This window comes from Lepisma saccharinum, chromosome 4, assembly GCF_977018435.1.
Source record: "Lepisma saccharinum chromosome 4, izLepSacc3.1, whole genome shotgun sequence".
Taxonomy (NCBI): domain Eukaryota; kingdom Metazoa; phylum Arthropoda; class Insecta; order Zygentoma; family Lepismatidae; genus Lepisma; species Lepisma saccharinum.
In genome coordinates this window covers 106,577,975-106,638,922 of record NC_139232.1, presented here as the reverse complement: position 1 = coordinate 106,638,922, position 60,948 = coordinate 106,577,975, and the positions used below count along the sequence as shown (strand labels likewise).

Here is a 60,948-nt window from a genome sequence, read left to right as displayed (position 1 = left end):
AATACATTTAATATACACTGGACGTTATGTCCGAAGCATTCAAATACATTGAACCATGATATAACAAACATTACACAGAATATATCTGCTTATGATTTTTCTTCTTCTTGCCGTGAAGACTAAGCCTTGTAGCCATACCTAGACCGTATCAGCTAATGAAATATAAATATTTACCTTTGAAGGCATATTGTACAGAAATACAGAAATTCATATACATATTTCCTAAATACATTGTAAATATCTCGTTATCACATCGCAAGGTTGTTAGTGCAAGGAGGGACAAATTGCATTACTTTATGGAGGTAAGCAACCGAAGAACAAACATGGCGACCGTATTAGGAGCTGTGATACGGAGCTCGCCGCCGTCGCTTATATTTGGGAGTAAAACATTACTCCAGAGCGGCGGCTCACTATATTTTGCGAAGTAAGTTTGGATTGATTTACCTGCCGTTTGAGGCAAAAAAAAAAAACTGCAATAATTTCTGAGTTTGTAATGGTTATTGCACCCGACATTCCGTGGGTCTGTTCGGGAGATCAGCTGGTACCATTTATTTGTTTTTGTTGTCTCTCTTATTTCAGCGTAAAACACGCATAATAAGAAACAACGTGATTGAGAACCATCGTTCGTATTGAAGGTGAAAGCTCCGATCAGATAACACTTAATCGTAAAGGTTCGATAGGCGACCTATTCTTTCGAATACTTAATTATTTTTTCCTAAAAACTTCAATGTTTTCTGATCCTTGATAACACCTAGAGTTACTAACAGCGATTGGTACTTGTTTACTATCCTTCGGACACATTTATTTATTTTTACAGAAGAAACTACTTACCGTAATAAGTTCCTGTAGCATTGTCGAACATCGGGAAGGTGTTTTGTGTGATGTGGGAATGTTTCATAGCTGAAATTCATGTTGTTTGTTGAAAATTAATTCTCCGACGGAGAATAGCTAGCCCCACGAACCATCGGCGCGTGGATAGGTTAGTCCTCTTAGGTTAGGAAACATAGTTAAAATTTGGTGTCGTGTTAGTATCAGGATCTAGAAATTGGAAATAATTGCAAACCATTGGCACGTGGTTAGGTTAGTTCTGTTAGGTTAGGAAACATAGTTAAAATTTGGTGTCGTGTTAGTATCAGGATCTAGAAATTGGAAATAATTGCGAACCATTGGTGCTAGCCCCACGAACCATTGGTGCGTGGTTAGGTTAGTTCGTCTCAGGCAAGCGAAAATGCCTATCAGAAAGACGTACTGGTAATGTGAAAAATTGCAATTAATTTCATCAAAACAACGTTGATACACCTTCAGGAATGTTCTGCGAAGCAGATACGTAAGTATGAATGTCAAAAATTGACGAAACAAAAAAATTAGAGGTGTCCGAAGGATAGTAAATTTTTACCGTAATAATAGCAGAAAGTGCTGAAGACCAGAAATTACATGATGAGGTCTTGGAAAGTATTTACCGAAGTAATTTTAATGCTAAAAACCCTAAACCTGACCTGCCTAACCGAACAACGAAAGCATTTAGGAAGGTAATACCAGTGGCGTCTCATCCCTTGGGGCTTCCGGGGCTTAGCCCCTAAAGAAAAACGGACGTATTGACGTAATTCTCAATCACCATAACGCATAACTATCACACAGTCTTTTAAAAGGCGATTTTTACCCACGTAAATTCATTGTCTGCTGCGATGGATACGACAGCGCTCCTGGCGGCATTGATGTCAATTATCGTTTTCCGGGGCACGTTGCAAAGGAAGGCGTGGCCTACACCCACCTAAGCTACAGTGAAGGTCACATGCTAGCAGAGAGGGAAGGGGATAGTGCAATGGCTTTGAGTGCTGATTCGGAGCTTGCTCCGTTGCGTCGCGTTCGATCTCGCGTGTTGTTCTGTAGTGTTTTGGTGGCTTTCATTCGCTATGTTTGAGTGAGTTTGGCAGGGTTGATGTTCGAACACAAATTGATGAAGGACATAGGCTGTCAATTACAAGAGACAATGAATTTGTCCGGAAAAATGGGCATATATTAAATAGAATTATCGATTGCTTAAAATTCTGTCGTCGACATGAACTTGCTCTACGAGGACATAATGAAGGAGAACAATCTTTAAACAGAGGCATCTTCCCAGATTTATTATCCCTTCATAGAAGAGGGAAAACTAAAGAGGGAACTTCGTGTTCTTTATTGTAGTGAAGAGTTGAAAAACATAAACTCTTATCAGTAGATTGCATTCATTTTTTATTTAAAATTATTTAGAGGGTACCTTTTCAGAAACAGTAAAAATGACAAACATAGTTTTAATAAATCCAGTGGCAACAACTGAATCTGAACGATGTTTCAGCACACTGAAGCATATTAAAACCTGCTTAAGAAATTCAATGGGATAAGACAGACCAAATGCCTTGGCACTTGCTTACAATAGAGATAAAATACATTTCAAACAAAGAGGGCTTCAACGAAAAAGTAATAACAAAATTTGCTGAGCAGAAGAACAGGAGTCAACGTTCGTAGAAAGGTATGTTTCACAACAATACCTGTTTCTTTTGTAATCATGTGGATTGTCATTATATTTAAAATTCTTTAAAAAAATAAGTCCAGTTTTGTAGTTTAGAAGAAGATAAATACCCATGTTTTTGTAATTCATGTAATTTGTCATTACATTTTAAATTCTTTCAAAAAAGTAAGACCAGTTTTGTAGTCTACAAGAAAAAAATACCTATTTTTTGTAATTCATGTGAATTGTCATTATATTTTAAATTCTTTAAAAAATAAGCCCCGGCCAAATTTGAGGCCACGAGATGCCCCTTCATACTTATGTCATGTGACATATTAGCAGCACCAGTCCACATCAGAACACCTTGCGGTGTTTTTTCAACTCATGATGTGCAGGAAAAAAGTACTTGTATCCTGAATGAAAATAAGTGCCCACCAACGTAAGCTCATACACATCCGTGAAGCAGGCCAGGCCAGGTTGCAGATCATGCACATGTAGTTTAAAATCTGGTGAAAATAGCTCAAAAGCTTGCCTCACCACCTGGTAAAATGGTCACTCCGATATAAATTTTCCCCAATTTTCACAGTGTGTTTGAAGAAAAAAAATCCGTGAGATGTTATCCCTTGTTTACGCATGTGTATGAAAACCTGACAGCCAAAGTTTTGATTGTTTAATTCCGAATTTCTCCTGGCACATGCGTTTTTTTACTGATTGTTTAATTCCGAAATTGTCCTGGCACATGCATTTTTACATAGTTCCATTTCTAAATATGCCTGTTAACTCACACTTTTAGTGGTTTTGGTATGACTTAAGATGACCGAACCCCTCTCTGATTTTCTTCATATTTGGCATACTTACTAATTGAGGCCTGCTAATGACGAATCTGAAGTTAAAATTTATCAGAAACGTCTAGAAATTGCAAAATAATTGTGAACCATTGGCGCTAGCCCCATGAACCATTGACGTGTGGTTAGGTTAGGCAAACCTAGTTAAAATTTCGTGTCGTGGTAGTATCAGGATCTAGAAATTGCGAAATAATTTTGAACCATTGACGCTAGCCCCACGAACCATTGACTTGTGGTTAGGTTAGTTTCGGTTAGGTTAGTTAGGCAAACATAGTTAAAGTTTGGTGTCGTGGTAGTATCAGGAATATATATATTTGCTTGTGAAACAAAAAATTTCGCGAAAATCGATGGTTTTCATTCCGAAAACTAACGCCTTATTTTAGCTTATTTTGCAATTTCTAGACGTTTCTGACAACTTTTAATTTCAGATTCGTGATTAGGAGACCTCAATTAGTGAGTATGCCAACTATGAAGTAAATCGGAGAGGGGTCCGGTCATCTTAAGTCGTTCTTGGTTTCTTCCTGTCGCTTTACTGGAGAATGATTTTTACCTTCCATATACTCCAATATGATTCTTTGTTTGTGAGCAGACATTCCTTTACTGTTTACCTTGGCTACATGTTGCTGCTGCTATCTACTTCTCTGGGGTGCGAAGAGATTTTACGTTGCAACTTGGTATTAATAAAATACCCTTAAATGCTTTTGTTGTTAGATTAGGTGGGTCAGGGTTAGGGCTCTTATCATTAAGATAACGTCCCTAAATGCTTTCAATATCTGGTCTCAAACATAAGCATGAAACTCCATTTGAGCCTCGCTAAATACATCTGCTGAAGCTGTCTTGTCCAAGACGACTGTAAACCAAGAATGGGTGCTTGCTGGAAATTGCCAATGCTTGCATGAGCAACTTTTCAAATCATAATTTCTCCACTGAAGCTTTTTACTTCCTTCCGCAATTGTTTCCAGAATTCTAAAGCACTTTCTTATACTCCTATAAAGCTTGTAAAACATCATGAAACATTTAGAACTGTCACCGAGTGTGTGTGGATTTGACGGTTCTCAGTGCTTCTGGAGCATTGTAAAATGGACAGGGGTCGTGATGGAAGCTGTAGGGAGCTTCATGGATCGTATTTGTGCAGGTGGGAAGTTCACACTACATGGTAGCACTCCTTGGACTATGCTAGTGTAAGCATGTTGCACAAACCTGATTAACACATTGACTGCCACAGTAGAAAGAAAATAAATTCCCACGATGTTTTATTACGTGAATATAATAAAAATGTTGAAAGGAATATGTTCCTGGATGATTAGATGAAAAATTGTTATTTTTAATTTTTTTATGTCCGTAAGTCTCATGCAACTCATGTGGCACTAGAATCAATTATTACGCTGCATACCACGTGCGTTATATTTGACTCACAGCATATTTATTGTCTTTTTCTGTGCATTAAGTCTTTTGTTATTTGCAACATGACTCGGTCGTATACTAGTGTACCAATATCATTTGTTTGTATACTATTGTACCATAACGAACTGTGAAGTTCGTGGGATTTTACCAAGAATGTTAACCAATTAATCAATGGGTGATGTAACCTATTCATCGTTCATCCTCGATGATAAGAGCACTCGTCATTAACATGACGAGTTAACGCTTGGCAGTGCGAAAGGTACGAGTAAGATTTAGGAACTTAACAACTAGAAAAGACAATGGTCACTCATTGTGTTTTATGAACCTTTGAACCTGAATCATGGCTGGGTTAGGATAATTACCTGTCTATCTGACGAATGAAGAACATTTCGAAGAATGTAAATAAACTAAGTCCTCTGTTGGCTTCGTTACAGGTTGACCAGTGCGTTGCCTCACTTTTGCTCCACTCCTAAGCTCTTCTCTCTCCTCAATCCCAATCCAAAGTCCATCTCCTCTCAGCCTCTCTCACCTCTATATTACCCAGGCCATGGAGACCTTCCTCCATGCCGAATCATGATTTTAACTGCCACTATGCAAACCGCTGACTCCATAGGCAGATGGAACTTCCTATTTCCTGAATACCTCAGGAGGTTTACATAGCACAACACTGCATTATTTACATGCCTCAGAAGTTGAGACAACTGAGATAAACAAGTGAATGCCCTGGTCAACATGAAGCATTCAGAGAGGCTTTTAAAATAAAATATATTCTTATGGATTGATACGGTACCAATATCATTTTGAGGAGCTGGCCAGCAAAATATAAAAGCCAAATGCACAATTGGAAAAGCAGTTCATGAGGGAACTTTTTTTTTTATTATTTACATGTCAGATTTAATTGAAATTTAAAGGCAAAAATTAATAGGATTAATGTACATCTATTCATTTGATCCACGCTTTTTAAATTGTTCGTATTAATTATAACAATAACACACTACTAAATAAGATTTTCAATAACATATTGTAAATTTGTGCGTGTTACTCACTATTAAAGGAAATGAATATGTTAAATAGTATTAATTGATTTAACTACTTATGTGAGTGAGTATGGAGTCTTATTAGGACAACACTTCTTTTATGCACCCCTATGCTCGGTGTCTAGAAACATCCACGAACCTAAAGGAGACAGTTTGACCTCCGAAACATTGTCCTAAGACTCCATACTCACTCACGTAAGTAGTTAAATCAATTAATATTATTTAACGAATTTATTTCCTTAAGATTTTCATGAACCATCTGCAAAATTTTTTCCACGGGGTCACACTTCACGTAACATGTATGTTATAGCATGGTAGCGTGAGTTGCCTGTGCACCACGATGCTCACAAGGTAGAGAGCCTTACTTGTGAGGCAAATACACTTCATGCGGCCCCTGGCTTAAAACTAGCGTGAGTTAATACAACTCACAGGGCAGTTAACGTGTAACTTTGTTTTATATTGGCCTTTTTCAGTAATATATATTTCTTTACATGACATACACAGTGCTGGCCCAAGTGCATGGAGTAGTTTACTCACAATCTCTCCACTGGAGTTCCCTGGTTTGATTCCCACAAGATGCACATTTCTTTATGAGTGTCCCTTCATCATTTTCATCTAATCATCATTATTGGTCAAAAGTGGTGCAAACTCTTTAGAAACATGTAAACTTTTGATATTCTTAATATGTTACCGTGTTCTTTGTATCTGTGAAAGCAATGGCTATGTAGTAAGGCATAGTAAACAAGTGTTCTATCTGGTATTCTATTGTAAACAATATTTACTTGAATTCTTATCTGTGTTTAGTCAGCAGAGGGGAGCGAAGAGATGGTTCCCAGATGAAGACTTCATAAAGCAGTTCGAGGGTCCTGTGATGTACCCGGATGAGATTACCTCAAAATGGAAGTTGCCTCCATGGAACATGAAAGAAGCACCAGTTGAGAAGAAAGTGAAGAATGTCACTCTAAATTTTGGGCCACAACACCCTGCTGCTCATGGCGTGTTGCGACTAGTTTTGGAATTGGATGGAGAGGTGAGTTGTATGCTGTTAAATACTGTATACTAACACAACTTCAGTCGATTGGCTTAATCAGAATATGTAAAGTAACTGGCCACTTTTCCATACCACATCTCCAAAACATAGGCTGCCTGGGTGGCAGATTTCCTTAATACTGAACACATGATCTCACTGCCGAAGGTTCTGAGTTGAAGTCCCAGCCAGACATGACTGTTACATTGTGTTCATTCAACTAGTTATTTATTCAAATTGTCATATTTCACCTATGGAAGTAGCTATAAAGGTGATGCGCAATATTTCGCAAGCTTATAAGCACATCACTTTGAACCACCTCCACAAAATTATGCATAAATGTTAGTAACATTTCTATTGCTCCCTGTGCATAATTTGTTACAAGATTTACATTCAAACATTACCATAACCCTATTTTATATGTATGATTTATACTCGGTGGCGGCAGTTGGGTTCCAAAACTGGGAAGCCAAGGTTCCAAAACTGAGGGGGGGGGAAGACAATATATTTCCCTTTGTAGATAAGGGTTAGCATAGTACGGGGGTAAAAGTGGCAAAATATAGGGGCATTGCCCCCCTCCTAATCACCGCCACTGTTTATACTGTAAAGGTTGTTCTCAGTCTGGAAAGCCCGGGAATTGAAATTGGCTATTGAAAAACCTGAAGTTGAGGTAAAAGTCTCCGAAAATCATGGTGGCTTTTAAAAAGAAATTTTATTCAAGTGCAGTGCAGTCTTGTTTTAAACCAGCACCCTCTGTGAGTGTCCCTTCATCAATTCCATCATATCATTACCCATTCTCATCTTCACAATTAGCCAAAAGTGTCAAAAAAGCAAAGTAAAATAAACGAAATGAATCAGTTGCCTCAGGATTCTATGTTCTTGAAAACTCATGCTAAATATAAATTTTTCAGTTACTTTCTAAGATGTACTATGAACTTTACATACATGTTTAGTGTAAATTCAAATTTTTGTTGTAACCCAATTCTTTTAGGCTTACAGTTTTGGCAGTTAAAATCAGAATCGTATGTGAATTTCATCTTGGGACTAGCAATCCTGTATATGTAATAAAATGTATCTAACATAATAAAATGTTCTGAGTTTGGGGACTTTTCAAACACCCTGTATAATGATTATTATATTTCCAGACGGTGGTGCGAGCAGACCCTCACATTGGTCTCCTGCATAGAGGAACTGAAAAGCTCATTGAATACAAGACGTATACTCAAGCTTTACCTTACTTTGATCGACTTGATTATGTTAGCATGATGTGCAACGAGCAGTGTTATTCACTTGCTGTAGAGAAGCTTCTGAACATTGACATCCCACGAAGAGCAAAATATATTAGAAGTAAGTTGGTCCCATCTTTATTTCACTTTACATATGTATGTAAAAAAAAGAACAAACGTAATACATTTATTGGTATTGGTAATCAGAAAAAAAAGTTGGGAGAGAGAGTGTGTGTGAGCAGGGTGTCTCAAAAGTCACTTTTTATTGGCTAAGCAGCAGTTCATTTATGTCCAGTGTGGCTAAGAGGTAATTTTTAACTTGACTTTGAATTGGACACAGCCACCTCACACATCGTCATTTGCTGCAAGAGCTGCACCCTCTGCTTTGCCATGTCTGTAATGTTGCTTTTACTTCTCTTTTCATTCCTAGATAATGATTTTGGATGGGATTTGCCCCCGAATTCATTGAAGGATGCAAAATTGCCTCACACAAGGGTTTATCCAGGATTTTTTCGTTGGGGGGGGGGGGGTTGAAACTTTTGAGGGGGTGTAAGTTTGAGAATGTTAAGTGCATATTTTGGACCGTTTTTAGAATGTTCGCCCTAATTCAATTTGTTCAAAGGTGTTTCCAGATATTACCCTCCCCCCAGTCTCTTCCCTTCACGTAACATTTAAGAAAATGTCAAATGCAGGAAAAGATAGAAAATAGATTTTTATGATAATGTTGACCGTGGTGGCTCAGTCGGTAACGCGTCTGACTACCATGCTCAAGGTCCCGGGTTCGATTCCCGGCCGGTTCAAATCCGGGAACTTTTCTAACGATGGAAGCGGCCCCGGTGCCCACCCAGTGTCGAATAACATGGGTACCTGGGGGAAACCCTGGGGGGTAAAGGCGGTCAGGGGCGTGATGCTGATCACATCACCCCAACTCACGACCGGATCAAGAAAGTGTGGGGCGTTACCCCCACACCCCCTATACGCCTTCATGGCGTTGTGCTATGCACAGGGGAACACTTTTTATGATAATGTTAACATTTCAGTCTAACGTTTCAGGTATTGCTTCCCAATAATGTTCAGTACTTGATTTAATTAATTGTTAGACAAAACACAAGAGATGTAATTGAAATACACAAAATTTAAACATATTATTACCAGAAATCATTTCATGCAATTCTTAAGCTAGTTATAAAAGAAATTGGGAACAGTTGCGCAATATTTTTTAACTGTATTTGTATGATACTTGTTGCAGGTGTAATTCTGAGTTATCTTGTGGGGGTGCCCAATTCATCAATGAAATATCGGTGACAATGAATTGCATGGGTGCACGCACGCTTGCCTGAGTGAAGTAGTAGTAATAAGTACAGATATAATATGACCAGGGCTCGAAAAATCCCAGTCGCCAGGTTGCCATGGCGACTAAAAATTTCAGCCTGGTGACTGTGATCTTATGCTGTAATATGTACGAAATTTTGATGAATATAAGTTCAAATTGCAGTACAGCATATGTTAGCAAATGATTTTTATTTAAAATCAACGTTGTGAACATTCCAGAAAGTCAATAATCATTTCTTACTCTTTGTCCCTCAACACCCCATTTCCTTTTTCTAGAGTGATTTAGAGATATTTTGAATACCGTGATGCTCAGCTTCATATATAGTGTGTTTCAAAAGTAGCACAACCCAAACTTTGAAAAAAATATATAGTGAAAACCGTAAGAGATATTAACACCGGGTTTTCTGCATTGTAAAGTTTCATCCATTGAGATATTTTTCAATGCTTTAAATTATCAGTTTTCTTCATACAGAAAATTTAGATAAATTAATAACTGGCAGAAGGCAGCGTTAAAAATTTTCCAGAAATGCACTTTTGAATGAAAAAAATATGTACGAAATTATCGAAGGGTCATAATTAGATGTCTGATGACTGATGCCATGTCAATCTGTCATTTGTGGCCAATATTGGTAATGTACAACATTTGATGGATTTTTTATTGGCGATTTTATGGGTTGAGTGAAAAAGTGCCATTTTTGGGACATTTATGGTAATGCTAGCAGGTGGAAATATTGTCAACAGACGCACGCCACATGTGAGCAAGTATTGGCTATACATTTACGTGAAAAATCATAAACCAAATACACAAATTGTTAAGAGTTGGTATTATTATTGAAGATAAGGCACACACAGGAGATGTATTGTGCAGGCCTGGCCTCGCCTGATTGTCTCTGTTTTACCTGTGTGGAATCGTCTCTGGCAGTGCTACCGCAACGGGATCTGTTGCCTTTGAAACACAGTAGTCTTCGACATTGCCTGGTTCCTCCCAGTGTACAGATGTTAATGCATTTTTTGCTGAAAATTTCTACGTAGTACATTTTCAATAATTAACATCTCTACGCTGGGAGGAACCAGGCAACGTCGAAGTCTACTGTGTTTCAAAGGCAACAGATCCCGTTGCGGTAACACTGGCAGAGAAGATTCCACGCAGGTAAAACAGCGACATCGAAAATCAGGCGAGGCCAGGCCGGCTCAGTAGCTCAGTGGTTAGAGCAATGGCACGGTATATCAGAGACCCGTGTTCAAGTCCTGGTCGAACCTGCATTTTTCGCTGAAAATTTCAACGTTGGTATATATTGTTGAAAATCAATTCTCAAGATGTTTTCAGCAAATTAACAATATTTTTTAAAATAATGTAATTACTTTTATTTGGATACATGTTAACATAAATTTATTAAACCAAGTGATAGCGTACATGATTCGTTTAGAGCAGAAAACCTGGTGTAAATACCTCTTACGGCTTTCATGATATACATTTTCAAAGTTTGGGTTGTGCGACTTTTGAAACACACTGTAGTATGCACAATTGCTAGTAGGTAGTTTCCTGGTGCCTGATTTTCAGAGCTGGCACCTAGCTATCAAGAAAATTTTTCGAGCATAGAATATGACTCTTAAATGAATCACCAAACTGTGAGCGAAGAGAGCAATAAAATTTTTAGAACTATTTCTTTGCAAACTGATAATGCATATTATTAATTAACATAGCAACAAAACTTTCATTTCACAGTATCCCAGGATCTTTACAATCTTGCTTTGCTCGTTCGGCATCCTCTTTACCTCAGCACATGCCCCCTGCCCCCTCCTGTTCTAGCTTCAGTTAGAAAATATGCATATAGAATAATATTATTTTAATAGTTCTATGTTGCGAGTGTGTACCAAATTCTGCTGTTGTATTCAAATCTCTGTTTAAACAGTGATTCACAAATTGAAATAAAATAATTAAATTCTCTATATATTTAGAGCATGGCCATGAAGACTTTAAAATATAGTGGGAAGGACGTTAGATAGATACCTGGTATTGCTTTTGAACGAAATCAGTCAAGGAATTTCATATTGAAGTCTTATATCCTTACAAAACCTTGGAAAATACGCTTGGTGCTGTTGAGAGTTTATCTTTCAAATACTAAATGAGAGACTAGTGAATTAGGAGTCATGTGCCTCTTTGCCTTAAAATAAATAATGTGTGCAAATAAATGCATGGCATGTTAGCTGCGAAGGGAAGGCAAGGAATTTTCACTTCTAAATTGAGGTAATGCTTTATTTTCATTTATTTAAAAAATTGAACCGCATTTATTTCACTTTCCAACACGGAGCACAATAAACCAAACTAAATTTTTCTCTCCATGTTTCCAGCAGAGAGTGGCAAGTGCGCCTATGGTCAGATATAAATTTGGGACTTAATGTAAATTAAGTAATTGTGGCCGCGGTGGCTCAGTCGGTAACGCGTCTGACTACTATGCTCAAGGTCCCGGGTTCGATCCCCGGCCGGTTCAAATCCGGGAACTTTTCTAACGTTGGAAGCGGCCCCAGCACCCACCCAGCATCTAATGACATGGGTACCTGGGGGAAACCCTGGGGGGTAAAGGCGGTCAGGGGCGTGATGCTGATCACATCACCCCCAATCAAGACCGGATCAAGAAAGTGTGGGGCGTTACCCCCACACCCCCTATATGCCTTCATGGCATGGTGCTAAGCACAGGGGAGCACTTTACTTTTTTTTTTACTTTTTTTTATGTTTAATTCCCTATACTTCCTTTGCTTCCTCTGAAAAGTTGGAAAAAATTAAATATGCCATTATGTCAGGGGACCGACTAGATAAAAAGAGGAAGACAATTTTTACTAAAACTATATCTTTGCAAACTGACAATAACTTTAATTTAATAGGGTGCCAGTAATTTCACAGGGCACTGTGACGTTAACCCTTTTCCATTTCTATCTGTTCTGCTTGTTTGACACCCCATTTGTCCTTAGCGCCCAGTCAACCACCCTGAGCAGAGCCTCCCCCTTTTTACAATTCTCTTTCTAATATATATGTAATTTCTTTTACAAAGGTAAACTCTTAGAGCCACAAAAGTGATCACATACATCAACTATAGACGTGAATGAATCACTTAGGTTCTTCATGAAATACTTGCCATTTTACATCGAATACTCGGTCAGTAAATTTTATTTTGGTACTTACGAATATCCGTTGGAAGAAATTATACCTACATGTAGTGTCACTGCTTTTCTACTCACCACTTTCGGTTTCTTTCTGCCTGGTTTCATTTTCTTTATCTTCTTCAGCCAGTTTTGCATTAAAGTTTCAGACATTGTTACACTAAGCAGAACGACAACAAACGAACTGAGATGCTACACTGAGGCATTTGACTGTTCTCTTCTCTACCACTCCAAAATCATCCATCTCACCCAAGTTACAGAAAATAGTGTTGCTAACCATAGTAACACAATTCACTACAAGGAGTCAAACCTGTATCTTTGAATTTCTTCCCTTACATTCTTTATCTTTCATCACATGAAAGAATCTAAAGTAAAATGCAAGAAAATGTAAATTTCATTGACTCAGGGGTTGAATTTACAAATCTGTAACGTATTTAAGAAATATTTATTTAGGTATTCAAACACTGAACTGTCAGCACTGTGTGCGGAATGTGCTCCCTGGAAAGAGGGTGAGAGGTCAGTTTGACATTTTCCAGATGGCAGTGTCCCTTCCCCAGAGCTGGGGAGCTGGTGTTACCAGGAAATGACCATGCTCCATATTCCACCCTTCTTCTTGACACTGGTTTTAGTTGATCTAAAGGTCAATTGGGCTATGTGCTTGGTTTTAGTTGATCTAAAGGTCAATTGGGCTATGTGCTTCTTGTAGAGCTACAAATAGTTCCTTTCTGTTAATGTTGAAGTATTGTCATTCCATTGTTGGTATAAAAATCCATATTTACACTCCCTGCAGGGGTTAAGGATGTTCCACTTTTCTGCTTGGGGGGTGTTGGGGGTGGATAAATCACTGGCTTCACATGTCGATGCACCCAAAAATTTTACTCGTTCATTGTTGCCTGCAGACTTTTTTTTAATTAATAATGCACTGTGTTTTAAATAATTGTACATGGCATTTTATTTTTACATTAAAACTTTTTAGGCTAGCGAAAAAGATTGTGTATGTTGAAATGTAGCTAATAAAAAGAAAATGTAGCTTTCATAATTTGCAATTTGTATTATATGCATTGTACGTTGCTTGATTGTACAAACCCGAAGTTGAAATTACCATATCTATATGTTGCAAAGGAAAATTGCTTTTTTTTCCAGCTCTGTTTGCAGAAATTACACGAATCCTTAACCACATCATGGGTGTGGGCACCCACGCATTGGACATAGGTGCTCTCACTCCTTTCTTCTGGCTGTTCGAGGAGAGAGAGAAGATGATGGAATTCTACGAGCGTGTGTCAGGTGCTCGTATGCATGCTGCGTATGTTCGTCCAGGAGGAGTGAGTCAGGTAGGTTTCTGGGATCACATCTACTAACAACATTACTTGGACATTTCTAAGCATTTGAAATTGATCAAAACTTGGATCACGCCTCATGCCAACATTGTAATATCATAAAAGGGACTCTTCCTGGCATATCAACTTGAGGAGAAATTATTATCAATGTTAATTATGACAGTTGGTAATGCATTCAATATGGATTTTCCCCATAGAGCAGAACCTTAATTATATGTTTTCCAGGGAACTAGGTGTCAAGCACTTACAATCTGTGGAAATTTTGTAGTAGTTTGCTTCAATGTGACCAGAAAAGTAAAATGCACAAAGCAGGAAACTGTAAGATACAGGAATGCAATTTATTTATTGATTGGTTTGTTTTATTTTACTTTGCTTTTGTGCCACTTTTGGCTAATTTGCGAAGATGAGGATGAGTGATGACATGATGAAATTTATGAATAGACACTCGCAAACATCCATGCCCAGGCTGGGATTTAAACCCAGGAACCCTGGTGTCGTAGCACAATTTGCTAACCACTATGCCACGGGGGCAGCTGGAATGTAATTGAATACAAAGTTGTAATTTGCTTCTGACCAGTAAGCTGCAGAATTGGAGTGGAGAATTCAAAAATTCAGCTGGGGAGATGTCACCTTTTCACTAAATCACTTCCTCTTTCTTTGACATGTTAGAATGTCACGCAGCACTGTTACTCACAAATCAGATGATAAGAGGCTTCTCACTCCACAGATATGACGGACGAAGTCTCCTGCCTTGCTGAATCACTCCTTTTCACCATTCTTACAGCTGGCCTCTGGGGCATAGTGGTTAGCACAGCATGCTACAATGGCAGGTGCCCCAGGTTTGAATCCAAGCTAAGCATGGATGTTCTTTGTGAGTGTTTCTTCATTTATTTCATCATATCACTCATCCTCATCTTCACGATTAGCCAAAAGTGACAATGAACTAACTACCCTTCTTATGACGATACAGTACCACTCTGTAATCCATATCAGGCTTGCTGTAAGGGCTCCAGTGTCTTTGCAAGTGCAACCATTACGTTAAGATTTCCAGTCTCGAAATATGCTGTAAACCAAGTTAATAGAAGTTAAAAGTTTACAGGATGGTCTGCAATGAAAATACCTGGAAAAGTCAGAGAATTTGTTGTGATAAAATGAGTGGGAATCTAGCAAAATCAATGACCAGTGATATCTGATGCATAAATTTAGTTGGATATTGTAAATTGATGTGCTCACAGTAACTGTATGTGACCATTTCCCTTTAACAGGATATACCCCTTGGGTTGATGGATGATATATATGAATTTACCAGCAAGTTTGCGGAGCGTCTGGATGAAGTTGAAGACGTGTTGACGAGCAACAGGATCTGGCGCCAGAGAACCATCGACATTGGTGTTGTGTCTGCTGAAGATGCTCTCAACTATGGCTTCAGGTAAAGAGAATTCATCTAAACTACATTTTGTTGAGTTTGTAGAATTTTTTTTTTACAATATTCATTTTAATCATTGATCTGGGAAATCTGCTTCCTCTGTGTTTTTTGAACTGATTGAAACTTGTACATTGCTTTGTTTAGCATAATTGAAACTGGCCCATCATGTTTCTACTTCACATTGATGGAGAGGAAAACAGGTATTACATCTTACGCTTCATGGCAATAGAGGATCCACTTAATTTCATCTGCCTCAGCTAATATTTTCTTTACCTGATTCTTTCTCCATTAACCATTCTTTCAGTTCCTCTGAGCCGGTGTCGCAACCAATTTCCTTTCCTTGATCATTTTCAGTAGTGCTCTCTTTTAACCAACTCCTTCCACTGCATTTCAACAACCCCATTCTTCGCTGTAGCCACATTTCTAAAGCTTCCTTTCTTCTGTCTAGCTTTCAGGTGTGAAATTGTGACACCATCCAATGCCACACTTGTCACAAAACATATCATTTGTCTCTTCCTTAGTTATTTGACTTCTAACGGCTTCCTTCGCCCTTGCTATTCTCACTTTGACTTGCTGACTCCAGCTTCTGTCACTACTTATGATATACCCTAGGTATCTGAAGCCATCAACGTGTTCAAAATCTTTTGCCACAAATTTTCACGTTAATTTTTCTTGTTTTCTTAATAACTATTGTGTTTTTCTTGAAAACATTTCATTGTCCGTTTTTCTAAGCAAAGCCTATTTGCTTAAATTATTTAAAGAAGTGAATGAAGTATTTGGATGATGGAATATGGTTATCAGAATGGTCAATTATTAGGGCCACATATTTGTGGTGACTAAGAGATGAAGATTTCTGTGTGAAAAACAGATGTAAAATTGCATTTTTTTGTTAAAATTGTGAATATGTTCTTAAATTTAACTTAAAAGCTACACTTATTACACAAGTATACTTTTATTTTTAATTGTACATCAACTTTGCTTGATTTTGCATGACACTTGGAATAATTCAGAGTTCAGAAAGTGTTGTGTCTGTAAATAAACTCTAAATTACATGTTTGAGAGTTTATTTTGCATTTTGCAGTTTATTTCGCATCATACTATAATAGAACATTGTAAGAAAATGTACCTCATATCTTCAAAGACGCGAAGAATGAATATTATAACATGTTATTTCACATTTTGTATTTTCGTCAAAAAACAAAATGTGTGTGTATAAATTTCATATTAGTGTGTGATTGATTACTATTGGAAAAAAATTGCTACAGGTCCATTCCTGGTTATAAGTAAAGAATGTACTGTTGTTGTTTTTTTTTTGTTCCATTTTGTTTTGCACCAAATGAAAGAGGCAATCAAACAATGGAGTTAAATCATTTTCTTATTTGAAAATCTGAAGTAATCTTAAAATCCTGCTGGGCTTTATGCTAACCTTGTTTCTCTGTTTAGCGGTGTGATGTTGAGAGGTTCTGGAATCAAGTGGGATTTAAGGAAGTCACAGCCATATGATGCCTATGATGAGATGGAGTTTGATGTTCCCATCGGAAATAAGGGAGATTGCTACGATAGGTAAGATTTAAGGGCATGTGGTATCATTCCGCATAGTGCACATTTCTGCTTTGAATATTGGAAAAAACCAAGGCCTCTGATATATTCTAGATTATGTATTTCTCTTCATGTGGCAGATTCAAGCAGCTTTTCATGTTGATTTTTAATGTGTTTATACTCCCATATATGTTGTGTGGAGAACATTTTTTTTAATAATCTATCACTACATTCCTCCTTTCCATTCATGTGCTTTGTGCCACAGTACAGTAGTGGATAGCACCAAGACTATTGATTTACAAAGTACTTACAGAATAATCTAGGAAAAATTTGAAGTAGTGAAAGAAAATACAGTACAACAAAAAATTACAGGTTGTGAAACAGATATACAGTATTCTTATGAATATTGTACTGTTGTTGCTCATTACAGTAGTAACAATATTGTTAGGTTTAAAACAGTGAAATGATATTGAACTTAACATTTCAAAGAAATTATACTTCCGGTTAAGGACATTACATCATTTCCGTGCAGCTGTGTCATGCCATTGTGTGAATCATAGATTGTCGCTAGGTGTTGCCTTGGGCTGTTGCTCTACGGGGCACATTGCCAGCTACATTTTTATTTCTTTTTTTGGTGTTGTTTTGTTTAGTTTTATTGCTTCAGATTATTGTGAATCTCTACCATGTTTCTAATGTATATAGAAAAGTAATACTTCCATAGGCACCTTTGTAGCATTAGTCGGACACAAGCAAGTGTATATCTGTGAAGGAAACTGTACCTTTTAGTTGCTTAGATAACTTTGTATGGATCTTTTTTGTTAGATGCAGCTTGGGCTTAAACATTTTTTACATTTACATGTGTTACATCAATTTATTCTTTTTTTAACATTTGTAGCTCCATGTAGTCTGCTTGGGATAATAAAATCAAAGTTCTTTGATTGTGTTTTCTGATCTTTGTAACACTTTTTTGCATTAAATATGTATTATTGGTAATAAGACTAGCTTACATTGCCAAAGTAAGAAAAGAATTGAATTTGAAAACCAGTCTTTTTGTAAAAAAAAAGTATAATTTTAAGGCAAGTGATTAACTTTTCAGATTATTGTAAATCTGTGGAAATTTATGTAAAAAAAAAACCTGAAAAAGCTAGGGAATTTCTTTTTGCCAATATTATTGAGAACCTTGTTTGCTACCATGTTATTATTTTGAGTAAAGTGGAAGCAATTGTTATTATTTTAATAAAATTTCAACCCGACATTAATATATATAACGAGGTAGCATGTATAGTGTCTTGCAACAGTCTTATAATGGGTCATGTTCTACTTTACTGCTCTTTTTCATTTTACTAGTGTGTCATTGTTTTAACTTGAATGACACTTTTTCTGTGTCCATGGTGCAGGTATCTATGTCGTGTGGAGGAGATGAGGCAGTCACTACACATAATTGAGCAGTGCCTGAACAAGATGCCTCCAGGTGAAATAAAGACTGATGATGCGAAAATATCAACTCCATCTCGCTCTGAAATGAAGGTCAGTAGAAGAGAAAGCTTGAAGTTCATTTACTCATTGAACATGCATCATATTAAGTGACATGAGGAATAAAGATTGATACAACGGATGCCACATTCCAATACTTTAAAGTTACTTTGCATTTTTCAAAGTGCAGTAGGCATATCAGTTGATTGGTAAAATTCTCCCATTAGGCTATTTTATGAGCGTAAATGATAAAATTCACATACCCTACTGTATGTACCCTAACGTAAATTTAATGTCTAAAAATGCATTTTTATGTAAGGTAAAGCATATTGCAGATGTCCTAGTTTTGCTGGGACAGTCTCAGTTTTTGCCTGGTGTTCTGAGGAATGCTTAATTGTTTTAGTTTTTACCCCAGAAATGAAATACATAACGTTTTTTCAGTAATTTGGTTTTATCATTGTCATCATCTGATAAACATAACAAAGTATACGGTGAAATTCTTTATTGCTTATTTGATTTTCTGCATAATGTAGATTTCCATTTTTTAATGTTTCTAAATGTACTGATATCTGATCGTTTTGAGTAACTTTGCAGCTGCTGTATTGAAAACAGCATAGTATAAAGTGAAGTGTCCTTCTTTTCATGGAGACTCTTGTAACAATGGCTACAATGACTATACATTATTAACAGACGTGAACTGTATGTACTGTAAGTCAGGGACTTCAAAATACATCAGTGGAATAATAAATGGGTGATTTTCATATCCCTTCTTAAATGGCAGTAACAGTGTTTCTGGTAATGGCAGAAAAGGTATTTTCTTCCATTGTTTTCTTTCAATTCCAGACATCCATGGAAGCCATCATCCATCACTTTAAGTTATTTACCCAAGGGTACCAAGTGCCGGCTGGTGCTACATACACAGCTATTGAGGCTCCCAAAGGTTTGTACATATGTTTACTTACTTATGCATTATATTGTGTTGTTATTAATTCATAACATTATTGTGATGTCCACACTGCCCCATGAAGAGCATGAATGCATATAATGATACAGTGCGTTCAATTTAAAAGCGGTACGTAGGTATATTTGAGTCTTGTTTTTGTTGTTGTCGTCCGTTATGTTAATGTCTGTTATGTTATGTTGCTGTCCGTGAGACAGGGTCTGTATGTAACGTGAAACACCAACGTAGGAGGACTGTACTAACACAAGAGGCAGTGACTAATGTTAATGAAATAATGACAAGATCTCTCCACAAACCTTTACGATGCCTAAGCCAGGAGACGCAAATGTCTGTAGGATCAGCCCATACAGCAGTGAGGAAAATGTTGAAATTATATCCATATCGAATTCAAGTTTTTCAAGAATTAAAAAAATTGACTACCCTAATGTTGTACACTACTGTCAATGGTTGGACTTCATTGGGAATGACATCACTGTGTTGGACTACGTGTTCTTTTCCGATGAAGCATGTTTTCACCTGAATGGTTACTTGTCTTTACAAAATTATCGAACATGGAGCTCTGACAATCCCCATCTGTTCGTGGACTTCCCCCTCCACCCTCAGAAAGTTGGTGTCTGGTGTGCCATATCCAGGCGGTGAGTGGTAGGGCCCATTTTTTTTTAGAACACAATAGATAGTGAAATTCGCCAAAACATTATAATGCAGTTTGTTGCAATGTTGGAACCAGAGGAACGTCAGAGCTGGTTTCAGCACGACGTTGCAACTCCGCATACTTCCAATGAGACTTTGGTTATGTTAAGATATTTCTTTGGACTCAGGATTATTTCAAAGGGACTGTAGCCTGCCAGATCCCCAGATCTTTCAAGTCCGGACTACTTCTTGTGGGGGGTTTTGAAGCAAAAAGTATACAGGCAGAATCCACACACCTTAGAAGAGCTGAGGCACCACATCACTGAAGAAATTAGGAGTATAACTGTAGATGTCCTCCATAATGTTGCAAGAAATATGGAAAAACGTGTTAACATGTGTATTCAAGAACAAAGTCATCATTTTCAACATTTCTTTAAAAATCTTACTTGTATATTTTGTATATTGTATATTTGTTCTCCATACCGCTTTTAAATTGAACGCACTGTAGAAGACATTTATTGCTTACCCCTTTAAAAATGTTATTACTAAATTAATTTTGCCTTAAATGAATTCAACTTGGAAACCCTCTCACCGGGCCGTAGCCTTTGTTAAGGTGGAAGTACCTTAATAAACTGACATCCCCTCTTTTTGTAAATTTCTAAAAGTTTGCTTTTATTCTTAATTTATGTCTCCGCATGGCTCTCCTGTTTGGCACAAGTAATCTTTACTGCAACAAGAAATGTTTCCTACCCGGGTTCACTTCTCAGAGTAACTTTACATTGTTTTATATAAATTGTAAAAGTTGTTCATAAGTGCTAAAAAGAAGACCATTGTCCACACACAGACTATTGTCATTGCATCTTTTTTTACCATTTATGGTGGTGAAACATTGCATGAGGTTGTCTTTTCTATGATATTTTGACATGTCATTTGTGGTGAAATTCTCCTCATAATTATGTATATCAAGTTTCACAAGCATTGTTGCATATTTATGGTGTTCGTATTATTATTATTGGTAGTATTTATTTATGTGACACAGATGTTCATACTTCTACTGGTTTCAACTGGGACCTATGCTTGAATGTTTATTATTGTTCAGAATTGTATATTGCAAATATGCAGTAGTAATGAATAGAGATATGCATATTTTGTTTTTGATGGAAATGGGAAATAACACTGCAATTTTAATTTTTCCTGTTTTTGGAAAGTGTGATGCACATTTTCGTACCATGTTTTGTCACGAAATGAACTGCAAAATGGGAAACAAACCCTTAAACAGAAGATTGAGTTTATTTGCTGACATACCACTTTGTGAAGTCTGAATCGTCCTGGGAGTTACGTAATCTGCTGTAAATATTTGAGAAACAAAAGTGGACTCCTTTACACAGGGATAAACTTAATACTCTAATAACTACATTTAAGAAAATAATGTGTTATTGAAAGGGAAATGTTTATTTTGTGTAATAATAGTTTTTAAGTTAAATTTAGAATTATATTCACCACTTTAACAACGAAATGCCATTTTATATGCTACTTTTGATCCCGAAAGTGTCCAGTTTTTATATCAAATTCAAAATCATGATCTTTTATTCACCAAAAATATGTAGCCTAGTAATGGAATATGCCCATAATTTAATTACAAAATTCACTTTAGCCACACTATTTGGATGTAGAATTAACGAAAATGTTCATATTTTTATATATTTTTTAATCTCTTGATGTGTTTTAGGTGAATTTGGTGTCTACCTTGTGTCGGACGGAGGTACCAAGCCATACAGATGTAAGATCAAGGCTCCAGGCTTTGCTCATCTGGCAGCAACCGAGAAGATAGGGAAATATTACATGCTAGCAGATATAGTAGCTATAATAGGTAAGAACAGTAAAACTTAGTACACTTACATCATATTTAGGAGGTTGTAGGCTTAGATCTGCAGTGAAGAATGCTCGCAGGATTTTTTCTCAGGGGGGCAGCAGTGTTTAAAGTGGGTGTTGCTATTCCATAGTTAAGAAAATTCTCTTGAAGCATCTCCCAACTAGGATAATTTGCGTAGGCACCTCCAACCCACTGCATATTCTCCATGTTGTTCTTTCATCAATTTCATCTTATCATCACTCGTCCTCATCGTCACAATTAGTCAAAAAGTGGCAGAAAGGCAATGCTAAATATAAAAAATCAAATCAAGCCATACAAACCGATATATCAGTATATCTCTAACAAGAATACTGAACTTACACAAATATGTACCTAAATATACAAATCTCTAGTTTCCAGGCAGTTTTTTGTCCATGCGTATGAAGTCAATGCTGTTTAATAGACTACTGAAGTAGCATGCTCTTATTACAAAAAAATAATAATAGGTCAGTTTATTCCTTAAGAGCCCGTATCAGCATTGCTCGAAAAAAGCAGCAGACAGATGTCATTTATTCTTCTTACCAATATTGATTCCATTTCCCCCTTCGAAGGCAAATCCATTGCATGGGAGACCGACCTATTGAGACTTTGCTGGGGGGAGGGTTTCTCTGTCGAAAGAAGCAGACCACAAGGTTCCCTGTCTGCTACTCTCCCCCCACTCATGCAGGCCAGAGTCTGACCATAACGGACCTTTTTTTTTTTTCAGCCCCTCATGTTTATAACCCCGACAGGTTTTCTGTGACAAGACAAAACTTTTTCCGAGTGTCTGAAAGAAGAAAAACACACATTGCCGAACATCGCAATACAACTTACATGTAATAGAGCCAAGGACTATTTAGGGGAGGCGGGGTGTCCAGGGAGTCCGAATCTTCCACGAGAGACGTACGAAATACTAAAATTAAATAATGTAAATATGCTTGTTTTGTTTAGCATCTGTCGTATAATCGAGAGAGGTGTATTTCCGTCAAACATATTCTAAGGGAAGGATTACATTGGGGTCAAACAACTTTGGATGACTGTATCAAATAAGATTTATGCACACCACTACTTAAGTAATATGATTAAATATTAAATTAAGAGCTTTTCATTTCGTCAAATGGATCTAACATCCTTTTTCGTTATTCAATAAATATTCAATTCCTTATCTGTTTCACAATCACCTTGCCAGGGCAGTTGTTTTTATACAAATTGAAGTGATCTTAACTATTCATGAGCTAGATAATGAATACGTGCGGTTATATTCCTATTCTTATGGTGTCTTTTCCCCATTCATGTAATAACAATATTAATTAATATTTTAATTATTAATTTAATATTACAGTTATTTTAATTTGTTTTTATTATTAGAAGAAGGTACCAACATCATAGGCGTGCGCAGACCCTCTGATAAGGGTGGGGGGATCGGGAAAGAAAAACCTCATTTTATCTCACTGTTTTAGTTTTTTGCATTGATGTGGTGTGTGTGTGTGTGGGTGTGTGGGTGTGGGTGTGTGTGTGTGTGTGTGTGTTTTTTTGTTGTTTTTTTCCGCGTGCGCCCGCGTGTGTATATTATATATACAGTATATATATACATAGGTATTAAGATATTATTTAAATACATTACATAATCTATTCATCCGCCCCTTAACAAACCAACAGCAAAAATTATATAGATTGTCTCTGAAATGTGAGTGCTCGTTTTCCTCCAAACCAAACTGTTATAGCAGCAACTGTCTGAATTACTTATTTGTTCTTACTTTCTCTCTGGTAATTTACAATGTATTGGAGAAAAGAAACTGAGAGCGAAGCGAGCAAGAAAATTTTTCGATCCAAATTTTTGAAAGTTGAAAACAGTATTGATTTAATACGGTGCAAAAAATTTCATGGGACGGCATGGCATTCTCTTTTACAATTTTTCTCAATCAGATTGTTGGGCGCCCAGGGCCAACTCCCGCTACTTCCTAGCTACGGCTCGGAAGTTGACAAGACTGCAAGAAAAGCAGGTACCGCGAGCGAAGCGAGAAAGAAAACTTTGATAAAGAAACGCTCCATCCGAAGTGTGAAGAATGTGACACCCATGGAAATTAGTTATGGACCAAATGTACCATCACCTGATATGACACCTTTGGAATATGTCATTGGTGTCTTTGCCTTCTACAGATGAGGAAAGACAAGATCTGGAAAACCGAACTCTGCTTCAAAGAAATAGCTGACATTGGAAGGAAATTCGTAGGAAGCTGTTGACATCCTCCAATTTTGGTGCTGTGTGTAGGCGTAAGCCTTACATGTCATTTGAGAAATTAGTGGCATCTCTCCTCTATATGAATTTTGATACTGACGCCATGATATGGGTAGAAGTCATGAGAATACTGCCATCCAATGCCTGGAAGAAAAAATGGGTGTGAAAGTTGAAGAGTGTGGACTCTTCGTGGATCCCCTCAAAGCATTCCTAGGAGCAACTCCTGATGGAGTAATAGGCAGAGATGGTTTGGTCGAGGTAAAGTGTCCATCATCAGGTGCGTTGATATCACCCGAAGACCTGATTCTACAAAGGAAATGTTCATTCTGGAACGTGAGCAAAGACAAACGTTCAATCGGTGATGTGAATAAGAATCACCATTTCTATTATCAAGTACAAGGCCAATTGCATGTGACCAGAAGGCAATATTGCATGTTTGGTTTGTGGACACCGCAGGGATTACGGATTGAAATTATTCACGGGGATGATGACTTCTGGTCACAGAAGATGGAGACACCATTAACTAACTACATATTCCTTTAATAAATTCAAGAGGACTTTTGAACTTCGGGAATGGCGCTAAAGGGGGTAGTGAGGGTTGGAGTCCGTCCGTCAAAATAGTTCTTAGCCCCCAGATTTGTATTGTACAGTAGATGCATTTCGACCGAAACAAGATATTTTTTTTTTCATTATAAAACTTTCATAAAGGTCATTACAATGCTCAAGTACATTTCCTACTTCAGGAAGATGTTACCTTATTACGATGTGTTCTAAAATCGTGAAAGGGCAGGGTAACTGCTTATCTGCCTGGATCAACAACGGCCACTGATCATTTGATACTAAGAAATTCTTAAATCATGAGTCACCAAACTTGTCACAAAATTGACATGATATTCTGCTGCCTACCTGGTAGGTGGATTTATTCAGTGGCTGTGAGATTGTTATTTGGTTCTATAGGTTATACATAGAGTTATATGTGTAAAATTATTATCCTCTACAAATGGCGTTTCCAATTTCCAGAATAGGTGTGAAAAATGAATTTTTGAAAGTTGGAGGACGTTCAACATCTCAAGAACCGTCAAGTTTATTTTCTGTTTGTAGTGATTGATTGATTTGGTTCACTTTACATGGCTTTTCTGTCACTTTTGGCTAATTGCGAATATGGGGGATGAGTGATGATATGATGAAATTGATGAATGGACACCCATACCCAAGCTGGGATTCGAACCCAGGACTTCTAGCATCGTAGTGCGATGTGCTAATCACTCCGCCACGGGGACAGTTTTTCTGATTGTAGTTTCTCATTCGAGTATTTGCAATGAACATAATTGTCAGCGATGTTTTCTCAATCCTTTCATCGTTACATCTATTTTTGTTATTGAGAACATCCGAGAGGCAAAAATATGACATTAAGGAATTTAAAGAATACAGAACTTAAATGTTAATAATTAGAAAGATTATAAGTGAACCTTCCCGCCTCGGTTAGCGGTAATAATGACGCTTTGTAATCAAGGGGTCACGAGTTCGATCCACGGTTAGGCACATTTAATTAAGTGGCTCGGATTCCACTATAGGCTGTAGGTTTGTCCCGATTAGCCTTTGTGCAACTAAACATTGCAATTTAGTGCAAGAATCAGCAAGCTTGGGCAGTTTTATTCCTTGTAAGCCTAGGTCTACATGTTAATAAATTATTATTTATGATGTTGGAAAATAATTTATGCCGAGTGGCCAATTTCTATTCCATGGAGAAGAATCAGATGTGAAACACATATAAAACTATTGGTAGTGATTTTCACTACTAATCACATCTGCCCAGTGCGAGAGCTGCAGCTGTATCCATTGATTTATGTCAATGATATTGATAGTCAATGCTTTGTCTCCTAGTGTAGGTGAATTTGCAGTGAAAATATGTTTGTTCTCTCAGTGTTACCTTCACAATACAATTGGTAACATCCTCCAACTTATAAAAATTAATTTTTAACACTCGTTCCAAAAATAGTGACATGATTTACATAGGATAATAATTGTTAACATTTAGCTTCGTAGGCATCGTATTAGTTATCATCCTCGTTTGACCCTCCAACAACCAAACAGCAATCCCACAGCCACTGAACACATCCACCTACCAGATAGGCAGCAGAGTATCTGTAAATTTTTTTGGCAAGTTTGGAGACTTGTGATTTAACAATTACTTAGTACGTATTAAATAATCAATGTCCGTTGTTGATCCATGCAGATCTGCAGCTGCCACCTCCAACCATGATTTTACGTACAACACGTTGTAATAATCTTGTGATCTTATAAAAGCAGGAAATGTACTTGAACATTACAGTGGCCTTGCCCTAAGGGAAGTTTTATAATGGAAAATATTACTTAAGATAGCTTCTACTTCTTTAATTTTCGATCGCAATGTGTCTACCGTACTATAAAAATCTGGGGGCTACAGGGAGCTTAGATCTGTTGTTGGGGTTTCATCCCCCCTAACCTCCTTGTAGCACCGTCCCTGGCTGTATGTATTTCGTCCAATGAGTACAAGCTAGCAAAACTGTGAATTTCAACAAGTTTGTAGATAATTCTGCAGCTGTTCATAAAAACAGACGTATTTTATTAGTTTCTTGATGTGGTTCATTTTCCCATTTCAGCAAAAAAGTATTCACACGGGGGGAAGGGAGAAGTTGCCCCTTAATAGTATCACTTAGAAATTTAGTGCAGAGGAATCTAATAACCGTTCTTAAACAACATTATGCTTTTATAGAAATAAAAGTAAATACTATTTTCAAACCTACGAAAGTTCCAAGTAACTACGTAAGGAAAGGGTAGTGTATTACTTCCTATGTAATTGGACTCTCCCACTAGCAAATTTCTTATTAAGACCTCCACATATTTTATTCTTTAGTTGTATTATCTGTGTGTGTCTGCAGAATAAATTGCCCATATATTGCATATGAATAAATTATGTGTAGTTCTTTTGAATTTGCGGTACTAAACCACGACAGAGATGGAAAATAAAGTGCCAGCAGAGAACAATGGTGCCACTGAAGTGGAAATTCATCTAATAAAGTGATTTTAGGTGGGTCGGGACACACACGATCCTGTTTTGTTCCCATCAATGTAATAAAAACAGTGAGATGGAATGAGGGCTTTATTTTGTCAGCTGAACTCTTATCAAGGCTCTTGCTCCCCATAATCGGAGGATCTGAGCACGCCTAAAATTCCTTATACAGAAATAGTGTTATTTGTTGTATATCCAGAAAGTTGATTGATTTGCTTTATTTTACTTTGCTTTTTGTGCCACTTTTGGCCAATTTGCGAAGATGGGGATGAGTGATGATATGATGAAATTGATGAATGGACACTCACAAACATCCGTGGCCAAGCCGGAATTCGAACCCGGGACCCCTGGCATCGTAGCGCAATGTGCTAACCACTTCCCACTTTGGCCGGCCCCAGAAAGTTGAAAGTGAATGAAATTTTTATGGTGTGTTTTGTATGGTCATTATCAATAGTAAGTCTGTCATATTATTCCACTAAATAATGTCTTTGGAAAAGAAAAAACAACATATAATTAATGTATTCTATTTTACATAAGACCTATGCCTAAAAGTATTTTTGTATATGATGACACAGAACTATCTTATGTTGTGACTTCTTTGGGTCTGACTGTATTACATATATATATATATATGTAATTGGTGATAAAATAACGCAGTAAAGTATTAAATAAATATATTTTATCCCCCTACTTACAAATCATGAAAGGAGTCAAATTCGAAATTAAATTGAACGGATGTTCAAAATGTTTAAAAATATCACTATTTCCATAACAGATCATAAAGTATTTTTTACCATTGACCTTCAGAAATATCTCAAACTGACAATGAACGTTCATTGAACTTATTTAACAGTTGGACTGAAAAGTTCGTAGGCTGACTCATAGATGGCGTTACTAGAATTAAATCCATGTGATTTTTACTTAGTACTAACCTTCAAAAGATACGTGTATAAATTTCACAGCTGCCTGATAATTAGTTCGTGGGATATAGCATTGTGAGTGAAGCAGCTTTTGTTATTGCGAAAAAATGGATAAAAAAGAATTTCGTGTGTTAATAAAGCATTGCTTTTTGGCGAAAAAAAAATACTGTTGAAGCCAAGGCTTGGCTTGATAAACATTATTCGGACTCTGCACCAGGAAAATCAACCGTTGAGAAGTGGTTTGCTAAATTTAAACGAGGTGAAATGAGCATCGAAGACGATGCACACAGTGGACGCCCCAAAGAGGCTGTTACCGACGAAAACATCAAAAAAGTCCACAAAATAATTTTAAATGATAGTAAAGTGAAGTTGATCGAGATAGTTGAGATTATTACATAGCGTTGTTGGAGCGTTTAAAGGATGAAATCACGAAAAAATGGCCCCATTTGAAGAAGAAAAAAGTGCTGTTTCATCAAGACAATGCACCTTGTCACAAATCAATGAAAACGATGGCAAAATTATATGAATTAGACTACGAATTGCTTCCCCATCCACCATATTCTCCAGATCTGGCCCCCAGTGACTTTTTCCTGTTTGCAGACCTTAAAAGAATGCTCGCTGGAAAGAAATTTAGCACTGATTAAGAGGTAATCGCCGAAAGTGAGGCCTATTTTGAGGCTAAAGAGAAATCGTACTATAAAAATGGCATCGAAAAATTGTATGACCGCTATAATCATTGTATCGCCCTCAAAGGCAACTATATTGAATAATAAAATCGAATTTTGTCAAAAGAATATTTTTTACTATGTTAACCTACGAACTTTTCAGCCCAACTGTTATGATCGACAGCTAAAAAGTCATTCATTTGCGTGGCTGGTTGACAATCCACCACCAGATAGAATTTAAACAATATTTACCTAAAAACTTTGAGTAAAGTCACCTTTCCCCTAAAAAAAATCCCTTGGTAATGGACTTTCGTGTTCTCACAAAAAAGAAGTTATAATTTGGCACAATTTTTCTTTTGCAGGCAAACCTTTTGTAAAGGTGTACTTGAGTCTGTGCAACCAGCCCTTCCCATTTGTGAACAATATACTGGGGAAATCCCCCGTCCTTCACTGTTGTCATTGCACTACAACCCCATCGTGATTTAGTATTAGGATATAGCGTAGTGAAGAACTGTTTACAAGCATCGCCCAAACCATGGTTCTCCCCCAAAACCTTCCTCTGCCTTCTTTTTTCTTTTCCTAGCTCTCAGCATGCGGTTTTCTTGGAAGACTGGCCGATTGTGAAAGAAAAAAGGGACGGCGGAGGAGTGTGGAGGGGGGCGGGGTTGAGTGCGAGCGGTACAGAGGGGGAAACGGCTAGCGCGACCAGCTTAGAAAAGTCGAAGTTAAAATTTACATACATTGCTCTGTACGTCGAAAAACTACAGACATTCTAAAGAAAATTATGTAAGATCAGTTTAATTTCTTTGCTGTAGAAGAACAGTTGAAGCTTTCTTGTGCGTTAAAATGTTGATTTAAGTTATTACATACAATTGGCGAGCAAGTGAATTTTACGAAATTGAGATAAGGAAAACTACGTAATAAACAATGTATTTAAAAAAAGGCTTCGCGACATAACTAATTTCATATTTGAACTTTAACTCAGTAAAATTTAAATGCCACACACTTGACTGTTCGAGCACAGAAGGTCGACGCAAGAACCTATTTTTTAGGTATCGTCACCAGCGGTGATACGGGCTCTTAAGCCTAGGCTGGAAGCCATTTTTAAAATTACCTCTCCTTTTGCAGCCATGAATCTATTGAGAATATGTAGACAATAGTGTAAACACACCACATGAAGATTCATGGGAATGCTCCAGGAAAAATTCTAAACAGATGTAATTTTTCAGAATTGTCCTAGTGGTTTTTTTAAAAGGAGATTCAATTTCAAAAAAAGGGTTCGCTAGTATCGGCCAAAGGTCCTTAAATACAACATTACATCCCAGTTTGCTAAAACTTAATCTGATAAAAAGAGAGAGGGAAAAAAACTATAAGCAAGAAATGGTGCTATTTAATGAACAAAATAGTGTACAATATTTTTTTTTATTTTAAAACTATTTATTTCGAGGGAAGGTACATAGTGGTTTGGATTCCACCTTAAACTGTAGTTCCAGTCCTGATTAGCCTATCTGTGCATAAAGTGGACTTAAAGCAAAAAGTAACTTAAATTCTATATTTTGGTACCTGTGTGTATGTTCTTTGTGTTCAGATGTTTAGCTGATTTCAGTTTTGAATTCACAGTATGTAACTTCTTTTACAGGTACGCTGGATGTTGTGTTCGGTGAAATTGATCGTTAGGTGAAGCCTAGATGCAGCATATGTGTACACCAGTATTGATGGCATGTCAATACATGTTTGTTTTGTTAAGGCATAATTCTGCCTTTTGTAAATATTGATTAGTAAAGTTATGAAAAACCTTTTAAATAGTGTGTTATTGATTCCATCCTAACTTGGAGAGAGACACAATACTATTTGCAGGCCACTTTATTCACAGATTGGTTAGCGTGGAATTGGACCTAAGGTTGAAAGTTGAATATGAACCCCAAGAAAAGGGTGCCCTCACTTGGAATTGAACCACAGGATTTCGATTTCAGAGCAACCAGTTTTATCAACATTCTGTAAGGGATGGACAATAACTATTGAATGTTCAACCAGAAACAAAATACGTAGTTGCATTGTCGCCATCACAATTTTTCCAATACAGTAGAACCTCATTAATCTGGGCCTAAGGGGGATAAGTTGACTGGTTTAATGAAAGTCCGGATTAACTGAAATAACCTAAAAGAACAGTAGAAAGTGCATTAAAACTCCGTTTATAGCAACAAAACATGTTTATTATGGTGTATTTAAAGAGCATAGGCCTAAATACACTATACAAAGTCTGCGGGAAACAGAATTTCATCAGTGATTGACTGCCTTTTCTTTGGGAAGTTCTCCTGTTGACTTCTAGCCACATTTAAAAACTTGCATTCTGCTTCTTTTTTTTTTTTTCCTTTTGCCTGTGTTTTTTTTTTTGTTGCCTGTCCACATTAAGCGAAGTCTGGCTTATTGTGGTCCAGATTAACAAGATTTTACTGTATTTCACCATTACCTTATTATAAAGGTGTCCCACATTTTATTCTGACAAGTAACACATTTCAGTGCTTTGTACCTCCCTTCAGATTGTAAATCCAGTCTCAATGAGTCTATTAAGTGTACTTAAACTTTCGTAATTTCAGCAACACTTAAGAGATCGCATCATTTCAAAGGAAATAGTGCAGTAGTTTCCCAGAAAATGATCTCTGGTAAGAGAAAATACGTGATAAAAAAATATGAGTTTCCTCAACTGTTACAAAGATATTGTCCATCTCCGTAAATGAATGAATGTCAACTTCACTTTAAAAGTAAAAATATAAACTCGAGACACCAAAGAGACATGATTGCCTATGCAGTAGCAATGGGAATGTGGCTAGTGGTGGGAGAGGAGAGGAAATCTATCAGTGGAATTTGCTACTGGGTAGGAGGGAAGAGGAATAAATAATAAATAAATAAATAAATGAAAAGTGTAGCAATGGGATTTGCTAGCAGGTGGGAGAGGAGTCTATACTGCAGGAGGCCTTAGAAAGAGCACTTCGCGGGCTAACAGCAGACGTCGCTCGCACACTGTTGCCGATACTCTCGCGTCGTCTGCTCCTCAGTCGAACAAACTGGCCAAGGTAGCAAGAGGCAGAGGTCACTCACCCTTCCAGAAGAGTGCAGGGAGCTAGCTGTGGCAATCGGCCTTACTCGTTCGCGGACCTGATTGGTTCTCGCAGACACACCCCCATATTGTTGTCTACTGCAAACCCGCGAAGCGATCTTTTTCAGGCCTCATGGAGTATAGCAAGTGCTATTGCTAGCAGGTGTAAGAGAATGTCTAGCAATGGGAGATGAAAAGACAGTCCCAACATTCGGGAAAAAGTTTGGATGGAAAATGAGTTGGGATTTCCAGACATTTCTGTAATTTCCAGACTTGCATGAATTTCTGTCTGTTCGGGATATCCCTAGGTTTTGGGAATATAACAACAGTGTTTAATAGCGGTAGTGTTGCCAGCTTACGGAAAAAAAATCCACAATTTTGTTTCTAGCATCAGCCCTATGGACATAGGATGGACCAAATTTGCATGGAAGCAGGATAAAATACACTCTTCGAAGACACCATACCTGATTTCCAATTTTGAAAAAAACTGAAATTATGCAACATTTTAGTCATAATTTTTTAGGAAATTTTGAAAATTGTTACATGTTGTCAACATGTTCCTTTCTATTCATTATACATGTAAAATTTACATTACATTTATTTTACATGTGATAATGAAAAGAACATATATCAGCAAAAAGCGGTGGTTGATGAGTAAATAACCCATTCATAAAATATATTCCATAATGTGTTGAGGCAAAAACTCAACTTTTTCAAATATAGTTACTTAATAATATTGCTTTGTAATTTGAGTGGGTCATACTCTCATATGTATACAAATGAACGAAAAAGAAAGATCATGTGTAGTTTTGATGAAATTACATATTAATTGCTGCCATATGGAGGTGGTAACCATAGATACTACTCATCCACTAAAGATCAAAATCCTCGTCCTCGTAAGACATAGGTATATCAACTTTTTGCAGCCTGGCAACATACATACAAACTAGGGCTGAGCCAATACCATTTTCAACAGATACCGATGACGTTACAATTGCTGATTCCCACCAATACCAATACTGATGCTTGAAAATTGCAACAAAAATTGTTCAAAATAGTTAGTATTTGTGGGTGAGTGTTCCATTCCAATGAAAAGCTTACATTTACTAGTTTCCATTCAAAATATTCAAGAATAACATCAGAATATTAAAATACCTATTATTTGATCACAAAATAGTTTTTCACATAATGTTGTGCAAAACAAATAGAAACTTCATATTTGCATAACTTCCAGGATAATTAGATGCTGTGCAAGAGTCCCGAGCATTAAGTATGTTAATTCTCCGTAACGACGTGGCACGCCTTTTTTAAAATTTGAATTATTTTCCCTACCAGAGCAATAATTGTCGGGAAAGTACCAGGTAGCTTATCTTCACTATTTCCCCGAAAACATAAGAGGCGTTGCCCCCTTTCTTTCAGTTGATTACACACCCCTCAAGTGACCAGTTCCCCTTTGGCGGCACTCGGTACCGCGTGCGGGACGTTTCCTACCTTAAATCACAGCACGCCAACCATGAATTTGGCAGAAATAAGACAAATAAAACCACTGTACCCTGTTAGGAATGCAAATTATTTGTATGCAGAAACCGTTACAGTACCCATACGAAATATTGGAGTTTTCAAAATAACTATATTGAAAAGTAACAACATTCAGTTCTTTATGTTTGAGTCAGTATGTCTTTTCTTATGTATATCTCGTAAGAGTACGAGAAAAAATTGAGATTTGTACATTTTAAAAATATTTTGTAAGTTTCTTCAGGGGTGTTTTCTACATTCGATTGTTTTTTCTGCGAGTCAGAGAGACTTTGACAGAATTTTGGAACAAATAGTTCTTTTCTAAGCCCATATAAGTTTTATAATTTCAATTCGTTTTGAAAAATACGTTGAATAATTTGAAAAAAAAATGTTGGATTTTTTAAAAAAATACTTTGAAATTTTTTGGAAAATACTTTGATATTTTTGTGAATGGTGAGTTTACTTTTTAGTGCCTTCATTATATGGAAAACTTTTAATTACTTTTAGAATAATATTTTGGTGCATTTGCTTCAAGAGTGTTAACTTGTAATTGTATGACACTCTTGTCATCTTTGTTTACTTTTCTTCTAATAACTAATAAAAATGTCCGAAATGGACATGTTTGCATTCATGTATATTTCCCCTGATTTCCAGTAAGTGCTAGTGTAATTCAACCTCGATTGATATATATGATATAACAGTATGTGAAGAATCTGACAGCAATGAAAATGAAACTGCACAAACTTCAATAAAAACAAGGTCAACAATTTCACCACGAGAGCCTCCTTCGTCATTTGTACCCCCAACACATCCGATATATTGTCTGTGGTCGTCAAAGTCACAATGGTATGCGGGATAAGTTTCGTATATGTGAATCTGAACGAGCAAATTTTTTTATCTGCAGCAATCCATTTCCAAGATGACGTTTATACTCGTGTGGCAGATCTGGAATCAGATATTCAAGTGTTTGGTGCAGACTTACTGTACCATAAGGCATGTTTAGAAGCATATTTAATGAAATATGAATATGCTATAAAAATGTAAAAGAACAGAAAACCATTTCAGCCAAAGCTGAAGCATTTGAAAAAGGAAATGAAATTATTGGCCCTAAGTTGAAAGAAGGATATGGCTTCACACTAACGGAAATTCGTGATCTGATCAATTAATTGGCTGGTGAAGATATAATTAGAAACACTGAAGTTAAATTGAGACTGCAAAAACATTATGGGGAGGAGATAAGCTTCAGTTCTTCTGGTAGAGAAAACGAGTCCTTGGTGTTTTTTTCAGCAAATCTAGGGTTTGATGAAATAGTCAAACGTATGCGGAAAGTACATAACATCAAATCATGTGCAAAGGACATCAGAGAGGCTTTAAAGAAAGTTGACTTTGGACTTTCAGATAAATTCTGTGATTCCGAAGAACTGAAGAGGTCATGGAAGGCTACTGAGATGCCTGATGAAATGTAAACATTCTGGCCTGTGTTTTTAAATATTAACAAAGGCCTGTTGTTATCAACTACAAATGAAGACTATTCCAATTTAGATCAATCCGAACTTGATACACAAGACAATAAAAGAAAATGAGGGTGAACATGGTGCAACCTTTAATGAAAGGAAAATATGTGTATCTGCAAACATAATGTTCCAAATACTGTATTACTCTCTTCATCACGGCAAGAAACAAACGCCTCTGCATCTCATGGTCGGTCATACCGTATATGATAAGTGCAAAAGTAGAGACTTAATTACCTAGATGAACAGAGCATTAGTGTCCGTGAGCTACAACGAAGTGTTAGTTAAAGACAGCTATTAGCATATGCTATACAAGCAAGTGGAAATGGGAACACATCTTTGCCAAGCCATTTTGATACTAACAGCTTCACTGATAATTTTGATCATTAAGATTGTACAAGTATATCTGGTACTCATGATGCGCATGACACAGGCAGTGCTCTTCATAATGAATTATCAGGACACTTGAGTTCCAAGATGTTAATGTTTGTGAATGCAGTATTTGAATTTATGAACAGTAGAGGCAATCCATATGAAATAACCAGCCAGACCCAACTTCATAATTTTATCAGTAAACAATGTGTACCTAGAGAGGATGGTGCTATCCGCCTGATGAAAGTCAGAGAGCATGGAGAAGAGAGTTATGAACTATTCAGAAGTGAACGTTTCGTTAAGAAAACTACAAAACTTTCTGGTGTCATCACGACGGTAAGACTCCCAACAATGATGGGTGAAACAGTAATGCCTACTCCGAAATCGATGATAACACTTGCTTCCCAAAATAATAATATTGCTGCAGCTGATAGAAGTATACACATAGCTAAAGCACGAGGAGAAACAATGAAAGATATTTTGAAATATGATCTGCTGCCAACTAATATGTTATTAGATGATAATGGCTACACAACCAAACCTGTAAAGTGTCTACCGTTGTCTGAACTGGAGAAAAAACTAGATCCAACTGATTACTGTTTTCAAGAACGTGAAGTCATGAATACTGCTGTCGTAGTTGATTTTATGTCACAAGTTCGCCAACTCAGAACTAAGTGTATGGGAACTTTTAAAAGTATATTTGATAAAGTCTGGACTAATGCAACTCAATACCACAGAACTAAACGAGTAGATTTTGTATTTGACAGCTACATCGAGCAGTCACTAAAGGAAGGTGAAAGAGAAAGACGGAGATCTGCTGATCTAATTGAAATTATGACAATCGAATGGGACACACTAATTCTTATACAGATGGACAGATTCTGGCCTTCAAGCAAAAACAAACAGCTGGTTCAATTGTTCGCTGCTACCAGTTTTATTGAACATGCAAAAACGACTAACTTCACTACAGTGATAAGTGGAACCATCACAGGAGACAATGATACCAGAGATGCCTTCATAGTTATGAACAAAGAACGTCAAACTTGCTCTGACCTTCAGACCTTTGTAGAAGAAGCAGATTCCAGAATGATGCTCCATATATTCCATGCTGTTCAGTCAGGCATAACATGCCTCATAGTATTATCTAATGACACTGATGTAGTTGTTCTCGTCCTGCTATATCTATTTGAACTAGTTACGAAAGGATTGGAAGAAATGTGGATAAAAGTGGGAGTGGGTGACAAAGTGCGTTTATGTGCCTCTACACACGCTGGGGATAAAACAGGGATCTACGCTTTGCAGCACTTTAATTAAGGCACACATTCGTTACAGGTAGTGATGTTACAAGCAAGATAGGTACAAAGCTATCTTCAATGAAATCATCACCAGAAACATTACTAATTGGATTTGCAGAAGAAAATACTCTATCTGAAGAAGCACTTGATAAAGCAGAGGAATATCTTGTGCAAGTTTTACATCTGTGCTTAAAGTATAAGACATTTGATGAGCTTCGTTATTAATTACACAAACAGAAGCACACATCTGAGCTACCACCCTCATCTTTCTCAATAAGAAATGGACATTTGAGAAGATGCTTTTTTGTTCTGCAGAAATGCTTAAAACTTTCACGAAGCTACTTTCCTGATGGAACCCTGCAAGCAACCGATTATGGATGGTGCAAAGATGCAAATGGCGTGCCTTCATGTAATGCCTTCTGAGCTACTAATACAGTGTACTTGTAAAGCATATGCTACTAGTGAATGTAAATGTCATATGAAATATTTACCATGCACTGAGTATTGCAAATGCGGCCAAGAATGTAAAAGATAATTGTGGGAGAAAAATAACAAATTATCATATTATTATTCAGTTTGTTGCAATAACTTGTTCAAAAAACATTTAAGTTCAGAGTTTTCATAATTATTATGTGTGCTTTATTGGCATATATTTATTTTAATGTGTGCTTTATTTTATCATATTTTTCTTCAAATCCTTTATGTTGTGTATATGTAACTTTTCAAATAATTGTAGTCAGTTTTGTTCATATTATGCTTTATAGATGCAGAAAAACAGATTTTCTGAAAGAAATAACAATCAGATAACTTCAGGAACCATTTTATTCGATTCCTCACCCTTCAAAACATATATTTAGACACCAAAATTATGATTTTAACCGTTTCAGGAGCGGAAATAAAAGCAAAATATTGTCGCTGTCGGCCATTTTGGAAAATGGCGTCTAAAACACCCGGTCCAGAATATGGTGATGTCTACCCAAGTTTTTCTGACTCTCCTACGTGTATTCTACTAGGTTCCATTGGATAGACAAGTCATAACTAAAATTTTTACGGGACTCTTATTACAGGGACAGGAGTATTTGGGGGGGGGGGGGGTACAAAATTTCAACCTTCCATATATATATATAGGTAATAATCAAAATCTAATTATTGATAACAACTCGTTTGAACCAGTTTCCAAATTCAAATACTTAGGAGAAATATTAACAAATGAAAATTATATTAAAGAGGAAATAAAAAGTAGGCTTAATTCAGGAAATGCATGTTACTTCTCTCTTCATAAACTTTTGTCTTCTCGTTTAATATCTAAGAAACTAAAAGTTAAAATATACAAAACAGTCATTTTGCCTGTAATATTATATGGATGTGAAACTTGGTCCCTTACATTGAAAGAGGAACATAAATTGAGAGTATTTGAAAATAAGATCCTTAGGAAAATCTTTGGACCTAAAAGGGATGAGGAGACAGGTGAGTGGAGAAGGTTCCATAATTTAGAACTACATAACAGCATGGGTCCCTGATTCGAATCTCGGCTTGGCCATGGGTGTTCTTGGTGAGTGTCCCTTAATCAATGTCATCATATCATCACTCATTACTCATCTTTATCGTCACTATTTGCCAAAAGTGAAAGAAAAGCGACACTAAATAACAAACATCCAATCAAATCGAACATATTCACCGATTTAATTCTATACCGTACCAAAATCCCACTTTATTACTGCATTTTGCTTCATTTTACAGCATCTCAATTGTTTTCCGATTCGAAAACAATTGGAATGTTGTTTTGTGCAGTTGATTGTGAATTGTTTCGTTGTTTGGATTGTTTAATTAACGTCGCATTAATTAGTTTTAGGCCAATCGTGACAGAGGGAATTGAGAGCACAAAGGAAAGGGAAAAGACAAGTTAGAGACCACGGCATTCCGTGAATACGACTGAAGTGACTACAGAATATTATCTATAAAATTTGTTTTGCTTTTTCCTTTTATTTCTGTTTCAGTTCTTTTACTTCGCTTTTCTTCTACCACTCGTGTTAATCGTGTCGGTGAGGAAGTATTATAAACTCGTGAAATGGACGATGGCACAAAGAAATCTATGCCTCTTCCACAGTTCGAACCTGTGACCACAAAATATTGTCTTATTTTTAAAATTTACGCCAAATATGGATTCACTCGTCTCTTTCTCAAGGCGTTCCATTGCCTCTCGGATGGTGTAGTGGTAACGTCTTCGACATGTAATCAAAGGCTTCCGAATTGAATACCAGAGAGAGGGACATTTGGTTCGGTTCCCACTTTAATCTGTAGGTCCAGTGTATAAACTAGACTTAAACAATTAGCGTGTGGCATGTGGTCTGTGATGAGAACCATCATTTCAGTGAACCTAATTGATAATACCTCTAATAATACAGGAAAGAATATTTACTTACGAGTAGCTCATGTTAAGAAACCAGTTCCTGAAATTTTCTTCTGGAGGCCTCGTAGGACCGAGCTGTTTGTTGTGGCTGGGGCATGAGTCATGTGACTCATGCTATCAATGCTCAATCCTTCCCGGGAACTCAGATCCACCAGACAAACTTAAGCGAATATTTTGTTATTTGGGTTGCATAAACAACAGGCTTTAAGACGTTACGAAATTCTAGGTCCCGTGGGCCAGGTAATTCTTTCCCTGACTGTACACCCCCCCCCCCACACACACACTACCACCAACTGCACAATCTAAGTATCACCCAATCTGCCATGATAAGAGACGAACTTTTTCTTCTGTCCCATCTCATTTCGAAAACATTCACTTGTCCCATCTCCTTTATGAGAGGCCTCCCCGATGGTGCAGTGGTAGCGTCGTCGCCTTGTAATCAAGGGGTCCCGGTATAACATTAAAAGAGTATTTTGGTTTTGACATGCGTTTGTCTGCTTTCGTTCAAGATACAAGCAGGATTTTTCAGTTTTTTACAAAACCTGATTAAATGAGTGAAGCAAAGATGAAGATTACCTTTCACATATTTTTATTACTCAGATTCTATTTTTACTTAAACAATCGCAAGGAGGCCCTTATTAAGTCTCTTTCGGTTTACTCCGGATACATGGATATACAGAGAATGCCCTGATTGTCTCGATGAAGTTTCAATGTATAAACCTTGCATAAAATGAACACAAAATAAAAAAATGTAACACATTAGTTTAGTTTAGTTTATTTGCGTCCAAGGACTACCGGTGTGTACAAATTACAGTACATGGTAATATAGGACATGTCAATACTTACATTACAATACAATATTACATTAATAGATTTTACAAATACAAAATATATAGCCAAAAATTGTAAAAAAAAATGGGTCTTACTCTGGTATTATATCAAAATCACAAAAAAATATAACATGAGAAGATATAGAACATTGCAGCCTACTTCTATTTGATACTAATTATCCACTTTCATTTGACATTTAATTTTACAAGAATAATATGTGATTATACTACATTATGTACATTTGTCTAATGTAAAAGTCGCTTCCATGTATTCAGCTATAGAATAAAAAACATGCTTCAGAAGCATTGATTTTATCTTGTGCTTGAATATCATCAATTTTGGTTCTTTCCTCACATCTTGTGGTAGTTTATTGTAGAGATCTATGGAAGAGTTTAACGGTTTTATCTAGCTTTTTTGTAGTTCAGCGCTGTACTTGTTACCTTATACTGATCGACGCTAATAATCCATTAACCGTATTCTCGAGAGCTCTCGACACTTAAACAAGCTTCACTTATCACTAACAAAACCACTGTTGACGTATCTTCCTAATTTCTTAAATTCACTTCCTGATCATTCCGCTTCAGTCTGTAGAAACCACCTCTCGACGATCCGATCCGGTTACGCTGCAACTCTTTCCTTCTTCTAGGCTGCAAGTTCACAGTTCAAGTTCCTTTTTGGGATCGAACTCACTATTCAATTCCGCGTTTCAACGTAACGAAATATAAATACGTAATGTCAACTGCTCGTGTCACTGCAAATTTTTCAAGTTTTGCCAGCAACGAGCGCCCGAACACGAACCGCAAAGACGCGACGTCATAACCGCCGACTTCATTCTTTGTGCGCCAAAAGTCCAGAACAGTCTATTACTTAAGAGGGGTGTGAAGTGTTCTTTCTCCTCATTTGAAGAGTCTTACAATAATCGGTTATACCTGTTCGATACCCGGTGGTGGCACAAGTGGTTCGGATCCCACTTTAAACTGTAGGTCCAGTCCCGATTAGCCTTACTGTGCATAAAGTGGATTTAAAACATCAAATCTAAAAAATCCTTTTATGAGACGAGACGGAAAATGTCTCGTCTCTTGAGCAACACTAACATTAACAATAGAAGCATCCCCCTAGCTGTCCCCAAAGTCTCGAGCAAACACCCTCCCATGTAACAATTTCCAGTTCAATGTAATGTCACTCACAAGGAAACAGTCATGCCCAGGTCGAGAGTCAAACTTGGAACATGCGACTTCCTCAGATAAATCATGAATTTTGTGTATAATAATTACAACGCCAGTTCATTCCTGGTAATTCTGAATCTGCAGTTTGGTTTGCATATATAAGCAGGATAATATTTAGTTTTGGAGGGCTGTACCGTCGAAACGAGGAGTCAAAAAAAATAATAAAAAAATATTAAGATTTTTTTTGTATTTAAAATGATAAGCCTTTGCATACGTTGTTAATTCTATATTTTTCTAGACCTGAGACGAGAACGAGAATTGCCCTCCCAAACCGAGACGGATGTTCATAAATTAAGACGAGACTGTCAATGAGACATTTACAAATAAACACGAGACAGACATTTACAACTCTCAACGAGAACGAGACCAAGGCTGCCATGTCTCGTCTCGATAGAATCCTTAGTGGTGAAGTTGTGAACCAACCAATTAATGCGTTCGGGGTAACGAGATGAGGCGGCTTTTTTCGCAGTACAAAATTCAAAATAATTATATCGTACTATTTCAGTATGGGATATTGTTATACACATGTGCGTATATATAGTTCACGGGGGGGGGAGGGATGGATCAACTTTTGGTATGATTAGGGTTGCTTTATTTCGTAAGTGAAAATCCAGGACACTGCTGGCCGGAAGCTTGTTGGGGAGAATGGGGGGAGGGATGTTGGACCCGACAAAGTTGTGTGTTTGTAGTCACGCTACTTAGTATTAATACTTTTCTGTTCATCTTGTGTCACTACGTTTTTAAGAACCAAATTTCTTTAATATGATTCGAGGGGGAACAATAACTGATTTGACAGTCTCAATTCAGTTTCTTATCGCAGAAATTCCGAAACTATCAGGAAATTGCAGATATTGGTCTGCAGTCCCATCTGGTGTGTGGAATTACGAAATTTCCTTCCCATCCGTATCCCGTCCTATACGTCTCTAATTTAAGAGAATGAAATAAGTCCCAAGGAATTTTTTATGAACAAGCGGATAGAACAAGGTAACTGGTAATTTTAGTGAACCAAAAAAGAGGGGGGTTGGGCCCGTTGAATCCCCCTTAAATACGCCCATGGTTATACACATTATTTCCTTGTAATAATTATACATAAACTAAGTATAGATATGTACTGTGCAACTAATGTAATCTTCTCAGTGTATTTTCTCTTATCTGCACAAAAATATTTGATCATAATTTGCGCAACAGAAATGGAACACAAACTGAAATTGCTTTATGGAAAAGTAAGTTAAATAGGCTTTATAAATAAAGTGAAGAATGTGAAAATTCCTATTTTGCACTACATAGGTTACGGTAAATATCGATAAATATAAGTTTAAAAAATATTTTTGAGTGTCTGGTCAGCAACCAATTTTATAAGCAATATTTTTCGCATGGCCTGAGAACACACACGCAACTGAACCCTTCCATTTACCTTGCACGTGAGCAGCACGGATATTTCAAAGAAGAATGATCATTACAAAGCATAGCTTTCCTTTCTCCTATCGCCCCTTCTTCCATTATTTAAATCGGTACAGATTTGTAAAACTGCTGCACGTGTTCGCTCACCGTGGGTTACCCATCCGGAACTAGACGCTCGAAGCAGACGACAAACGAGCTCTCCCTAAGGAGTGACGTAGTAACATGGTGGCGGCGTGTTTTCAGCGCAACGCTAGCCTCGCAACTTTGGAAATCTCGTTTCTGCCTTAAACTGGACGCAGAGAAACGCGAGAACTTGCAGGGGTCATTTTTCCAGGGTGTAGTTTTTAAAATTGTTGTAAAAAAAATTGAGTGGAAATGTCCATTCCCCTTTTTAAATTCAGATACTAATGTATGGAGAGATGAGCCTTGTCTTGGACTCAACATACGCCACTGAGACTAACACTGCAGGGTAAGGTATTTCCGTTTATTCCAATGTTGGACCAACAGTGTCCCATATGCTATTCAATATTTGGGCATTCAACTTGCATGTGTGCGTAGTGAAATTTTTAGGTGAAGAAGATGACGTGGATTTTGTTTTGATTTGACTTTCCTTTAGATGGAGTAATGTGTTCCCTTTCCACATCAGATGTATGGCATGTATATAATTACGGCTAAAATTACAATAAATGTTCACAGGGATGGATTTTCGAAGAGTCCGGACCAACTCTAAGCTAAGCTCCTGTTTGTAGGCAATCATACGCATCAATACCGTGTTTGCGAGATAGTGAGACGGAATGTAGTTTTTCTTTCCCCGAATGAACTGGCATCAAGGCTTTTACCTCCGCACGCTGTGTACCCCCTCTTAAATGGGTGCTTCTCTGTTGTGATAAAATTACACTTGGCGTGAGTTCTTTTTGTATATTTTTTCTCTCCGACGACATAACGCTGTTGCCTTACAATGGGAGTGAATTCGATCCCTTGTGGAAGCACACTACACGCTGCTTCAGATCCAACTTTCAACTTTAGTCTCAATTACATAAATCGAGGTTCATAATTTTCCGTGTAGTTTCCAATATGCTAGATTTGTGCACATAGTTTAACGAGAATTCAACACCATTGATATGTAAGAAAAATCGAGTAAATGAAATAAGAATAAGAATCTTTTGAAATTTTACCTACGTAAGATATAATTTTTGTATTTCGCTCAAACATGGATTTTAAGCCCACCTCTGGCCTTATTTGCTATTAAGAGGGACTCCTGCACAACTGTAAACGTTACGTCGTTCATTATGCTAAATATTGTGTGCATTGATAGAATTGTGTCATTATTTAATTGATCAAAAACAATTGTTTGAAACTCAATAAACAAATAAGAACCCCTTGAGAAATGAATGATCTTTTCGATTACCGAGTCATTAATGTTTCATATTATCTTTCAGAGAGGAGAAATTTGAATATTCTGTACGTTAAGGAACCTTTGTTAGTAGATAGTAAATATGCCTTTGACCCCAACCCTGATTTTTTGATCTCTAAGAAAATCGCACCAAAACCTCAAAAACTCACTTTCTCTCCACGTTCCGCGCCTCATTTATTGCGCTGACGATGTTTCACAGCGCAGAAAAGCCGGTACGAGAAAAAACACTTTCTCATCCTTGAAGTACGAATGCACCTTATCGTAATTTTTTTCTAAGTCCGGGCCAATGTTTATATATCGTGACCTTTGTAAAACTCTCGGGAAACGATGTGATATTTCTGCCACACACACATGCGCGCGCCTCTCATTATTTCCGTATTGTGACGCAAGCAAACAAACAAAATAATAATTGTTTTTTTTTTTAGAATTCCTGGCCCCTATAACCCCGCCAGGGTGCGTGGTGCCCAACCAAAAAAGGTTCTAACGGCTGCGGTTAGATAACCACACCTCTATAGAGTTTCACGTGTTTTTTTTTCTCAAACTTCCATGAAACTCTACAGAGGACCTCTGTAATTGCATGCAACGTGTACTAACGACTCTAGTGTTATTTGATGTTGTATTTTTGATATAGAGTTTATTGTGAGATAGATAAAAAATTATGTTTATTATAATATTTTCTTGATGAAGATGGAGAATGTGTTACAAACAAATAAAGTTGCATGCTTTTTTTCTCTAGTGTGTATGTGTATGTGTTTTGATGTTCGACAGCACCTGAAAAAAAACTGATGAAAAAAAACATTGTAACTGATAACTGATGAAATTGACATTGTAACTGATCTGAACTAGTGAAATTCGTATTATCATCGTGCTAGTACAAATTCTTATTGTAACTGATTGTGCAAGAAAAAAATGTTAAACCTGTTAAAACTGCTCTGTGACCCTCTCGTTCTTCACGTCATGGATGAAGGACTTCTCTGCAATCAGGATGACGCTGCACACGGTATCCTCGGGCAGCGCGTCGTGGAACTCGCAGACGACTTTGATGTTGGTGCGATCATTGACCACCACCTGCTTCCGCTTCGTCGTGTTGATGACGGTCATGGGTCTGTGGGCTTTGAATTCGCTGGGCGTGTAGTACATGTCCACGTTTCCCTCGGTCACGCGCTTGTAAGCCGTGTAAGCTTCGTAAAGTTTGAGGTAATCATCTTTTGTCATGTCGAGGTTGTAATTTTCGCGCGGGAACACTTCGTTCCTATCATTCTTGAGATAAACGTTTTTGATCTTGCAGTCGTCGAATTTGCTGGAATCTTTTTCCTGATTCTTGTCCCTCCCGGTCTGAAAGAGCACAATGACGAAATCTGGCATGTCGAACTGTATGTTGTTGAACTGAGTCGTGACGTCGAATTGCAGGTGACTTCCCGACGCTATCTTCTGCACGCACTGGTAACCGTGAAAGTGAATCGGCACCTGCGGACTTTTCAAGATCTCCGCTTTGTACTTGAGGGCGTAGTTCGTTTCGTATTCCACCACCGGCATTCTCAACTCCATGCTCCGGATGACGCATTTGGCTGCTTCGGGTAAAGTGTTGGGCAGCGGCGTGATACCGTCCGCGTTCAAGTTGCTGTATCGCATCAGTGCGTCGTTGTCGTTGGCCGCTCTTCAAAATGTGATTCTCAGTCCTCCCTTCCACATGATCTCCTTGTAGTCCGAGAAGAATCCCGGAAGCAGACGCATGGGAAAGAGCACCGTGTGACTTCTCGTCGATATTTTGGTCCCCGCTTCGAAACCTCCCGCCTGATAGTATGCTGCGTCCGTTTTGGATAATTTCAATGTTCCCACTGCCGTCGACGTGATGCCTGGATAATCGATTCTGTCGATGACGGTGTTGTGTTTCCTCACCTCCACCTGCGAGAACAGGTGAGGCACGAAGTTGTCCACGAGTATCAAATTTGCTGCTGCGGGGAACGCGTCTCCGCTTTCTTTCTTCACCACGTCGAATTGAAGGTAAAGGTCCGCTCTGTGAGGATGAACGAACCCGTCGCCTACGTCCACGTCATATTCGATCTCCCTGTTCGCTTCGTTCAAATTTGCGAACGTGCTACGGTTGGGAGGGAAAGATTGCAATTCGTAACTTTCGATTTGCTCCATTTTTTTTCACTATGTGTTATTTATTATACGTTGATCTCCAGGACGGCCGTCGTCGTGGCACCTGCGAAATCCACCACGTCTCCTTTCTCGTTCGTCACCACCAACTCTATGTTGTCTATGCGGTTGCGACATACTGGAAAATAGATCGGCGAATAGGGTGTGTAGATGATCGGTTCCATGAATTCGGAACTGGGTTTGAACGTGGCTATGATTCCCGTCTGCTTGTGACTTCCCAGCAACCCGTCCGAGGATTTCGTGATCATGCCTTCCGCCACGTTGCAGTGAACGTTCAAAGTTTCGATGGCCAAGAATTTAGGAATATTGGCTGCTACGTGTTTGATGCCAGCTTCGAGTTTGGTGTCGTTCTCGAAACCTAAAAGTTCTCCTATGGTGCCCAGGTCCACGGTCTCCGTCGCGGATACGATTTCCCCTCTGTGCGTGACCGAATTTTGAGAAAGGTACGTGCCTTTAGGTAATTGAGCTTGCAAAGTAGAAAGATTGTATTGACCTGGCGTGACGACGATATGTTCGCTTCCGACGCTAATTTTGTTGTTGTGCTGCGTGACGTTAGGTATGAGGTACATGCTGTAGAATGCACGCAGAGCTATGGATTTAGGATAGACGATGTCGTCGTGCAGCGTGAGTTTCAAGATCGAAGATTCGCTCGTGAGATGGAACACGCCCATCGTGATGCTGTTTCAGGTTCCACAATGCTTTCTGGAAATCTTCCACCTGCGGCTTATTTATTTTAGAGAGAAATGCGAGCATGGAGAGGCAGAGATGACCGCAGTTCACGTCTCCGAAATTTTGAATGCGTTCGTCGTTGTAGTATATAGGTTTGTTCGTTTTCAGATAATGAACTAAATTTGTAGGTGGAACACATCCGAAAGAATCGAAAACGAATGCTTTATTGTCATTTTTGTGGTAACATATCCAATGCGTGCCTGGATTTTCTTGACTGTCCAAGTTCACTACTCCGCATTCTCTATTTTTAACGGTTGAAGGTAACGAGTCGGACATGAAAACGCCTCTGAAGTGTTTGATTTGTAATGGTTTGATCAGAGATTCAATGTCTCGGTTGGTGAGTGCTGTTTCTTTCTTTTAAACTTCCTCATGACGCCCTTCCCTTTCTTCTCCATGGCCAGGTTGTGACATTTCTGTTCTTCCAATTCCGCCTTGTTCTTCTTCGAGTCGATGACGGTTTTCGCGATGGCGGCGCTACCCCCAGCCAAACTTCCAACGGCCCCCAATGCTGCCAGGATGGCCGGGATGCTGAATATGAAACCTCCGATCTTTTGCTGTTTCCGCGAACGCTGCAACCGTCTCAATTGTGGAGTACTGAGCAGCAATTTCATTCCGTGTCCTTTGGACAAGCAAGAACGTTTCTTCTCGCGTTGTTTCTTGGTGAGTAACCCATCGAGGGCACCCAGCGTTTTCAGATTCGAATATGGTATCTGGTACACGACACCCTTGGGCTTCATGTTGTTTTCACGGTATGTTATTTATATATAAATGTTCTGAGATTTTTTTTTGTTTCGTGTAATTTTTTTTCAAGGTATGTTATTTTATATACTTCGCGCAGCCGTTACACAAATTCTATTACGTGCTTCGTTTTCTTACCAAGAAGTTCCTTTGTCCCCTTGTACACGATTTGAGTTTTGTTCTCGATTAAAATAGATAGCTTCTCGTCGGATAACATGATAGCGTATCGATCTGGTAAAAATAGACTGTATTGTCCGTTGAGCAACAGACGCACCTTGGGACCATACTGGGTAGAAACAATTGAACCGGAAGTTATCGTGTAAGGTTTGTCCACTTCCAGTTCCTGAATTTTTACATATTCGACTGATGAATTTAGCATTTGTTTTAATGCTTGCAGGTCAGTCATATCGAAGAGAAATTTAGGGTGTTATAGAAATATTTTTTTTCACAATGTGTGTTATTTATATACCGAAGATATTTTTTTTTCACGATGTGTGTTATTTATATATCAAGTTTTGACACGTATATATTATTATTTTTTTCACAGAGGAAGAAAGTTCGTGCTTCGTAAAACGCGATGATGTGCGTGATTATATCTTCGGTCTCCTGTTTAGACTTGCGCCAATCATCCGTGTATCGTTTTCTCCCCTGCCTCGCCTCGTGCAGTTCATCCATCCTCTCGTTTAATTTTTCCCCTGCGGCCGAAAGAAGAGTGTCGAGATCACCGCACCTCATGCCACTGATCTCCCGAAGATAATCCTTGACAAGCATTTCACAAGGGATACGAAATTCCGGCGTTGTTCTTGCTATGATTAAAAGTTTCCCTACATCTCCGTTTACTGCGTGTTTGAATATTTTACATAGCAGTTCGGGCGGTAAGTCGGTTATACAAGACATGTTGTTATTATTTTTTTTACTGTATGTTATTTATTTATATACCCCATCCAAATTTTTGTTTCGTGTTCATGGCGATGGTGGTGCCCAATGCTGCAACTCTTTCACCCAGCGAGGCGTCTCTGCTGACGAATCTTTCGAAAGCGGCATGTTCCAATTTCTTGTCTGCTTCGTGACGTGCATCCAGATCGGTGCGAGTGTTGTTGTAAGCGATGTCGTGATCTTTGCATGCCGCGTCCAACGGATTCACATCCTTGTCTCCTCTCTCCAATCTTTTCTCGAGTTTGGTACCCGGTCCGCAGTACTGGTAGCCAGGTAAATGCATCTCGAAAGGTAACTTGTTGATGATGTCGTTCACGAGTCCCTTTCCTTCGGCCACGTTTCAAAATCTCGGAGGCAGCGTGTTGATAATTTTGATCAGGTAACCTATGCCCTTGTCGTCGTTCACGATGAAGTTGGAAAGTTTCGTGCTGATCATGTCCACGATGCCAACCTTCTCGTTGTAGAAATTACGATTGCCTGCATTCTCTTCGCCGGCTATCACTAACAATCGGTCCACGAGCTTCCTCACGTCGTCCACCCAAACGAATTCTTTGGGTAACGTGTTGTAGCGTTTGATGCCGCTTCCACTTTTCACCTCGTTCCAAATCGGTTTGATGAGATTCCTGTACTTCTCACCGCTGCTCGATTTCACCCTATTCTGCGATGCATCGTTGTTCTGGTACATGGCATCCGTCATGATTAGAATTTCCCTGTAACTCTGGTAATCTTCGTCGGTGTAATCTTTCGGCTGCTTTTTGGCAACGAGTTCCCACAGTCCTACCGTACCCGGATACCTGGTACAACTGTTCTTCTCGCCTAAATTAACTTTAATGTCGTTGCCTTCGAAGGTGACTTTCGATTTCCCAATCTTCCACACCACACCCTCGTTGGTTTCCATGCTCGGATACAATCCGAACACTTCATCCTTGTCGAATTTCCCCGTGCTCAGGTAGTCTCGTGCCAAAGGTCCCAACTCGATCTTATCCGAAGACGAAGAGGTACTGCTTATGGCTTGACGTCGTGCCGGTACGTCCTTCAGTTCGAACGGCGTCGAAGGAATGCTTGAAATGGGCGTGGGTACAGTGTAACTTTTAGCTGCAAGTGGTACGAGTTCGTTGATCAAATTTTTATTTTGTTCCGTGACACTTTTAATTTCTTTACCTAGACCGCTGATGGCATCGATCACAGGTTGATCTTGACGTTTCTTCTCTTCGTAGAATCCGCGATTCTCGGATTTCCAACCTTTGAAGCGTTTCACTAGATATTCCCGCAACTTGAGATTTTCGTCTTCTTGAAATTGACGTTTTGACATTTTTCTATATACGTTGGAACGTTTCTGAAACGTCGAATTCTCAGCCTATACGTTCGGTTCTCGTAGTTTTCTTGCCGCCACCCGCTTGAGACTATCCACTTTTCTAACACTCACTTTTTGTTGTGATGGTTATTTTATATATGCTTGTCGGACGTTTGAAAAAAAAATTCAAATTTTATTTTTTAGATTCTCACGACCTTTGATTTTTTTTTTTTTTGGATTTTCTTCTCGTTGCAAATCTCAAATTTTCCTCTTGTTAGCCTCTGAGACGTCTAGATAAACGTTTATTTTACCTATACTTTCCATGGTTTGCTTTTCGAGTCATGTCAATGGTCACGAATCCGAAATCACCTTGGTTCCAACAGTGGGAGCAGAATTTAGAAAATAGATTGTAATTCATTTCAGCCCCTACGTAATCATCATGTGCGTGTTTTAAATTGGTGTGGTCTTGTCGAAACAAGCAAATAAAATTAGCATTATCGCGTAGCAGTTGTTTCGGAACCTTGGAAAAATTTGTGCCAGGTAGAAACAATCTAATCCTTTGTGACGACCTCGAGTGAAAAAATTACGAATCTCGTTTTGATTTTCCAGGATCATGTCGTCGAACTCCACAACGGAATTCTCGAGACAATCGTCCAGTGGAATGATTTCAGATGCGAACGTTGCAATGCCCAGTCCCTCGTACAGTTTCATAAGTTGCTGGTATTTCGGTTGTTCGAGACTTTTCGAAAATACGTAGAGATGTCTGTCTGTTTTCCCAGTCTAACCAATTGGGTGCGAGGATAAAATTATCAATGAGCCGTGTCGTCTTTCCGCACCCCGAAGGTCCTATGATCAGACACCGTATGCTGTCGGGGAGCAATTCGCCGTTCCTTTTTTTCGTTTGACTTTCCGAATCAGGTAAACGTTTCACAACATTCCACGTACTCATAGAATCACCTCGTTTGAATCGATCCAACTCGTTCCCGGAAGTCCCAGCCATTTCACCAAAAGTTTGTCACCTCTCTTACGCAAAACTTTTTCGATAAGGTACGTGTCGGGGTATTTAGTTTTAGAGAGTTCCTCCTCGTAGAAGCGCCCCAATAAAATTTCACCGCCACTGTCCTTTATTATATACGTGTGACGGTTCCCGGGTAAAACTCGATAGTACTGTAATTGATGATACAACCAGCGCGAAAAAGTATGAACCCCCCTCTGGCAGATTTGCCTACACTTAAAACTTGCTCAACATGCCCATATGAGCTTTTTGCTCAAGTGTGAAACCCCGTCTAATCCAAGATTTTTGTAAAAATGCCCTCGGGAATTTCCTGAGAAAGTATGACCCCCCTCAGATTGATTTGCCTACACTTATAAAAGGCACTTCTGTGAGATTGTTGTCCATAAACCTGTCAAAAATATGCCCCTCTTGATATTTTTTTTGGCCACACCTAAAACTACGCCAAACGTATTAACACACACACCCCCCCCACACACACACACTGACCTTGATCTTGACCTTGACCATTTTTTCGATTATTTTTTCGATTATTTTTTTCGATTATTTTTTCGATTATTTTTCGATTATTTTTTCGATTATTTTTTCGATTATTTTGACCTTGACCTTGACTTTGACCTTGAGATGACCTTGACCTTGACCACACCCACCCACATACACACCCACACCCAGCCACACCCACCCACATACACACCCACACCCACCCACATACACACGCACACACACCCACATACACACCCACACACACCCACATACACACCCACACCCACCCATACACACACACATACACACACACACACACTCACACCCACCCACACATATTTACTTCCGGTCCACTTGTGGCCTATTTCTGGTTTATTTATATTGCATCATGTTTTGCAACAAATTATTACCCAATATTATGCATTAGACATGTGTTGTTTTCTGATTGGTTGGTTATGACATAATGTGATGATGTGTTATATTCTGATTGGCTTATTGTTTCAGATGCTTTCAATGCGGTCCGTGCTTAGGGTATATAAAGAGATTTTGCATTGCATATCAGCCAGTATTGAAAGAGTTGTTAAAGAGTGAGGGTGTGTTGTTGCAGTGCTGCTCATATTTTTTAAACACAAAAATATTGCAGATTTGTATAAATTGAATTACAAATCTATTTGATTTAATATATAGAATTTTTAACAACCTGTCATAGGTTTATTAAGTATAGAGTTTTGATTTGAACCCCAGGAAATTTTATATAAATACCAAAGCCAAAAATATTCACACACATACACACATACACACACACACAAAATATACAAAGCACACTGCTGAACCCAACTGATATTTTTTATTAAGCATAGAATTTTGATTTGAATCCCAAGAAATTGTATATAATAAACAACAACAAAAATGCCAAATCAAAAATATTGTAATCAATGCAAAAAGAATATATCCAGCCCCAATTGGGCTAAGCATCAAAGGAATTGTAATCCAGACAAATGCAGAACTCCCACAAAAATTTGCCCTAAATGCCATAGAAAATATAATCTGGAATATTTCACATATAAACATAAAGGTACTTGCTCTGCACAGTCATCAACATTGCCCCCACAACCATCTACATCTGGTCTGAAAAGGAAGCATGAAACACCTGTTAATGCTGGACCGGCAAAGCAGCCACGCTATGAACCGATCCATAGCAGTTTTAACGGCCAATTAAGGGATCACCGTTTTGTATCAGAGCCAAGATGTGGTATTAAGAATTTTTTGAACAGTATAAATCCAGATGTGCAGGCAATTCTAAATGCACAAAATGGCTCTTATAAGCTGTCTCTCAAATTGTTTACACAATATAAGAAGCCAAATGGCACAAAATTTACACAGCCCCACATAACAGAAACTGTACCGGTATATTCAAATGCAAATTCAGACAAAATAATAAGCAGTTTGATAGATCAATTGAATATTAAACACTCTGAATTTGCAGCAAAAGAGTCTGGATGGAGCCTATGCGGATCTTCACACAAGTTATATGTTAATATTTCTGAATTCAACCCATTACAAGGTTATAGGGGGTGTGGCGTTACCCCCACACCCCCTATACGCCTTCATGGCGTGGTGCTATGCACAGGGGAACACTTTATCTTTTACTTTACTTTTTTTACCCATTACAAGGTTCCACTTATGTGCCATTACCTGCCAATATCAAAAACAAAACAGCCGTGGTTAATATAAAAAATAATGACCAGAAATGCTTTTTGTGGTGTATTTTAGCTGCTTTGTATCCAGTTTCAAGAGATCCTCAGAGAATAACTTATTATAAACAACATGAAAATGATTTTGATGAAGCAATGGAGGGTTTAGAATATCCAATGTCTGTTCAGAATATTGATAAATTTGAAAAAAAGGCCAGGCACATCAATGGCAAACAATTATCTATTAATGTATTTACTTGTTCTACTGGCCGTGACAATTGCTTGATAGATCCTCTCAGAATCAGTACACTTGATGATGAATCTGCTATTCCGATTGATCTGCTCTTAATTAAAGAGGATGGCACAAATCATTACACTCTGATACATAATCTTGAAGCTTTAGTCAGAACACAACTAGACAAAACTCATAGAATATTCAAGTTGTGCAGAAGATGTTTGTCTGTATTTGATGGTCAAAAAATGGTGAAAGGGGTTCGGGAAGAGAATACAGAAATTGCTAAAAACAAGTTAATTGAGCATCTGAAATACTGTGGCAATCATAAACCTGTTCATATGGTGATGCCAATGCCAAGTGAAAATGCCAAATTCAAAAAGTTTGAAGCCTTGTTGGAACACCCAGCATATATAGTCTGTGATTTTGAATCAAATCTCAAACCTCTTGCATTCTGTAGCCCAGATCCTCATGAACCTTCAATTACACCATACCAGCTACATGAACCTTCCAGTTTTTATTATGTGGTTGTACAGGATGGTGTTGTTAGTAAAGAATATTTATACATGGGAGCAGATGCCATCAAAGAATTTGCACTTAGAATAGAAAATGAGTGCCATGACATAGCATCTAATATCTTATTAAAATCAAAACCCATGTTGCCTTTAACAGAGAAACAGATTGAAGATTTCAACAATGCAGAAAAATGCCCGGTATGTGATTCTGAATTTTCAGATGCAAATATCAAGGTTCATCACCATTCTCATACAGATGGTAAATTCTTAATGGCCCTGTGTAATAGCTGCAATATTCAGATCCAGAGACCAAAATTTGTTCCTATATTTTGCCATGGTGCATCCAATTATGATTTTCATCATTTGATCAGGTACGAGGGGTTTGACAAGCAGAATTTAAATATTTTAGCTGAAAATAATGAGAAATATATTGCCATTAGCAAAATAATTAAAGTTAATGGTGTTCCACACTCTGAATTCTATTTTCTGATGTTCTGATTGTGCTACATGATTTGAGACAATTTTTGTAATCCTCAAATTCAAGCTCTTTGTCAACAATTACTCTGCCAATGCCCTTGGCCTTTTTGGCAACAGCGCCACTACATGTTTCAAAACTGTACATCTTGGCTCTTAACCCAGCAAATGCCACAATAACATCACCAAGTGTCTCATCTTTTAACTTGCCAGGCACCTTTTTGTTGTGGTGTTTAATCTCTGTATGTTCACTGGTATCAAAATATTCAAGCAATGCAGGCTGTGCCATATCTTTATAAACATCTTCTGTTTGAATATCAAGAACAAAACTATCTGTATCCATGTACATCAATTTTACACAATCACCATAAAAAGGCTTCAACACATTATAAAACAATTTTAACATGTGTAATTTGGCCAATTCCAATATCACAGCCCCTACATAAATAGGCTTATCAAAATTTATCTTTGTTTTTTTCATGTTGAAAAGTGCCATATTCTCATCATAAATTCTTCTGTAATTGAAGTTGGGCTTTGCAATCAATTTTTTGCTCCGGCTGGGGTCAGTAATTATTTTAACATCAATATGTTTTCTGACATTTTCAATTGTTTTGCCATACACAGAATTGACCATCAATTTAAACAAGGTCTTATCAAATTGGCTCATTGCAGATGTTCGAAGCTCTGTGTTTTTATCAATATATGGTTTCAACCATCTTGAGTGCCTGAACCTTAAGTCTTTGCCAATTTTGGTTACTTGAACACCATGTTTCATCAGGAACTGGAGGTTTTTGTAATATATGACATAATCCTGTTTCGGCTCTAGAGTCATCATCAATTTCTTCTGTTTAGAGCCAGGTGAACACTTAACCTCGGGAATTGGGGGCAGATCAGAAAATGTGTTGTGTAAATCATCAGGAATTGTCAGATCAACCTCTAAGAACAGGCCATAGTTACTGTCATCAAAATTTTTAAGATCTTCAATATTGAAATCTTCAACCCACTCAAGCCCTGCATATGGCAGTTTATCCATCATAGCATAACCATAGAGGCTGTTTGCATCTACATACAGTATATAATTTGATGGCAGTGCTGGATCATAATCAGGAATATATTTGTTATTTGCTCTGGCATATCTCTGAGAACATTGCACCATGCCTCCTCTTATACATTGTTCCATAAACAGATACATATCTTGATCCTGGATCAGATCCAATTGCATTTTAGTGTTTAGAAACATTGCAGACCATGCTAGGCCCGGAGCACTGTAAAAATACATTGGATCCAGCTTATAATTTTCCATGGAAGATTTTCTGAATGCCTGCAGTATATCAGCTAAGAGAGTCACATCAAGTTTTAAATAAGCCTTGTGATAATCACCAAATGTCTGGCATTTTAAATTGTTCCACATCAATTGGGCATGGTGATAATCTTCATCAGTGATTCCAGATCCTCTGATTTTGCTGTAAAACTCTTGTTGTGGTGGCAGAGAACACTCATCAAATTTAGAAAAATCTGTAACATAATCATATGGATATACACCCTTCCGCCTAATTAATTTCAGGTCCTGATTTGGAAACAAAGCACATGTGATTTTGAATTGATCATCAGATAATTGAGTGGCCAGTGTAGCCAGGCTAGCAGACAGAAATCTGTATGAATCAAGAAATCTTAAGTGAATAGAAACACCATTAACTTTAATTATTTTGCTAATGGCAATATATTTCTCATTATTTTCAGCTAAAATATTTAAATTCTGCTTGTCAAACCCCTCGTACCTGATCAAATGATGAAAATCATAATTGGATGCACCATGGCAAAATATAGGAACAAATTTTGGTCTCTGGATCTGAATATTGCAGCTATTACACAGGGCCATTAAGAATTTACCATCTGTATGAGAATGGTGATGAACCTTGATATTTGCATCTGAAAATTCAGAATCACATACCGGGCATTTTTCTGCATTGTTGAAATCTTCAATCTGTTTCTCTGTTAAAGGCAACATGGGTTTTGATTTTAATAAAATATTAGATGCTATGTCATGGCACTCATTTTCTATTCTATGTGCAAATTCTTTGATGGCATCTGCTCCCATGTATAAATATTCTTTACTAACCACACCACCCTGTACAACCACATAATAAAAACTGGAAGGTTCATGTAACTGGTATGGTGTAATTGAAGGTTCATCAGGATTTGGGCTACAGAATGCAAGAGGTTTGAGGTTTGATTCAAAATCACAGACTATATATGCTGGGTGTTCCAACAGGGCTTCAAACTTTTTGAATTTTGCATTTTCACTTGGCATTGGCATCACTATATGAACAGGTTTATGGTTGCCACAGTATTTCAGATGCTCAATTAACTTGTTTTTAGCAATTTCTACATTCTCTTCCCGAACCCCTTTCACCATTTTTTGACCATCAAATACAGACAAACATCTTCTGCACAACTTGAATATTCTATGAGTTTTGTCTAGTTGTGTTCTGACTAAAGCTTCAAGATTATGTATCAGAGTGTAATGATTTGTGCCATCCTCTTTAATTAAGAGCAGATCAATCGGAATAGCAGATTCATCATCAAGTATACTGATTCTGAGAGGATCTATCAAGCAATTGTCACGGCCAGTAGAACAAGTAAATACATTAATAGATAATTGTTTGCCATTGATGTGCCTGGCCTTTTTTTCAAATTTATCAATATTCTGAACAGACATTGGATATTCTAAACCCTCCATTGCTTCATCAAAATCATTTTCATGTTGTTTATAATAAGTTATTCTCTGAGGATCTCTTGAAACTGGATACAAAGCAGCTAAAATACACCACAAAAAGCATTTCTGGTCATTATTTTTTATATTAACCACGGCTGTTTTGTTTTTGATATTGGCAGGTAATGGCACATAAGTGGAACCTTGTAATGGGTAAAAAAAAGTAAAGTAAAAGATAAAGTGTTCCCCTGTGCATAGCACCACGCCATGAAGGCGTATAGGGGGTGTGGGGGTAACGCCACACCCCCTATAACCTTGTAATGGGTTGAATTCAGAAATATTAACATATAACTTGTGTGAAGATCCGCATAGGCTCCATCCAGACTCTTTTGCTGCAAATTCAGAGTGTTTAATATTCAATTGATCTATCAAACTGCTTATTATTTTGTCTGAATTTGCATTTGAATATACCGGTACAGTTTCTGTTATGTGGGGCTGTGTAAATTTTGTGCCATTTGGCTTCTTATATTGTGTAAACAATTTGAGAGACAGCTTATAAGAGCCATTTTGTGCATTTAGAATTGCCTGCACATCTGGATTTATACTGTTCAAAAAATTCTTAATACCACATCTTGGCTCTGATACAAAACGGTGATCCCTTAATTGGCCGTTAAAACTGCTATGGATCGGTTCATAGCGTGGCTGCTTTGCCGGTCCAGCATTAACAGGTGTTTCATGCTTCCTTTTCAGACCAGATGTAGATGGTTGTAGGGGCAATGTTGATGACTGTGCAGAGCAAGTACCTTTATGTTTATATGTGAAATATTCCAGATTATATTTTCTATGGCATTTAGGGCAAATTTTTGTGGGAGTTCTGCATTTGTCTGGATTACAATTCCTTTGATGCTTAGCCCAATTGGGGCTGGATATATTCTTTTTGCATTGATTACAATATTTTTGATTTGGCATTTTTGTTGTTGTTTATTATATACAATTTCTTGGGATTCAAATCAAAATTCTATGCTTAATAAAAAATATCAGTTGGGTTCAGCAGTGTGCTTTGTATATTTTGTGTGTGTGTGTATGTGTGTATGTGTGTGAATATTTTTGGCTTTGGTATTTATATAAAATTTCCTGGGGTTCAAATCAAAACTCTATACTTAATAAACCTATGACAGGTTGTTAAAAATTCTATATATTAAATCAAATAGATTTGTAATTCAATTTATACAAATCTGCAATATTTTTGTGTTTAAAAAATATGAGCAGCACTGCAACAACACACCCTCACTCTTTAACAACTCTTTCAATACTGGCTGATATGCAATGCAAAATCTCTTTATATACCCTAAGCACGGACCGCATTGAAAGCATCTGAAACAATAAGCCAATCAGAATATAACACATCATCACATTATGTCATAACCAACCAATCAGAAAACAACACATGTCTAATGCATAATATTGGGTAATAATTTGTTGCAAAACATGATGCAATATAAATAAACCAGAAATAGGCCACAAGTGGACCGGAAGTAAATATGTGTGGGTGGGTGTGGGTGTGTGTGTGTGTGTATGTGTGTGTGTATGGGTGGGTGTGGGTGTGTATGTGGGTGTGTGTGGGTGTGTATGTGGGTGTGTGTGCGTGTGTATGTGGGTGGGTGTGGGTGTGTATGTGGGTGGGTGTGGGTGGGTGTGGGTGTGTATGTGGGTGGGTGTGGTCAAGGTAAAGGTCATCTCAAGGTCAAAGTCAAGGTCAAGGTCAAAATAATCGAAAAATAATCGAAAAAATAATCGAAAAAAATAATCGAAAAAATAATCGAAAAAAATAATCGAAAAAATAATCGAAAAAAATAATCGAAAAAAATGGTCAAGGTCAAGATCAAGGTCAGTGTGTGTGTGTGGGGGGGGGGGCGTGTGGGTGTGTGTGTGTTAATACGTTTGGCGTAGTTTTAGGTGTGGCCAAAAAAAATATCAAGAGGGGCATATTTTTGACAGGTTTATGGACAACAATCTCACAGAAGTGCCTTTTATAAGTGTAGGCAAATCAATCTGAGGGGGGTCATACTTTCTCAGGAAATTCCCGAGGGCATTTTTACAAAAATCTTGGATTAGACGGGGTTCCACACTTGAGCAAAAAGCTCATATGGGCATGTTGAGCAAGTTTTAAGTGTAGGCAAATCTGCCAGAGGGGGGTTCATACTTTCTCGCGCTGGTTGTATCATCAATTACACTACTCTCGATCCACGGTAAAAAGTTCCGTGCTCCAGTTTCGTGTGAAACCCTTGTCGAACGTTCGCTTCAATTTACTGATCCTCACCTGGTCTCCAATTTTGTATTTAGCTTTCTTTGTCGTGGGTGTGTACTTTGGACAGTAAACGGTAGAAATTAAACGCTGCTCGTCGGACTTCGTAACGTCAGCTGGCTTCATGCCTATCGTTCTGTGCCACGTGTGATTATAGTCGTTAACGAGTTCCGGAAGAATGGTGACTCACTTGTAGCTTCCCTGAAGCGTAAAGCGTGACCACATGCGCGATTTCAGAGTGCGATTGAATCTTTCCACGATGCTGGCTTTGACGTCACTGAAGGTCGAGTAATGTTGAACGTCGTGTTTCCGAATAAACTGCCTGAACGTGGCATTGTAGAATTCCTTCCCCTTGTCCGTGTGCAGAAACCGAGGTCGTCTGCCGCTTTCGCGAAAAATTAATTTGAATGCTTCCGTGACGCACGATCCCGTTTTGGCTTTCAAAGGTAGAGCCCATGCGAATTTCGAAAATGTGTCTATGACGGTGAGGAGGTACTTGTTGCCCTTGTTCAATTTATGTACATTTTTTAACTTGCCGCTACTCATCTCCACGAGGTCACTTTCCCAGAGGTCGTCAATGCCCTTGGTTACCACCGCTAAACGTTCGTAGTTGCGGCGTGCAGGTTTATGCAATTCTTCGACGATGGCTTGCCTAGACATTTTTTTTTAGAGATTACGTTTGAAGAGAAGCACGAGCGTGATGGGATTCAACGAAGGTGGCACCTCGCTCGTGTTTTGAATGATCAGCTTATCGCCGGCACTCACGTCGAAAACGGTAAGATCTTCGTCTTCGTGTATTTCATTTATGTTGTGCGTTTCGTTCCAACGTGCCAGAGGAATGTTTCCTGCTTTCTGGACACCACGATTCGATATCAAGGTCATGGTGGGAACGCTAGCTTTTCTGCCGTGAGACCAGTACGAAAATTCGTTTATCTGAATCGTGCCATCGAGGAGAAACTTGTAATACGGATGATAAGGATGTAACATGTACAGTTTGTTACCTTCGACGAACGTGGAGATTCTCTGTTGATTGGGTACGCTGTTGATTTCGATGGCTTGCAAGGTGAACAATTTGGCGATTTTAGTATCGACGTTGAGCAGATTACTGTGAAAGTGTCCAAGTTTATTTTCAATGGGCAACAAATGCTCGACTATGGTATCCGTTACGGCAGAAAATGACGGTTTGATTTTCACTTCCACGTTCAACTGCTTGTAGTTTTCGTTGAGTTCTTGCAACTTGGCACCGAAAGAGGCCAGCGTCGATTCCTGCGTGGATTCCAGCACTCCAACTTGATCTCTGATGTTGACAACAATGTTCTGAAGGTTCTCAACTTGATTCAATTTCGAATTTTTCTCGGTAAGATCGTTCACGATGCTTCGCATCTCTGTAAACTGCGTGTGAAGATCCGCGACGCTCTGCGAAGTGGGCAAGGTCGACACCAGCGAAGTAATTTCATCTCGAATCTGTTCCACGTTTGCCGTTTCCGTTTCTAGTCGTTTCAGCATTCGAGATATGTTCCTTTTCAAAGCGTGTAATTCTTTGGAGGTGGGGAGATTGGCCACCGTACTTTCGAGATCGCTCAATGAACTTTTGATGTCGCTCGAATCGGATAATGCCGTCGCCGCCGTTTTCAATTTTTCCAAATCTTCCTTCGAAGGCACGCTCGTCCGTAACGATTCCAAGTCACCCTGTATGTTGTCCAGTACGTGATGAAAATGAGCAAGGTTCGATTCGACGTTCAAATTTTCTACATATTCGATCTTCTTCTAAACCGTGCTTAACGTGTCTTGAATACTCGTCAACGCACTTGCTTGAACGTGAATATTTTTAATTTCTTCGTTGATCAACTCCAAAGACGCCTGAAGCGTGGCGATGGTGGTTTGAATGTGTTCGAAATCTTGATAAGCCTCCAATTGAATTTTTATGTTCGCAACGC

The 60,948-nt window shown here is 38.0% G+C and overlaps 1 protein-coding gene across 1 annotated transcript; it reads left to right on the top strand.

Moving 5' to 3' along the window:
- The first annotated feature begins 312 nt into the window (after positions 1-312).
- Positions 313-30,454, top strand: LOC145987302 (NADH-ubiquinone oxidoreductase 49 kDa subunit-like). Its single transcript, XM_083121816.1, has 10 exons — positions 313-424; positions 6,579-6,804; positions 7,947-8,148; positions 13,662-13,849; positions 15,121-15,284; positions 16,725-16,844; positions 18,218-18,347; positions 19,137-19,233; positions 21,614-21,754; positions 30,291-30,454. The coding sequence occupies exons 1-10, from the start codon at positions 324-326 to the stop codon at positions 30,326-30,328; spliced, it is 1,407 nt and encodes a 468-aa protein (XP_082977942.1). The 5' UTR covers positions 313-323; the 3' UTR covers positions 30,329-30,454.
- Positions 30,455-60,948: the final 30,494 nt, after the last annotated feature.

Coding starts and splice junctions, on each gene's coding strand:
- LOC145987302 (XM_083121816.1), top strand. CDS start 324: ATGGCGACCGTATTAGGAGCTGTGATACGGAGCTCGCCGCCGTCGCTT. Junction 13,850..15,120: donor GTCCAGGAGGAGTGAGTCAG/GTAGGTTTCTGG, acceptor TCCCTTTAACAG/GATATACCCCTTGGGTTGAT. Junction 21,755..30,290: donor AGATATAGTAGCTATAATAG/GTAAGAACAGTA, acceptor CTTCTTTTACAG/GTACGCTGGATGTTGTGTTC.